A 72089-nucleotide genomic window follows, 5' to 3' on the forward strand; every position below is an offset into this window, starting at 1 on the left:
AAATGACATTCCCACCATAAAATTTCTAAATATACATACATTTAAGTAATTGTTGGTCTAAGCTTATTATATAAATAAATGTGAGTGTTGACCTTCTAGAGGAACAACATACGCGGCCGGTGATATATATTGATTATGTTTCGTAAGTCAAATTTGAACTTCTCGATCATGAAAAAAGAATAATTATATAATAAAACCTTTTAATTTAAGCAACGTATCAAATAAATAATAAAAAAGAAAGTCTACCTCTAGAGCAGATATGTACTCCATGCGGAATAATGACCTTTTTTTTCCATTATTATTATTAAAAGGTTCTATTGAAATTAAATAGCAGATAATCATATATATATATAATATACTACAAATGTCGTACAATAGGTAATTATTTGGTACCTTATGTTTTTACAAAATTTTATTTTAGTATTCTAAACTCAAATTTAATTAATAAAATTTTAGCAATTTAATCAAACTGCTGTCAATTATGTAAGTTCCAAATTTAAATTTAATTATTTAATTACATATAACTGATGACAGTTTGATCATATTGACAAAATTGTATCTATCAAATCTGAGTCTAGGGTATCAAATATGTATAATTTTAAAATACAGGGTACCGTATGAGCATTATTGAAAACAGAGAGTACCAAAATGATACTTTGCAAAAACATAGGGTACCAAATGAGTAAATTCCGACTATTATATAATATACTACAAACAACATAAAATACATGTTTATTTAATTTTATTTATAAAATTTATTAATCATGTTTATTAAATTTATATCATTGTCATATAAATTTCAATTAAATAAATAATTTTATATATAAAAGAATGACATAAACATATTAAATAAAAAATTAAACCAAAATATTATTTATGATTGCTTTTAATATATATAATATAATAATATTTTTAACCATAAATGATAATTTTTTAATAAAATTAAGATTATGTATTATATATTATTATAATAATATTTTATAATATTTAAATTGATATTAACATAAGTATTTAATATTTAATTTTTTATTAAATATTATTATAGTAATGATATTTTATAATATTTGAATTTATATTAATATTATTAATAAATATCTATTTTTAGTTAGTTTTAAATGTATATTCCGTAAAGTATTTAGAATATTTAGTTAAAGTTAACAAAACAAACCGTTAAAACTAAAAATTTTCGTTATCTACACATTTTTTATACAAAAGAGATATTCTCTTTCTTAATATATGGTACACTATTAAATACTATTATTATCAATAATCATTGAAATATACATTACATAATCAATAAGGAACTATATGTATTATAAAATAATAATATTATTCTAAGGTTAATTGAATATGTTGTTATGAATTATTCTAAGTTTTGGGATCATTTTTTCAAAGGAATAATATACTTCTACGATAGTGTGATTTAATTACATTATACAAATATAGTTGTATAATACAAATTGTATTTAATATGTGTATATAGGTTACGTAGTTTTTTTGTTTATACAAAATCAAGCCTAGCTAAGCATAATATATATATATATAAAATTAGTGAAAATTATAAATTTTTTTTAAGTGATTTTATACTTTGATCTATTTTTGATAATTTTTTGTAAAATGATATATGTCTAAAATTCGACCAGTAATCTAAATATATTTGACCAGCTGTCTAAAATTTTCGACCAATTATTTGAATTTTTCAACTACCTATTTAAATTTTCGACTAACTGTCTAAATTATGAGATATCATTTTGTAAAGAATTATTAAAACTAAACTAGAGTACAAAATGACTTTTAAAAATAGGCTATTTTGCCAAAAAAAAAAAAAAAAAAACCCTATATATAATATGTAAATGAGATAGATCATATAATTTGGTATCCACTAAAATATTATCCTATATTAAGACTTATTCCTTAGGATAAAATTCTTCTTCTTCTGGATATCTTCATGTTCAAATTCCATGCTTCGGTTTCTAGTCTTGGTTGACTATGTACTTTCTTTGAATTAATAAAAAAAAACCTTTAATATATGAAGCTTCTTGTGTTCAAAAATATTTTTGTCATTAAAAATATATATTAAAATCGTAAATAAGTATGATAAAAGTAACAAATACTTTAATAAAGGTAATAATCTCTTACCAAGAATTAGTCACAGAAAAAAGAAGTCAAAAGCCGAATTATTTAGATAAATTAGTGAAAATGGTTTTTTTTTTTTTTTTAAGTGATTTTGTATTTTATTCTACTTTTGATAACTTTTTAAAAAATAGGTTATGTCTAAAATTCGATCAGTTATCTAAATTTTTCGACTAGGTATCTAAAATTTTCGACCGACTGTTTGAATTTTTCGACTACCTATTTGAATTTTTGAGTAGCTGTCTAAATTATAAGATGTTATTTTGCAAAAAATTGTTAAAATTAAGCTAGAGTAAAATAATTTTAAAAAATAAGTTATTTTGACAAATGACCTAATTAATTAATGTCATAAAATATTACAAACCATTTTGAATGAGTGACCAAATAATCATTAATTTTTTTTCAGTTTTTATTGATATGATGAATCATTTAAATTTGTAGTGGTTTTGCTTAAAATTATATTGATCTTTTTCTTTTTATTTTTTCATTTTTTTGTATTTTGTCTTAATTTTTTAAAAAAACTTTATTATAGAGCCCCCTTGACTTGTGAGGTAGGCTCTGTTCCTATCATGGTAACGGCACTGTTCAAAGTCAGAAATATTTAAGTCAAATATAATTAACACGTGTCAATTATGAATTGGCCCTCATATATAGAGAGGAGAAAAGTGAAAAGAATAAGCCAATCACAATCTTAGTCCGAATAATAAAGATGACTTTTCACTATTGAAAGAAAACACGAGTGTTTATAGTAGTATCTAATATATTTTATTAAAATGTAATACTAATTTGTAGGGATGCGTACGGGTCAGATTTTTGGGTTTTGGGTTTGTCGGGTTCGGATTTTGCGGGTTTTGGGTAAATAAAAATAGTACCAAAACTGATCTGAATTTTTTCGAGTTTTTTCGGGTTGGGTTCGGGTTAAGCTGGGCCTACTGGGTTTTGGGCCGTAAAATCCAATTTTGCAAAAATACCATTTTTCATATTTTTTTTTAAATTTCGGTCGAGTTCAGGTGTAACCCGAACCCGAAATTACTGTATTTTAAATTCGAACCCGACCCGACATATTTCGGGTTCGGATCAGATTAAACCCGAAATGAACGGGTTTTCCGAAAATTCAGATTCTCGGGATTCGGGTCGGGCGGATTTTCGGATTTTGCAGGTCAAATGTTCACTTAAATTAAAAAAACAATAAAGTTGATTAAAAGAGAAGAATTACAGTAATTTAATTAATTGTACAAGTGTTACACTAGTATATCATTTATTTATAAGATGTATAGATAATCAAAATTACAATTTTAAAATTTGGTGACGTTTTTCACAAAGAAAAATAGTTGCAAGCGACATTGTCGTTTGATGTGTGGCAAAATATCGCCTAGCAAATAGCAATATCTCGCTTGTCGCAAAATTATTATTTTTTCTGTGAATTTTTTTATTATATTAATTTTTATGTTGTGATTGATTTTTTACTCCCAAAAACAGTTCTTAATGCTCAATAAATAACACTCCAAAACGTCCATAAAACTGATATTGAAGGACACAAGAATAATTAACAAAACAATTATAATTTGAAAAATAATAATAATAATAAAATTTTCCAAGTCACATATTCTTTAACCCTTTATTCTCTTTTCAAAAAGAAGCATAGATTTATTATATTCGAATTCGAATAAATAAAACAAGTGTTTTATTCCACCCGCACGGGGGGATGAATATCCCAAAAAATATCAATGAGCTCTAATTAAATTAATTCATATATTACTTTTCCATGCTCAAGTAAATGAATTTTAACACGTGTTGATAAATTTAATAATATAACTTATATATATATATATATATCAAGGAATAAGTATTTAAAAAAAAAAAAGGCTTAAAGTTACTTTTTTTTTCAATAAAGCTTAAAGTATTTTTGAAGTGATATATATATATATATATATATATTTATGAAAGTATTGAAGAGATGTCGCATTTTTAACCGTGGTCGCGGCCTGGATCATGTCTGGTTGCGGCCTCTAAGTTAGAGAGCAGAGGCCGCGGCTAGAAATGTTTATGGTTGCGGTCTGTGACCATATCTGAACATGCGGTTTTGAATGTCTTGATATTTCTGAGTTTTATATCAGAAAATTAGTTTGACGGGATTTGCTGATGTGGAATGTTCTTTTATTAGAATTATATTTACCCATTTTGTTCCGAATGTTTCAGATTGAATCAGATAGTGCATTTTGTAATAGAAAGAGATTAGTTCCCAATAACTAATCTCTAGGGTTTGTAACTTTCTTCTAATTATTATTGATACACAATTCGAGTTTGAAAGTAGTTCTTTAGATCTTTGTAAATTACATTGGTGGTTGTAATCTCTTCTATTTTCATAGTTGATTTCATCCGGGGATTTGCCCTACCTCGGATGTAGGTAGCAAAAGTATCTTGCTTTTGTCTACTGAACCAAGTAACATTGGTGTTGTGTATTTATGCTTTTGTTCCGGTTTATTGTGTTCATCTTTTATCTATTGTCTTTAGGTTTAATATCTGAAAGGATATACATTAATATTATTGAACTTTATGTTGTTTGTTGTAGTGCTCATATGATTTGATTAAACAAACAAGCATGGCCCAAAGAAATCTCAAATATTGTTATTCCCACTTGCTAGTTAAGTTACTAATTAACTAACTTTCTAGTCATCTTCAACCCTACTTAAATATATATTTATATATAGTAATTGGAATGTTTGATCATGACCAAGATTAATAAGTGCATTGGTATACTAGTTTGGACCATGACCCTAGCTAATACACTATCATTCATTTTATTTTGAGTAATTCTTTAAAAGATCTTTATTAGATATTACTTTTATATTAATTAATGAAGTTACTTTTATATATTTTTTTTGGCTTAGCTCAATAGATTTTTGAGGTTGAAGATGACCACTTGATCTGAATTTATTTTGGTCACAATTAATTTTATCAGTGATGGAGCCAACTCTTTTTTTTTTTTCTTTTAGTAGTGGTAACAAAAATAAAGAAAAAAACCTAGCAAAGAAAAATTTAAGTGAGGGAACCACCTCTACTTATCCTATTGCCTTGGCCTTTGGAATTTGAATTTCATTTAAGAAAAATTTATAAAAGAAAATAAAAATAAAGAAAAGATAGAGAAAAATATTTTTTAAAATTTACAATAGTTTTTTTTAAAATAAATTTATAAAAGTTTAAATTTGCTAAAATGACATTAAATTGAGAACCCCCTTTTTAAAATTTATATTATTTTAGTTTTAATTTTAATTTTAATTTTTTAAAAAAAAAAAAAAGAGAAATAGAGAAGATTATATATTTTAGAATTTTTTTCCAACCTAAAATTCAAGTTTCAAACATAAAGTAAATGTATGTAAGAGCATATGTAATTAATATTTTCACCCTTTGGTCATTTAGGTTGTGACTTTAGTTATTAACATTTCAATTTTAACATTACATTTGATTATTTATATTGTGACGGTTTGGTCATTGATTTTTTAATTTTAATACTTTAAACTTGCTATTTTCTGACCCAAATTGATCAAATTAATAATGAGTGTGATATTTGAACCCATAATATCATCACATATCAAAACGTGACAGTAAAACAAATACTAAAATTGAGATTTGTAATTAAAATCTTAATTTAATCAATAAATTTAACGTGATTCATACATAATCTCAAAGCAAGAAAAACATTTCAATTAAAAAAATCAGCACAAATAATTCATCAAATAAATCAAGATTTCAACTCAAATACATTGATATATTCAAGCAAGAAAATCTAGATATCAACCTATTTATAAATTTGAGAAACATATAAAAGGAAAAATAAAAGTCAAGAAACCAACTAATAGTGAAAATATTTGATCACTTTGTATTAAAAGTAAAAAATTCTCTCATGGAAAATATATGAAAAACCCCAATCCATTGCTAGTCAAATGACCAAAAAATGGGGAAAATTTTAAAAATAATAATAATAATTGTTCTGATAAAATTATTAAAAGAGATTCTTCTATCACCCCAAAAAAGTAAATATTTTATATATAAGAATTGTATGTTTCCTCTATGATCTACGTAGTAAGAACAATAATAATAATAATTTTCAAATTAATACTATTATTTTTTTATCTAATTATAATTATATGTGTACATGGTTCCAAAAATTAATGTGTATCTAAGATTTGAATTTTAATAAAACTAGATCAACTTCCCTTTTGTTTTTTTTCCTCTTAAGATAAATATAATCAACTAAGAGTTTCTAGATAATCTCAAGAACAAATCAAGATCTTCAATGGAACTCTTGTAAAATAGACCATCATTATCCATAGGAAAATAAATAAATAAATAAACAAAACTCATTTATATTTTTCTTTTGGTTGTATTCTATATTTCTAGATAATCTCGATCACAAAGCTGCTGATCAACGCAACAATTCTTCTCTAAACGAATCGAAAAGGATTGATTGAGCAAAAGAAAGATATTTTACAAGTTAATCACATGCAAACATTGTTGAAAATTATCATATTTCTAAAAATATTTGGAAAATTCGAAATGGGTTTTTTTTTAATATTTTTTTTTTTTTGGTAAATTGCGACAAAATTATAAATTATAGTTTATAAAGAAAAGGACCCCACAATTGGCAAGATAGAATAATCACTAAGAAATTAATAGTATGACTACGTGATATTTTGGCTTAGCCAACTATATATTTTCTAGAAGGCGTTGAAATTACTTATAGTTTACTCTTTAGGCTTTAGGACAAGAAAAATGTGTGTATGTTCTTCAAAGTCATCTTAGTAATCATGGGCCCTACTCCATATTTTATAATAGTGAATAATAAATTAAAATATCTCAAGTCTTCACTTATTTTTTTTTTAATTTGTATTGTATTAAAGAATATGATAATGATGTCTAATTCTATTTATAATTTCTAATCGGACATAACCCACTAAGAATATCTATGGGAGGAAAGAGTACCGAACCTCATCATGAGAGGGAGCAGAAACTACAGCAACACCACCATTTTTTAAATTTGTATTGTATTACATAATATGATAATAATCTCTAATTCTATTTATAATTTCTAACCCGACATAACCCACCAAGAACATTTATGGGATGAAAGAGTATCCAACCTCATCATGAGAGGGAGCAGAAAACCACCACCACTTTTTAAATTTGTATTGTATTACATAATATGATAATGATCTCTAATTTTATTTATAATTTCTAACCGGACATAACCCACCAGGAACATCTATGGGAGGAAAGAGTACCGAACCTCATCATGAGAGGGAGCAGAAACTACAGCAACACTATCACTTTTTAAATTTGTATTGTATTACATAATATGATAATAATGTATAATTCTATTTATAACTTCCAACTCGACATAACCGACCAGGAATATTTATGAGAGGAAAGAGTATCGAACCTCATCATGAGAAGGAGCAGAAACTACAGCAACACCACCACTTTAGGGACCAAGCTACCACCTTAGAAAGCTAATACGGGCATATATACATATTTACAAATTTTTAGCCTAGGTCTAGACTGAACCTCCAACATCTTGGAACAAAGCGAGAGGCCCCAACCGCTAGGTCAATTCTTCATATATGAATCTTAGCTTAAAAGTCATGCTAATAGTAGTAGAACATTATTTACTATGCTAGTGATCTAATCAATATCTAATGATATTAAAAATATACCCTTACCTAACATTAAAAATATTATTTTGGCAACTAATAATTACTCTTTCTATCAAAATCAATTGGGTATACTTTTTTTATATTAAAATTTATTGTCTAACTATAAAACAACATACAGATTAGCTGAGTGTATCTGTAATTTTTTTTAATTCAATTATTATTCTGATGCAATAACTATTAAAAAGTTAACACTTGTGGAATTGAAATTATTTCTTTATCAACCAAAGTTTTCATGTACAAAAAAATTATATAAATACACATAATTAAATTGAGAGAATTTCTTCTTTTTTGTAAAAATGGACATTTCAATAGTTTTTGATGGATCATGTATGTCATGAGGCTTTATGGATTACTTTACCAATAATTTAGGACCCAAAATATAAAGTAAAGAATAATAAAAATAAAATAAAAAATAAAAAAGAAAACCTTCTTCTTTACCAAATGTCCCCAGAATACAAAAATAAATAAATATGAAAAAGAAAAAGAAAAAGATTGCATAACCCTTTACTTTTTGGGTGCAATTATAACGATAAGATCACATCAAAACTCCATTAGGAGTACTACTATTTCAATTCTCTATTTTTATTTATATATATTATTTAAAAAATAAATTCCTACAATTTTCTCTAAATTCTAAATAATATAATAAATAAACACTACCTAATTTATTCTTAACATTTTTTCTAATTTTTTTTACTTTCTTTAATCTTTTCTTAGTGTTAATTTCATTTTTTTTTATTTTGCCTTCGTAATTTTATAAAAATTAATAGTATAATATATATTTTTTAAATTACTTTAACAAGTTTTCGTATATATTTATATATTTGTTTTAATTTTTATGTCTAATATTTGAAATAAATTTTACTTATACGAATCTTTTTAGAATATGGAAAAGAAGAGAAAAAAAATAAAGAGTTTATATTTTTTTGGATCTTATGTTTTGTCTAATTACCTGTTTGGATCTTGTATTTTGACAAATAACTTTTTAGACCATGTATTTTGTAAAATAATTCAAATAGAACCCTAAACTCGATTTTAATCAAAGTTTTCTGAGCTAAAAGTATAAATAATTTACCAAATTAACAATTTAAAACAAAAATAAAATCATTTTGCCTAACAAATGTGTTATTATATTAAATTTTTTCTTTATCAAAATTAAGTTTAGGGGTTTATTTGAATAATTTACAAAACGCATAGTCCAAACAGGTAACAAGACAAAACATGGTCAAAAAAAAAAGTATAAACCCAAAAATAAATAAAGGTGAGTATACATTAAAAAAAAAAATTTATATTAATTTTCTTAATAAAATTTTGAGGTGGTAGTCTAATGTCCTAAATAAATTTTAAAAAAAAAATCCAAGCTGTCAACCAAGTTATAAATAATGAAAGTCACATATAAATCAAGGCTCTCATCGAGGAAATTTCATGAATTTGTACTTTTTTGGATAAAATAAAATAAAAAATTAAAACTTAAAACTTATTAGTTAATCATTTTTTTTTTTGTCCTCCAAAAGAAACTTCCAAGTTCTATTGGTCAGAGAAATACAGCATTTGAAATTTGCACCGATCCTCACTTCTGTTCTGCACACGCTTATAAGTCAAAATGTTAACAGTAACAAATTTATCTCAATCTCAGCCGTTGGATCTGATTACAATCACCCTAGTGTCAAATCCACGGCTAAAAATACCCAGTTGTACAGCGCAAAGAAGAAGCGCGAAGCAGGTGATTATTACTCATTCTCAAACGTGATAATACAAAATTAGGCCGCGGTGGAGGGCTATGCTATGCAGTCTGATTTTGACCAGAGACTCTTAAAATATATATATTTTTTAATTTTTAATTTACAAAAAAAAGTAATGACAAAAATAACTAAAATATTTGAAAAACAGTTGGTTCAGACTTCAGACAAAGCCGTATTTTTCCAAGCTTCTCCACTCAAAAAGCTCTCTCTCTATATAAAGCTTTTCATTCATTGCATTTCACAGAAAAAAGAAAGAAAATATCTCTCTTCACTCCCCACATTTTCATCGAAAGGACAAGCAAGTGGGGAGGAGTTTTTCCAAGCTGTAAGGAAAGAAAGCACCATTCCTTGAAGTGGGCAGTTTGGTTTTGATCCAATTTGGACTAGCTTTGAGCTTTTTGAGAGGTTGAGGTGATTTTGAGAGGTGGGTTTTGGTTTTTCTGAGGTTTAAACATGGCGGCTGCTTTGGCCGGAGATGACTTAGCCCGGCAGACGAGTAGCCGGAGGAGTTGGCGGTCTAGTAGTGTGAGAGAAATGTGGAACGCGCCGGACGTGTTCCAGCGGAGCGCGCGGCAATCGACGCATGAGAACGATGAGGAGGAGCTGCGGTGGGCCGCCATAGAGCGGTTGCCGACTTATGATAGGATGAGGAGAGGGATGTTGACTCAGGTGACGAGTAATGGAAAGATGATAAGTGAAGAGGTTGATGTTACTAAGCTTGGTAGTCAAGACAAGAAGCAGTTGATGGAGAGTATATTGAAAGTTGTTGAGGAAGATAATGAAAAGTTGTTGAAGAGACTCAGAGCCAGAAATGACAGGTTCTTTCTTTTTAAAGTCCTTATTAATTGTCTTTTGATCTTTGATGGACTTGACTGTTTGGTTACTGGGAAAATGAATAAAAACATTGAAAGAATGAAATTGAGTTGAAGTTTAAAATGGCCATTTATGAGTTTTGAGCTTACCCATGAACATATAGTGTTTGTCTTTTAGTCAGAAACTTTTAAGATTAGTTAAACTTTAAACATAAATCTATGGATTTAGAACTTTGGATATTTGATTATTGACTGTAGACTTATTTGGTTTTTTGTTTCTGGAAAACAGAGTAGGCATTGATATTCCTAAGGTTGAAGTTCGATTCCAGAATTTATCAATTGAGGGAGACGCATATGTAGGCACCAGAGCTCTTCCAACTCTGTTGAATTCCAGTCTGAACATGATTGAGGTACTTGGAAATCTTCAACTCATACCATTTTTTTTTTATCAATTTATGATTTTACTTTGTGAGTTGTCTAACCACAAATCTATTCCAATAGGGAGCTATTGGACTTCTTGGACTCACTCCATCAAAGCAAAGAGTTGTTAAGATACTCCAAAATGTGAGCGGTATTATAAAACCCTCAAGGTATGTTCATGTTCACTAGTTTTGCACATACATGTTGTAATAACTTTGCTTGAAACTCTCTTCATAAGCTAATTTTCCTTGTTCATTTTCAGGTTGACACTGCTTCTTGGGCCTCCTGGTTCAGGAAAAACGACACTGCTACGCGCTCTTGCTGCAAAACTCGACGATGATTTAAGGGTGTGTTTTCATTTTTGTCTGTTTTATTTTGTATCAGTTCAAGTCTGGTGTGTTAATAGGTTTACAAGTTTAGTCTTTTCCTTCATTTGAACTAATATATTGGGATTTTGAAAAACAGGTAACTGGACAAGTAACTTACTGTGGCCATGATCTTAAGGAATTTGTACCTCAGAGAACCTCTTCTTATATTAGTCAACATGATCTTCACTATGGTGAGATGACAGTCCGTGAAACACTGGATTTCTCGGGGCGATGCCTCGGTGTTGGAACCAGATATGACTTGTTGGTAGAGTTGTCTAAAAGGGAGAAATCAGCTGGAATTAAACCAGATCCTGAGATTGATGCCTTCATGAAAGCCACGGCTATGGAAGGCCAAGAAAGCAATTTGATCACTGATTATGTTCTAAAGGTTTGTTCCTTCCATTTTGCAGTTGTTCAAGTTCTCTTTATTTTTTGTGCAAATCTAACATGTTTTATTTTTTAAAATTTTCAGATTCTTGGATTAGATATCTGTGCTGATATTATGGTTGGTGATGACATGAGAAGGGGTATCTCTGGTGGACAAAAGAAGCGTGTAACAACTGGTAATAATTGACTTTTTATAAACTTAAAAGTTGAAATTGTTCATGCTTGTGCTTGAGCTGTTAAATGTATTCACAAACAACTCTAATTGAAATTACCATTGATTGATATAATGCAGGAGAAATGTTGGTTGGACCAGCAAAAGCATTTTTCATGGATGAAATATCAACAGGGTTGGACAGTTCCACCACCTTTCAGATTGTCAAGTTCATGAGGCAAATGGTTCATGTTATGGATGTGACAATGGTCATTTCTCTGCTGCAGCCTGCACCTGAGACATATGATCTTTTCGATGACATCATCCTTCTTTCTGAAGGTAAAATTGTATACCAAGGGCCTCGTGAGAATGTACTCGAATTCTTTGAGTTTATGGGATTCAAATGCCCAGATAGGAAAGGTGTTGCTGACTTTCTGCAAGAAGTTACTTCCAAAAAGGACCAAGAGCAGTATTGGTTTCAAAGGAACCAACCTTACAGATACATCTCAGTTAGTGACTTTGCTAGTGCCTTCGGCACCTTTCATGTCGGTCAAAGGCTCTCTGAAGATCTGAGAATTCCATATGATAGAAACTCAACTCATCCTGCTGCACTTGTGAAAGAAAAGTATGGTATCTCCAATAAGGAACTCTTTAAAGCAGGGTTTGCAAGGGAATGGATGTTGATGAAGCGAAACTCTTTTATCTACATTTTCAAGACTACTCAGATCACAATCATGGCTATAATTGCTCTGACTGTGTTCTTAAGAACAGAAATGAAAACTGGCCGTGTAGAAGATGGAGCAAAGTTTTGGGGAGCACTCTTTTTCAGTCTTATTAATGTCATGTTCAATGGGATGGCTGAGCTTGCCATGACAGTTTTTAGGCTTCCTGTGTTCTATAAACAAAGGGACTCATTGTTTTACCCTGCTTGGGCATTTGCATTGCCTATTTGGGCACTGAGGATTCCCATCTCATTTTTGGAATCAGGCATTTGGATCATTCTTACATACTACACCATTGGTTTTGCACCTTCTGCGGCAAGGTAAGGGCGAAAATCTTAACATAATTCTCATTGAGCTCACATTTTGTTGCACATGGAACATAATTGAAAATTCTCATCAATTGATCATTTTTATTCAATATTTACAGGTTCTTTAAACAGTTCTTGGCCTTCTTCGGTGTCCATCAGATGGCACTTTCCTTGTTTCGTTTCATTGCAGCCCTTGGAAGAACTGAGGTTGTTGCAAACACAATTGGATCTTTTACTTTGCTATTGGTGTTTGTCCTTGGTGGTTACATTGTTGCCAAAGGTAAGAATTTTTCTTTCCTTTGTGAAAACTTCATCATTGAATTCATTGATTCTTACTTAGCTATTAAAGACATATTCTTAAGGAAACCATTTTTTTTTTCTTGGTATGCAGATGACATTAAGCCATGGATGATTTGGGGTTACTATGTTTCTCCTATGATGTATGGACAGAATGCAATTGCCATTAATGAATTTCTTGACAAAAGATGGAGTGCAGTAAGTTCAAAAATCTCTCCTCAGATTTCTTACAGTGATTTTTGCAGAACTCTTAATAGTTTTCTCTCCATGTATTCAAAGTTTGGAATTTTTGACTGTTTAAACTACTTTTCCAATTATGATAACTGTGTTTTTTCTTCTCTTTCACAGCCTAGTGGAAACTCCACAGTTGGGAAGGTCCTTCTAGATCAAAGAGGCCTGTTTAAGGAAGAATATTGGTATTGGATTTGTATTGGAGCACTCATTGGATTTTCTCTTCTTTTCAATGGACTCTTTGTTGCAGCATTGACCTATTTAAGTCGTAAGTAGATAATCAGTTTTTCTTGTTTCCAAATGTTTATTTCAAATTATTCAACTTTTGACATGTTTTCTTTTGATTCAATTTTAGCTTTTGGTGATACTAAAACTCTTATTGTGGATGATGAGTCTGAAAAGAAGACAAGGCAACAATCAGCATCCAATTCAGAAGGTTAGCTAACTAAATTTTAAATTCTAAATTCTTTTGTACATAACTTCAAACCTTCACAATCTATGTACTTCTCTATAAAGTTATTTTTCATATCTGACTCTCAATAAAATCTTATAGGTATTGGTATGCAAGAGAGGAACAATCATGGTATCGAAAATGCTGCGAACAATCGAGCCAATAAAGGAATGGTTTTGCCCTTCCGACCACTATCACTCGCTTTCAACCATGTGAACTACTATGTTGACATGCCTGCAGTAAGCCAATTTTCCTTAAAAAGTACTTTTCAATAAAGGTAAACACTTGATGAATCTTACTTAATGCAAAATCCTTTTGTCATTATCAGGAAATGAAGACTCAAGGAATTGAAGATAGCCGCCTGCAATTGCTACGAGAAGTTAGTGGTGCTTTCAGACCTGGTGTTTTGACAGCTTTAGTTGGAGTCAGTGGTGCTGGTAAGACCACCTTGATGGATGTCTTAGCTGGAAGAAAGACCGGTGGATACATCGAAGGAAGCATAAGCATTTCTGGTTATCCAAAGAACCAAGCCACATTTGCTCGAGTCAGCGGTTACTGTGAACAAAATGACATTCACTCACCATATGTCACTGTCTACGAGTCTCTCTTATACTCTGCCTGGCTTCGTCTGTCTCATGAGATCAGTACAGAGAAACGAAAGGCATGTCACTTCAACCATTGATAACATAAAAAATAAAAAACAGTTTGAAAATCATGCATGCTGTATAAAAAAACTATGAAGCTAACTATAGTTTTTTGTTTCTTACAGATGTTTGTTGAAGAAGTTATGGATTTGGTTGAACTCAATCCATTGAGGAATGCTATAGTAGGACTTCCAGGAGTAGATGGACTCTCAACTGAGCAGAGAAAGAGGCTCACTATTGCTGTAGAGTTGGTTGCCAATCCCTCCATCATCTTCATGGACGAGCCCACTTCAGGTCTTGATGCTAGAGCAGCTGCCATTGTTATGCGTACTGTGAGAAACACCGTGGACACAGGACGAACTGTTGTCTGCACAATTCACCAACCGAGCATAGACATCTTCGAAGCTTTCGATGAGGTATAATGCAAATTCTAATTGCTTCATTCTGTATTGTATTTCATTTTGCTTGTGCTAAGACAAATCTTACATTGTTTTACCTTGCAGCTTTTCTTGATGAAAAGAGGAGGACAAGTAATTTATGCTGGAGAACTTGGTCGCCAATCGCATAAACTTGTTGAATATTTTGAGGTTTGTTACCATTCTACCACTTAATAGATTCTATTTCAATAAATGCCTAAACAGTTAGCTTGACTCTAAATCCAACAATGGAAATCTTGCAGGCTATTCCTGGCGTTCCTCAGATCAAAGAGGGTTACAATCCTGCTACCTGGATGTTGGATGTCACCTCCACAACAGCTGAGACTCAGCTTAACGTTGACTTTGCAGAACTTTATGCCAACTCTAACCTCTATAGGTAAGAATCATGCAACTTTTATCACTTTTATATCCACTTTTTTCACCCTTTTTGATGCGTGTATTCATAATATCATCATTCCTTTGTGAATTTCAGGAGAAACCAGGAACTTATCAAGGAGCTAAGCACCCCACAACCGGAAGTCAAGGACCTCTATTTCCCCACCAAGTACTCCACCAACTTTTTCACTCAATGCAAGGCTTGTTTCTGGAAACAACATTGGTCGTACTGGAGGAACTCTAAATTCAATGCCATAAGATTCTTCATGACAGTTATGATTGGTGTCTTATTTGGAGTCATCTTCTGGGACAAAGGAACCAAGTTGTAAGTTCAAGAACCCTACTAGCTGCTACAACCAAATTTATGGTTCTATTTTCAATAATTGCCATATGCTAAACCTTAGCAAACTATGTTGCTTGTTAACAGAGGTACTCAAAAGGACTTGATCAATCTTTTGGGAGCTACTTATTCTGCAATTCTTTTCCTTGGAGCTAGCAATGCCTCTGCTATACAACCTGTTGTTTCAGTTGAAAGAACAGTCTTTTACCGTGAAAGAGCAGCTGGGATGTACTCAGAGTTGCCATATGCATTTGCTCAGGTGAGACATTGAAATTTATAGACATAGATTATACGTATTTCTCTACAAAATCTTAATTCACTTCCTTCTATATCTGATGCTGATTCATATTTTCTGTGGTGCAGGTTGCTATTGAAACAGTATATGTTCTAATCCAGACCTTCATATACAGCATGATTCTGTACTCCATGATTGGGTATGATTGGACACCTGAGAAGTTTTTCTACTTCTACTACTTCATCTTCATGTGCTTTACCTACTTCTCCATGTACGGGATGATGGTTGTCGCCTTGACTCCCGGCCATCAAATTGCTGCAATTGTTATGTCTTTCTTCCTCAGCTTCTGGAACTTGTTCTCTGGTTTCATGATTCCCAGGCCGGTATGTGATCCAAAACCAAGTTTCTCTTCATCTTATCAGCACTTATTCTTAAATGACACGAAAATCATTCAACTAACATAGTTTTCTGAGACTACATTCACATATTCAATTTCTTTACTATACTAAGAGCATTCCCATCCGGTGCTCTACTTCATCCTTTAAAATACCTTATCAAAACACACATTTTTCTATTTTACCTCTAAGTTTTACATTTTACCATACATCAGATTCTCTATTTTTTTTCTCTATATCATTTAAATATTATATTTTCACACATTTTTTATTCATTTCAAATATATTTTTTAATTATCAATAATATCCTTATATATTTTAATGTTATAAAAATTAATAAAATATTCTTTTGCTACATGAATAGTTCTCTCTAAATATGGCTTAACACTGTAGATATATGTAAAATATTATAAAGTACAGTAGCTATACAGCATCCAATGGATGTTGTTTTAAGGATTTTTATCTATATTTTATAGATATTAGCTATTTTAGCTCTTCTAATGTGAGTGCTCCAACCAAGTTTTAGTGGCTGCATTTACTAACAATTCATTTGCACTCTTTTCAGCTCATCCCTGTGTGGTGGAGGTGGTACTACTGGGGCTCTCCAGTTGCCTGGACAATCTATGGCATTTTCGCATCTCAAGTCGGTGATGTCACCACCAATGTTGAACTTTCTGGTGGTAGAGTAATGAGGGTGAATGATTTTCTCAAGGATAACTTGGGCTATGACCATGACTTCCTTATCCCTGTGGTGGTTGCTCATGTTGGTTGGGTTCTTCTCTTCTTCTTTGTCTTCGCCTATGGTATCAAGTGCCTTAACTTCCAAAGGAGGTGATCTGATTTCATTGTTATACTTAAGCACATAGATAGAATAGTTGTGAGCAAAACACTATACAGATGTAGTCCAAAAGGGCAACAGAAAATTGTTGTCAAATTTGTTAGTTTTTTCTTTACATATATTGGTTGTCAATTGTTTATTTGTAAGTTTGGTTTTGCTTGGTCTATTTTTATACTTACTTCCATATCTTTGTATAGTTGAGGTTTTGTCTTGAATTTTCCATAAAAGCTTATGTATTGTTCTAAATTTAATTATATGAAAGAAAAGTATACTTCCATTTCAACTTAACCACCATGTTTTGACCTCTCTTCCTCTTTGATAACATTACTACTTAAGTCAATGTTTTCACGAAAAGTCATTATTCATAAGTAAAAAATTATGCTTTTTATTTTAATTTTTATTTTTGAAAGGAGTTAAACACCTAATTAAATATTACTTGGATGGCATGCTGCAATAAATATATATATATCTTCTATATAAAAAGTGTGTAGATAACAGAAATTTTTTGTTTTAACGGTTTTTTTGTTAACATTAACGGAATATTATAAATATTTAACAGAATATTCTAAATATTTAAGGAAATATACCTTTACAACTAATAAAAAATAAATATTTATTAATAATATTAATTTAAATTCAAATATTATAAAATATCATTGTTATAATAATATTTAATATAAAATTACATATTTAATAATTATATTAATATAAATCCAAATTATAAAAAAAATATTATTATAATAATATATAATACAAGGCAAGATATTTAATAATTATATTAATATAAATTCAAAAATTATAAAATATTATTTTGATAATAATATATAATATATAATCCTAACTTTTAACAAATTATATCAATGTGAATTCAAATATTATAAAATATTATTATATTAATATTTAATACAAGATTAGATATTTAATACTTATTTTAATATAAATTTAAAAATTATAAAATATCATTATAACAATAATATATAATACATTACCTTAATTTTTATAAAAATATATCATTTATATTTTAAAAAATCATCATATTATATATATATATATATTTAAAATCATAAATAATATTTTGGTTTAATTTTTTTGTTTAACTTTTGTGTGATCGGTCATAAGTATAGAGACCTACGTGGTAGTACGTCATTGGTTGGGTTGCACAACATGCCCAACCTTTGAACACTCCTAATATTAAACAGAAAATTCCCACCTTGTCCCCAAGATCAATTAAAATGTTGAAACACCTTACCCCTCCTACCTACTGAAATTAACATCTATGGACTCTAATTAATAATTAAAAACCATTAAAAAAAATAGAATTGCTATGGGGATATGGATATACCATCATTGTATTCAATTTAATATCGGATTGTCCATATTTCAATTTTAATTAAGAGAACGTTTTAAAAACATAATTTTTTAAAAACTAATGTATAAAATTAGTGCTTTGCCATATTACTTTCTTAAATTAAAATTTAAAAAAAGTCAAATAACATATGACATTTTAAGTTTCAAATTTGGTAACTTAATTATACAAAAACTATGGCTTATTTGTTAATTTATACATTTATATGGAAATCTATGAGTCATATATTTGAAAACTAAAAAACAAAACCATAAACATATTAACAAATTAAAATTCCTATAAAAATAATTAAATGGCTAAAAAAGCCATATGAAGTGTAATTTCCACTTAAATTAAACTATGTTGGCAATGCTCTTAAAAACTGAAAAAAAGGGAAAAGAAGAAAAAACCTCTTTTCCAACCAATACCATATTAATTTAAACCAAAAAAACATCCCAGAACCAGAATTTTAGCAACTTGTAAATTCTGAAAAAAAAAATCCAAAGTCAGAAAAGAATAATTATGAACCATTTTCTACAACATTGGGGTAGAAGATGATAAAAAAAAGGAGCTAGTAGTACACAAACAACATAAGAGAACAAGCAGAAAGGAAGAGAGTTGAGTGCTGGCAGTAGAAACCATTGCTGCTCTAACCAATGAACCAGGAATAGGGCATCATCATCATCATCGCCGTCGTCATCGTCGTCATCATCATCATCATCAGGCACCTCCATTACTGTCAGCAGTAGTCTCACTCACCATTCATGAAAGTTGGCCTCCATTCAAATATTTAAGTTAGAATGTATATTACGATCTCTCTTTTCTTTTTCCTGCTATACTTCCATTTTCACATGTTCGAGATGGATCCAGAATGTCGTGTGAAGTGTTGTTACTGGCAATGCTCGTCGTCGACGTGCATGATCTCAGTAGTTTATCATCGCAGCAGAGATTGTCGCCCTTCTGAGAGGTCTCTTTATTCTGCAGAACTTCACTTGGCCGAGCAATGCACAACCATTTCTTTTCAGACTCTTCAGTGCAGTCACCAGCTATAGGAACATGCCATGTTCCTTTCTCTGATTCCTGAAACAGAGTTGGTAAAACTCCATGTCAAGAATAAAACTAAGAGTTTCTCTCTGGTTATCACAATTAGCATCGAACTAGTGAAAAATAAGTAAATAAAACTAATTGGCCAGCAATCTAATATGTAGTCCATCCAACATGGGATGAAGATTTTGAACCTATATGTGTATATTTCATCCCTTGTGCAGCTCGAACCATATTCCATTCTAAGGAATGGACATTATGCAGGGAAGGACAGGCCATCCCCACTGAAATTTGTTATTTTTTACTCCTATAATTAGAAAGTAGGTTTTTCTGTCTTTCTTTCTCCCATGAAATCTTCACCGTTCAATCCTTTATGTTTTAACAAGATGAAATAAAATTTTGAAACGATCAAAGTTTATGCCACCAAGCTAAATCTCTTGAGATAAGATTGAAGCTTTTAACTTTATTAATCAGCATAACCTCAGGCCTCAAAGAAGACCTAAATAAAAGAAACAGCATCCCAGGAGCCCAACCAAAATAAAACTTAAGAAACATGCTACAGAACTATACTTTAAACAAATAACTTCTGATCAAGATTTTGAAAGGCGAAATCGTGAGGCGAGGTGTTTCCTTAGGCGTAACAAGGTGTACGCCTCAACAATAAGAACAAATCTACATAAAATATTATAAAACTCATAACAAACAGCACATAATTCCATAATAAAGCCCATAAAATTCATGAAATTACTTGTTAAGTCTTAAAATCATAAACTAAATTCATTAATGGTTCAAACTAAACCTAAATAAACATATTCCAACTCAAATGTCCAAAAAAATCATCATTTTCATAATCATCATCACCTCCACTCATTCTAACTTGAATTCAGCTCTAAAAAACTAAAATAAACAATATTTCAGAAACTTAAAAACACAATATGTAACAAAAAAAAACTAAACAGAGAAGCAGCAAAAAATAAGACTTCTATTGCTGGATAAGATCAAATAAAAGATCTATAAGGTGCTGCTGTTGCTATTTGCTGTGACTGTGAGTAAGGACTTTTGAGAAGAGTGGAAGGCCCAGAAAAATGATTAAAAAAGCCCTAAATAACCTAATAAAACAGCCCTTGGCTGTGTGATTGATGAGGCGGAAGCCTCAGCCACCTCAGAGGCGCCTCAAAAGATTAAACGTCAGAGACGTACGCCTCAGGGGTATGAGGCGTAAGCACCAGTGAACACATGCGAGGTGTAGCCTCGGAGGCATTTTTGAACCGCCTCACCTCGAGGCGTACGCCTCAACCGATTTTGAAAACCATGCTTAGGACCTTAATTATTGCACTTCTTAAATGTCGTATTCTCCATGCGGTGACTTCCAAATTATTACTGTGACCTAAACTACAAACAAATCAGGAAGTTCTTAAAGCGTCTAGCAGTATCACAGGCTAAACAATGTGTTTAAATTATGAAATCCAACACTTCTAGGGCGGACTGGTTTCCCTATTGAACCTTGAAACTACTTCCCATCATAATTCACTGCTGCTGTTTTAAGTATTCGACAGAGCTTATTTCCACATGGTTTTGTGAAAGTAGACTGTCCCTGAAAATACATGTCATGTAAATACATTCATAATTTTATTTCCTTTTTTTATAAAAAGGAAAGTTCAAGACGTGTTCTCAAACAACTTGCATCGTAATTTTTAACTAATAAGAGTGCCAAGGAATGCCTTAATGTATACATACATAATAAGGTAGCTTAGACAAAAATAGAAGCTTCAAAATTAAAATAACATGAAACTAAAAATAAACCACAACAAAAGAATATAATAACTGGTACCTGAATGACAGAAGAATATAACGGTGGCATCTGAAGTTGCAAAGTACCTTTAGCAAACGTATATTTAACCTACAACAAAAGAAAAGAAGCATATTGAGGCAAACATATATTTAGAGTCTGGATGTGATCCCTTTACTACACAGATATATTAGTAGCAATAAGAAAATGTCAAATAGATGAGAATTACAGTAATATTATGTCACATGAATGTTCTAAGTGCACGTACTTGATGTCTTTCCTTCCACTTGAGAAAGAAATTACTGCCTAGCAGCTCAAAAATGTGATCTCGCATCTCATCATTAGTCACAAGCAAGCACTTGAGTTTCACAGTAGCGTAGAGCCAATACCTAAATAAAAAATAATAATGCAGAATCACTAAGCATAAGAACATGAAAAATAGAAGCCTGTGAACAATGGAGTTGATGCTATAGCATAAATCAACATTCCCTCAACAAGGCAAAGGATAAGTATTATATCATGAAAAATAAGATTCCTCAACCATAGAAAAATAAACTGTAAAAAGTTTCACTGAACACTCCCAAGGCAGGTTCTTACCAATCATCATTGGAACCATTTGGCGTTGTATATAGAACACCCTTGTCCACCCACTCATCAACAAGCTTTCTGTGAGAAGGATTTTCCAAAAGCGCACGAGAACGTTTATTGTGCAAGATAACAAGTGGCCATTTCTTTCCACTTCTATTATACAATTCTTTTACAACAGCATCAAGCTGTTCTTTAGTAAAATATAAAGCAAAATGAGTAATTCGATGTAACTGTCAGCAGAATGAAAAAAAAATCAAATAATGGTGCTGATGAACAACCCAAAAGACAGTTGTATAACCTGAGAAATACTGAAACTACCATCCGCAAAATTTTGCTGGTAGAGGCCAACATTCGCTCCATCCACAATAGCTTCGTAATCACCATGTTTCTCTAGCCAATCCTTCAATAAGTGATGAAACGTAAATAACAAAACAGAAATAAAAGTTCAATAAACAATAAAAAAGAGATAAACAAGAACATACCGGCGAAACAATTAAAACCAAAAACAAATCACATATATTCCATTTAGTCACTATTAAATTTTCTTCAACACCTGTTCCTGTTGTAATAACTAATTCAAATAAACATTATAAAGGGAGAAGAACTCTGCACTTTCTGTTCCTCAATTAAATGAAAAAAAATTCGCACATAAACAACACCATTACTAAGATAGAAGCATCAGACTAACAATTTTAGTCATTTCAACTAGATTTTGGGACTCCGCTCTTAAAATTCCAGTAATATGCAATTCAATAAAGATTTGACCCTGGTATTATCTGTCCCTGGACATAATATGAAAACTGAAAACTCTAAACAGCATAATAACAAATCCAAAACTTTGCTCACCTGAAATTCCCTGAAATTTGACACAACCTCCCTTTCCATGGCCAATGAAGCCATAGACTGCGCAAATCTCTCCGTCTCTTTATCATCAATGTCAACACAAAACAACTTCTCCCCACAAGAACAACACTGCCCACTTAAATCAATTTTTGTTCTATTCACAACCCAATCTCCTTTTCCAATCCAACCCTGCCCGTGCCACCCTCCCCCGTTCCTCAAAACCGCCTCTTTGATCTTCCCCACCTCCCCATTCACCTCAACAACCTCAGAAGCCTTCTTCCCACAAAACCAATCCTCAAAAATCTTGGCCGTCGGCTCCCCAATCGCCCTCACCGAGCTTCTCAGCTTATGCAAATATTGATAAACCCTCTCTTCCCTTCCTGTCTCCGCGCTCACCTTCAACAATGCAGCAAGCTCCGGTTCCTCTAGGGTCACCCCAACAGAACACATGTGCTCCTCCACCTCGTAAGCCTTCTCGGCCTCTAATTTCTCACAGAAGCAATACAATGCCGGGTCGTAAGTCCGCAGCCTCGGCACGGCGTTGTACTCACCCATGCGCTTAACCAACCCGAACGCGTAATCTCCATTGCCTTTGGCAGCGGCCAGCCGGGCGACTGCCGTGACCGTGGCCTCATTGGGGACAATGCCGATCGACGACATCTGATCGAAGACGAGGAATCCATTCTCCAAAGCCAAATCTTTCAGAGATGGATCGATGACGGAGTTGGAGCAAAGGTAGAGGAGGGCATTGAAGTGTTGATGATTGAGCCGCGTGTTGTTGGAAATTGCGGATTTGTAAAGAGAAATTGCGCCATGCAAATCCTTGTTCTTGGAGCAGAGATTGAGATCGCAGTGGAATTGGCTTTCAGGGGTTTGGTTCTTCTTCTTCTTCTTCGGGGTGCCCATAAATTAGGGTTTTGAGAATATGCCTAAAACCCTATTTAATGGCGGTACGAAAAGCCAATGGGTTTAGTGGAGTGGCTCTGACTCTGATATATATATACACTTGGGGATCTCACGTGCATCAGTTAAAAATAATGTAAATGGCGGCTATAATCAATGTTTGACATTTACATTTGAGCAAGGATACGCACCCACGTAATACACTCAAACATTACACGCTTTAATGTGACAGTTTAGCTCAGCCAATCACATTTATTAAAATTTGATCCTATTTTTTTAAAAAGTAATGACAGGTCACTGTGTATAATATTTAGGGCATATTTTGGGTGCACATATCATTACTTTTTACGAGTAACGATACGTACACCCACAATATACACACAATTAATTAATGTGGCAGTTTAGCTTAGCCAATTACATTTATTAAAATTGGGAGCTACTGTTTTAAAAAGTAGTAACACGTCACTGTGTGTAATGTTTGAGTGCATATTTTGAGTGTACATATCATTACTCTTTACATTTATAAACTTTTTTTTAAAATATATTTAGTGTGTTCAAAATATTATATTTTTATATTTATTTTTTTCGGTAAATATACTGAATGTTTTATTTTTTTAGGAAAATTATCTCATATACGAATTTTTACATTATTTTTTCATATTTATGTTATTAATTAAGTTATTATATTTTTATTTATGCATTATTTCATTTATACGGTAATATAAATTTTATATATTTAGTTTTACGATTTGTATGTAGTAAATGACTAAATATGAGCTCCGACTTCAGAATATGTGGGCAGCTGTGAGTAACAATTAGGATTTTAATAATCTTCATTCTCTTTAATCAGATGCTGATTTCTCAAATTTAAATATTTTAAAAATCATTTACCCTTTACAAATTTAAAACTCTATTGATACCCAAATTATCGTCACTTCTCTACAATATTGTTATTATTTGATGATAGCATTGTTTTCACAAAACATAATTTATATATAATTGCATATAAATGTAGTTGAATTTTCTTATTCAATAATTAAGATAATATGAATATTGATGTATATAACCAAGTAGCTAAGAAAGAATAATAGTAGTCATTTAAGAAAGTTCAATTTTGGTAAAAAGTTTGATTGTTTGGAATACTTGAACTTAATACAAAAGAACTCTCTACTTAGTATACTCATATTTTTTTTTAGATATATGAATAAATGAAAAAATTAAGGATACCCTCTTAAGACACTTAAGATAAATGTTTTTTCTAAAATAATTAATAAATTTTCTACACCATATACAAAATTGAAAAATATTTTTGACTTTTTTTTTACTATTGCCTTTGTCTTATTTGCAGGAGCCATGCGAGGGGCAACAAAATGATATGGATATTCAAGACTCACTTTCGTATCATAAACTTCATTTTTCCTTTGCATGTGAAAAAAACAAATAGGCAAGTCTAGATCTATGAGCATATGACTACAATCCCATGCAACTCATGACAACATAAAAATTCATATTCTAATTTCATTCTTATACAACTCATTGTAATGCAACCCACTTATGGTCCAAATATTAATTTTTAAAAATAAAAGGTAAAAACGGATAATCGGTATCAAAATAGAGTATTCATATAATCGATCTATCTATTCCTACTTTTAACCTTTTGACAAAACACAAGGTCTAAAAGTTAATTTTTAAAAATAAAGAGTGATCGGCCAAATTGAGTATAATTTAACCATCATTTAACTGGAAGAAATACATTTGTCCATACTAGAAATATAAACTTAACGATTAAATTCTATTAAAACTGTTCCATGTGTTGATTCCAGGTGCTCATTTTATTTTATTTGAGTTATGCATATGAATTACGAATGCAACTACATGCAACCTAAAACAACATATGACAACATATGGCTAGTCCAAGTGCAACCCACTGCAACTCCTAATGTGAGTTGTCCATATGAATTACGAATGCAACCACATGCAACCTAAAGCAACACATGGCTAGTCCAAATGCAACCCACTGCATCTCCTAATGTGAGTTATCCATATGAATTACGAATGCAACCACATGCAACCTAAAGCAACATATGAATAATCCAAGTGCAACCCACTGCAACTCCTAATGTGAGTTATACATATGAATTGCGAATGCAACCTAAAGCAACACATGGCTAGTTCAAGTGCAACCCACTGCAACTCCTAATGTGAGTTATCCATATGAATTACGAATGCAACCAAATGCAACCTAAAGCAATACATGGCTAGTCCAAGTGCAACCCACTGCAACTCCTAATGTGAGTTATCCATATGAATTACGAATGCAACCAAATGCAACCTAAAGCAACGCATGGCTAGTCCAAGTGCAACCCACTACAACTCCTAATGTGAGTTATCCATATGAATTACGAATGCAACCATATGCAACATAAAGCAACACATGGCTAGTCCAAGTGCAACCCACTGCAACTCTTAATGTGAGTTATCGATAAGAATTACGAATGCAACCACATGCAACCTAAATCAACACATGGCTAGTCCAAGTGCAACCCACTGCAACTCCTAATGTGAGTTATCCATATGAATTATGAATAATATGAATGGCGGCATATGAAGAATGCAGACTCTAATTAACATCTTATAGATGTATTAAAGGGTGTTTTTCCAACCTATTTTTGACTCTTTAGTTTTCTGAGGATATATATCATTTTGAACTAATTTCATGATCAGCTTTGTATTATTACTCTTACCTCTCTGGAAACTACTTCAGTATAACATATATGACATTGTTTTCATTCTTTGCTATAGAATTACAGAGAACAGTAGCCATGGAAAAATCTCTTAAAGAAAAAGTTAGGATATGTTACAGGCTTCCAACCCAAATTTTCAAAATTAGTAAAATCTTTTTAAATCTTAATTTTATCAAATTTAATACCCATATTTGATTAAGAAACCAACTCAAGATAAATAATATCCAACTCAAATTCAATAAAATGAAACCAATATTCAATAGCATATTGGATAAATCTTGTTCAAATCCAGATTATACATGATAACTCTATAAAATAGAGTTATTTTATCATATTTTACATGCTAATTGTTGCTTAGTTCTTGAGTTTTTAATTAACTTATTAATTTTTTATGTAATTTTTAATTTATTAGCCTTATTGTAGTTTTCTAGATTTTTATATGTTTTTGTAGATATTTTATTATAATATGTTGTAGTTTAATTATTTGAAATTTGTATTGTTAGATTATAAGTTAAAAAAAATATGATTTTATTGAACTTAATTGCCAAAATAAATTAAATTTCAATTAGTATTTTCATGAACTTAATATGAGTTATTTTATAATTGAAAATATTTTATTCTAATTTAATATTTACTTATTTTGTAGGATGTACTTTGCAATTTTTATGCTTGAAAAAGAAAAGAAAAGGAAATAAAAGTGGCATTTGTGAAGAGGAAATAGCAAAATTTGGCACAAAGCCATCTCACTTCAGCACCCTACGGATTGGGCCTCTCAGGCCCGAAGCCTCACAACCAGCCAGCAGCCACCCAGTCGGCCCAGCCATTCGGCCCATTAGCACCCCTGAAGCCTTCAGCTCTCCACTAGCTTCTGGCCTGCCCTTTCAGCTCCGCCCATCACCCAAGCCAAATGACCCAGCGCCTCCTCATCTTCAGCCAATCACCATCTCCACGTATGCCAGCCTGGCACCCAGATCAAGCCCAAATCAGCCACCTGCCACCAGCAACTAAATAGCTGCATTTTCCCATTTTTGAGCCTAAAATTGCCTAAGTGTACCATTTGTCCCCTATGTTTAAAATGCCAACTTTTTACCCTTTTCTCTACACATTTTTACCACAATATCATCATTACACCCTACAAATTACCTCTACATACCACATTTATTTTTTTAATTAATCTAATCAATTTAATTAATTTAAATTGATTATTTTAATAATCTCATTTTGGCTATAAATATGGTATTTCAAGACCATTTGGTGTGCTGAATTTTTGGTTACCATATTCTTTTCTTCCATTTTCTCTCTACCATTCTCTCTTCCATTTTGGGTTTTTCAAGAGCATTTTGCTAGTATATATGTCATTTATTTTGTAATTTCTACTCTAGTTATGTGCTTCTAATCTTTTTCATAAGATTATTAAGATCATGATGAAGCAACTTGTAACTAGGTAATATTTATGTTGTATGTTGATTTCCCTTGTAATACAACAAGTTTATAGATTTTTCTTCTTCATATTTGTCTTTCATCTTTAATATCTCATATTTTGGATTGTTACATAATTAGCACTTTGTTCTTCATTTTGTAAAACATAATATTCTCTGTGTAAGATGTGTCATTAAATTGTACACATCCATGCTTAGAACAAAAATATTATGTTTTGCCTTATAAATAATGTTCATTGATTTATTTGTTATTTCATTAGATTGATTTACACTAAATGCTTTGAAATTATAATTTTGAAAAATGAAGAAAAATCATATCTTTTTAGAAGTAATTTGTGCTTAAAATTATAAATCTATTTTGAAAATGATAGTTTGATTTATTTTAACTATCACTAAAACTTGGGAATCAATATACTAATGAATATTATTAAACTTAAATTTTGTGGATTCTAGTATCTTAATAATCTTTTCTTTTAACACTTATTTTCAAATCATTATTAGTTTAATTTTATTCTCTTAAATAGCTTTATTTTTCAATCTTTTATTTTATGTTCATAACATTAAAACTCATCAATCTTTGGAGCTAGGTTAGAATTTATTACTTTTGATTTAAAATAGTTTTCTTTTTTATTTTAGACAACTCCTTTGGGTTCGATCTCGTGCTTACACGAACACTATTCTATAAATACGATTCGTGCGCTTGCGAGTATAAATTTTTAAAACATACCCGTTTTGGGTCCATCAATACAATACTTAGATTGTGAAAAATCAAATTCAAGTATTTAAATGTTCAAGAGTAATATGAATTTTTTTAGACCCAGATTTACGAGAACAAGAAACAAAGATTCATTAGCTTTTCTTCTTCTTCTTCTTCTTGAAACAAAGTTTGGGGACAGTGACAACAAGCTTCCACATCAACAATAATCTCAACTTCGAACCCACAAAGAAGTTGACCAAGAAAATTAGAGAATGGGTTTCGAATTAGAGAAAGAAGAATGAGAAAGAAAGTAGATATAAAAATAAGGAAATAGAATGAAAATGATTTTCAAAGAGAAGAAAAAAAATAAAAAATTTGAAATGATATTAATTGGAGATTACCCATTGAATGGTTGCAGAGAATCTCACACGTTTAGCATCAAAGGTTGGATCGTTTTCTGGTTGCTTCATGAAGATCAACTTCTCTGAGAATGGCTGTCGTTGCATTTGGAGAAGATGGTAACTCCGTAATTTTTCTTCAGACCAATTCTTAGAGCATAACGTATTTTTGTAAAAAGAAACTTAAAATTTTATGTAAACCATATATTTAAATATATCTTCTATTTACCGTAATTTTGAATAAAAAGTTTCCAATAACCGTATAAATAAAAAATCCCCTATTTTTTATTATTTTGATAAATAATAAAAAAGTGTTGTGGAAAAATATAGAATTTTAATTAATTTTTAAATTATTTTCTATTTTTTATTCTTTATCTAAATGGTCAAACAAAGAAATAGAATGAAAATCGACTCATTTTCATTTCATTCCATTATCCCAACCAAACACCAGGTGTCGTTTGGTTGGAATGAATGAAAATAAAGGAATGAGAATAGAAGTGAGAAAATGAATAGAAATGGAAATGAATAAAAATTAATATGAAAAAAAAATTGATAAAAAAAATTTAAGAATGGTTTTTCCTCCAATTTTCAAATAGAATAGTCATTCCACCAAAATGTTGGAAAAATCATTCTATTGGAATGACATTCTAATACTCTAAAATAAAACCAAACAAATTAATGAAATGAAAATTGATAATTTTCTATTTCATTCCTCTCCATTACCCCCAACCAAACATCACCTAAGTATTTAACATCTTAAATCTTGTTTACAAACCAGATTTTGATAACATAAAGAAATTCTGCCAATAAGTTTTGTAAGTATATAAAGTTAATTTTTATTTTGCTAAAAAGTGTTTAACATTGTAAATCTTGTTTCCAAACAACATTTTAATAGCATAAATAAATGGTCATTATATTATATTTGCACCCCAAATTTTGATTAATACATCCCATTTTTGTTAAAATTTAATATATAATATACATTTTTATCAACTTATGCCCACATTTTTCTAATTTTTTTCGTTTTCATATACTAAAAAATACGTATAAATAATATATATTTTAAATATTTCAATAAAATAAAAATTAAAACAAAAATAGAACAAAATTTTAAAGAAATAGTTTTTTATACAAAAAATTATACATTATTTAAAAAAATATATAAAATAAAATTCTTGAAATTAACAAAAAAAAGAATTTAAGGAATGTAAAAAATATTGAGAAAAAGTATTAAAAATAATTTTATAATTCATAAGGTGCCAATATATATTTTTGGGTACAAATATAATATACCTAAATAAATTTTGCTAATTAGTTTCATAAGTATATGAACTTACTTTTTTTTTAATAGTTATCACAAGCGTTATATTATAAGGCAGATGGAATCACATTAAATACTTCGCATCGTAAATCTTTTTTCTAAGCTAATTTTACCTTATGTTTGATAGAGAGGATTTGTGTAAGGATGGAGAGGTGTGGAATGAGAGGTAAAATTCATTGTTTGGTAGGAAGTATTGCGGGAGAGAGAGGAGTATATTCGTTCAAATTCAAAAATTTCAATCATTCATGTTATCCCTCAAAATTCAAGAGATGACGTGGCTAATGAAAAAGTGGCACATGGCATCACAAGTCATGGAAAAAACGAAAAAGTATTGGAAAAGATCGATGAACAAAGATGGATAGGTCCATGACCTATAGGGAAGTCGACCAGGCCTAAACCCTCTAGGGATGGATGACCTGGCCCTAGCCCCCTAGGGTTGGTCGGCCTAGCATGCCTAAGAACCACATGAGGTGGTCGACCTAAACTCCCAAATACACTTCGCTGGATAAAGATCATACTAGTTCAAGCTGAAATCAACAAGCGTAGCACCCAGAAGATCAACAGGCTTAGCACCCAAGCTCTAAAGGGTCATTGGGCCTAGCACCTAAGTCTCATAGACCAACCAAGACTCAACGTTTTCCCGAAGGTTTCAATCGTGCATTGTCAACCACGATCTAGAGAAACGACGAGAAGACCCACGATCTCATAATCCTGGGAAGGTGGACACGTATCTCTACTCCCAATGATCATGTACCAAACCACGATCCCCAGTCTTGTTGATCATGTAACAGCCCATGAGTACTATAAATAAAGGACATGGCTTCATTTGGAAGGAGTATTAGATGGAGAGACTTTTGGATTGATCATTTGGATTAACTTATGGGCAAATTTGTGACGAGTGAACTCTTCAGTTCATCTTTGTAATTGTCAATTGAGTGATTCAATACTAAATACTAAGTAGATTAGGTTATTTCTGTTCATCAGAACATAGTTGAATCACTATAAATTTATGTGTGTTTTGTTTAGATATTTGTATTTTTCGTATAGTTACATTTATATCGTTCAAAAGGTGTCGTATATCCACTACTACAAAAAAAAGTCATTTGCGTCAGTTACCAACTACCACAATTGATTTTTTGCATCCGTTTTAAAAGTGACGCAGAATCCCATGACGCAAACCTGCTTGACATTTGTGTCAGTGCCCAACTGTCACAAACGTGGCATTTGTGTCAGTTTTTCACTATTTGCGTCAATGTCTAACTACCACAAATGCCACGTTTATGACAATTGGGCACTGACACTAATAATGTATATATTTAAAAAAAAATGCTAGCAAGCTGATTTATTACCCAATTTATATATTTTTTTTGCAAATAAAAAATATCCAAATTGGTACAAAACTACATATTCAAATTTTTAACAAAGATGCATATCCATTTAATCACATTATTTACAAACTTTGATACAAAAAAAATTATTGTGTTCTCATACAAAAAATTAAAAACAAAAAAATATTTGCAAACTTATTCAACACCAAGTCATATCTCCATTGAGACACTAGAGCCACCAAGAACACCCCCTCCATTGCAACCTGCCACAAATAAGCATGAATTACCAAGCACCCATATATAATAACAGTATACATATTTATAAACAAAATAATATATTTATAAACCATATATCCAAAACTTCAATAATAAAACAAGATTGAGAGAACAAATCACCACACAATATCCCAATCATTATATATTAAAAAATTAAATAGCTCACAATCTCATAGTCAAAGAACTACCTCCAAACTAGAAAAGAGAGTGCAAAAAAACTTACCAATCCCAACCCTTCGTCCCCTCGTCCTCCTCAGAGAGAGCAAAAAAACTTACCAACCCCAACCCTTCGTCCCTGATCCCCTCCTCCTCAACCCGCCTCCCCTCGTCCCCAACCCCAATCCTTCGTCCCCGACCCCATCGTCCCTAGCCACTCGTCCTCGCGCCCTTTGTCCCCGACCCCAAAACTTCGTCCCTGAGCCCATCGTCCCCAGCCCCTCGTCCCCGCACCATTCGTCCCCATCCCTAAACCCTTGTCCCTGAGCCCATCATCCCCACCCCCAGGTCCCTGCGCCCTTTGTCCCCGGCTCCAAACCCTCGTCTCAAGCCCCTCTTCCTTGTCCCTGAGCCCTGGCCATTTTTCTCCAGCCCCGAATGCTCAAAGAGAAAGAGAGAGAGAGAGATGTGAGCGACTGAGAAGATGAAGAGGAGAAAGAGAGTATGATGGAAATAAGATAGGGTTTTTACTTTTTAGAGTTAATAGATCAAAGGGTTTCGGCCCATATTGAAAAGAATTGGGTTTTTTTTAAAATGTTATTAATTGACTTAAATAAATTTTATTAATTAATTATTTTAATAAAATTAAATAATTAAATTACTTTGTCTCAGTTTGTAACTGGTGCTAATTTAAAAATTTGCGTCAGTCACACACTAACCCAAATGAGAGGAATAAATAGCGTCAGTCTAATTTGTGACTCTATTAATCAATTTTTTGTGTCAGTTGCCAACTGATGCAAATGCCTAGATATGGTCAACGAAGTCAGTCAACTCCATTGACTAACATGTTTGAATGACGCGATTTTTGCAGTAGTGATCGTACATAAGACCGTTGACCAATTTCATAGGTCAACACTTCCAAAAATGACGCGATTTTTATAAAATATACGCTTATTAATAACATTTTCAGATTGATTTGGTTGTTTTTCTCAAGAGAAAGTTTCTATTTAATCTGTTTGGTGAACTTGTGCAGTTTGTCGTTATAATTCTGATTTGTTCGAGAATTTGGATAAATGTTGGTTTTAGTAGCCGAATATTGGCCAATATGTGGAAATGTTGTACAGGCGATATATCGCCTGTCTTGGGCGATATATCGGCATAAGAAGGAATTCCAAATTTTGTTTTTGCAGAAACGACATCAGAAACTCGCGTTTTTATCGAGAACATTCGCCAGGCGATATATCGCCTGTCTTGGGCGATATATCGGCACGAGGGCATTTTTGGAAATTTTCATGGAAATTCGTAGGTTTTTGGGATTTTTGTAAAAAGAATAAAAGGAAGATCGAAAGGGACAGAGAAGGAGGAGGCATTCTGACGGCAAAGAGAAAGAAACAGAGAAGAATCCGCGTTTATTTCGTTTGTGTTTATTTTTATGTTTTTGAATTTTAGATTGGATGATGAAGTTTAATATTATGAACTAAATTCGTATTTAGAGTATTTTAATGTAGTCACTGGATATTCTATTCGTCTTTAATGCAATTTCTATGAATCTTTGAATTTATGGTTATCTATTGTTCTTATGTTTAATGCTTGTAATTGATTGGCCATCTGTTGCATGATTATTGGTTTTAATTCAATATCTGAAAAGTGAGAATTGGAATAGCTTTAGACAATAGACATAGATTTCAATTTAGAACGAAAGTATCAAATTGGTTTGTGTAGCAATTAGGTTTTTGTTCTTAATGCGGTTTATGTGTAGAATTTATCACAGACATGTAGAAAATTCGCAAGTAAACTGAATATTTTATATCTTGAGAGAGAATAGAATTGTCATTAGTAAACTTGCTATAACCTTAGATCACAGAAACATATTAGTTGTATTATTGATTGAATAGAATTGAAGGTTGATGAAATTAGAATACTCTAATCTTTCGCTTATATTAAATTTCGTTAATTAAATTGTGCTTTCTTAGTTTATTGTTCATTGTTAATTGTCATAAAAATTTCATTAGTCAAATAGAAATAAAAGTTTGCTATTGGTAATTATTAGATCAATTCCCTGACGGAACGATAATATATTTCCACTACTATTACTTGTTTATTCGATTGCGTATACTTGCGCAGTAGTAAAAATTCGCAACAAGTTTTTGGCGCCGCTGCCGGGGAATTGATATTCTATTAATATCAAGATAGTTAATTTTTATTCTAATTTGGCTGTTTTTATTATTTGAACTAATCCAAGTTGTCGCATTCTGTTTTAATAGGTGAATCTTTTGTATGCGACGTGAAGGATCTGCGAATCTTGTGCCTGTTAATCCTGAAATCGAAAGATCCTGCAAACAAAACAGAAGGAAAAAGAGGTTGGAAGTATCAATGGCTGCCAACCAAAGAGACGGGGTTAACAACAATGATGGTCAGAATCATATCGCTCAGGACCAAAATGTGCGAGCATTAAGAGATTATGTGCTCCCCGCTGTCACAGGAGTACACTCGTGCATTAGGCCGCCTACTATTACTGCCAACAACTTTGAGATTAAGCCGGCGATGATACAAATGGTCCAGACTTCTGTCCAGTTTGGTGGTCTCCCCAATGAGGATCCTAACTTGCACATAGTGAATTTCCTTGAGCTATGTGCAACGTTTAAGTTTAATGGGGTGAGCGATGATGCGATAAGGTTGAGATTGTTCCCTTTTTCACTAAGGGACAGGGAAAAAAGTTGGCTTATTTCTCCACAGGCCAACTCAATCAACACATGGGAGGAACTAGCTCAGAAGTTTCTCTCAAAGTTCTTTCCTCCTGCAAAAGCTGCGAAGTTGAGGGGAGAAATCAATAACTTCTATCAGAATGAGGGAGAGTCATTGTACGATGCATGGGAAAGATTCAAAGACCTGCTCAGAAAATGCCCTCATCACGGTATAGAGAAGTGGATGTTAGTCCACAATTTTTATAATGGGCTTTGCGGTACTACTCACACTATAATAGATGCAGCAGCAGGTGGTGCTTTCATGAGTAAAGGGGCTGATGAGGCATATGAATTGTTAGAGGAGATGGTTATGAACAATTATCAGTGGCCTGCCGAACGAGATACTTCACAGAGAAAAGTAGCTGGGGTACATGAATTAGATGCTATAACTGCTTTAACTGCTCAGGTTGCTTCATTGACCAAGCAGTTGCAACAAAACAAGATCTCAGCTCAAGCCCAGGCTATACAGATGCAATCAGGGTGTGAAATATGTGGAAGGCCTCATTTATATGAACAGTGTACAGCGGCCAACATGTATGGTAATATGCCAGTTAATCAGGCTCAGGTACAGGCAGTTGGTAATTTTCAGAGGCCTTATCAGAATCCTTTCTCCAATACTTATAATCCTGGGTGGATAAATCACCCAAATTTCTCATGGAGAAATAATCAGGGCCAACAGTCACAGTTTCAAGGGCCATACCAGCAACACATGCCACAACAGCCTATGAATCAAGCCTCATCGTCACACCAGCCTAGACCGCAAGATCAACCAGAAAAGCCTAATGAGTTGCAAGCAGCCTTGTTGACCCTCACTAATACTCAGACTCAATTCATGACTGAGACCAGATCCTCTATTCGAAACCTTGAGACACAAGTGGGTCAGTTGGCCAACATGCTCAATAACAGACCGCAAGGGAATTTGCTAAGTAATACTGTGGTAAATCCTAAAGAGAACTGTCAAGCAATTTCGTTGAGGAATGGTAAGCAAGTGGAGCAGCCCAGTATACAAAAGTCAGTGGTTCGGAATGAAGAGTTGGGTGAGAAATCAGATACTAAAGCGAATGGGGTTACTGAAGACCACCAGGGTTCAAACAAGTGTCCTCCCGTTGTTGATAGTCAGCCAGTTCAAGTTCCATATCCTCAGAGGCTTAGAAAAACTACACTGGATAAACAGTTTTCTAAGTTTTTAGAGGTATTCAAAAAGCTGCACATCAATATTCCATTTGCTGAGGCATTAGAGCAGATGCCTAGTTATGTCAAATTTATGAAAGAGATTCTGTCAAAGAAAAGAAAGATGGAGGAGTATGAGACGGTGGCGCTCACTGAGGAGTGCAGTGCGATATTGCAGAGGAAGTTGCCCCAAAAGTTGAGAGATCCGGGGAGCTTTACTATACCGTGTACAATTGGGAAGTTTGAATGTAAGCATGCTTTGTGCGATTTGGGGGCGAGTATAAATCTGATGCCTTTGTCTGTATTCAGAAGACTTGGTTTGGGGGAGGCTAGTCCTACAACAGTCACTCTACAACTAGCAGATCGATCGGTAAAACATCCACGGGGAATTATTGAAGATGTTCTTGTGAAGGTGGATAAGTTTATTTTTCTTGCTGATTTTATCGTTCTGGATATGGAGGAGGATATGGATGTACCAATCATTCTGGGCAGGCCATTTTTAGCTACGGGGCAGGCTTTGATTGATGTTCAGAAAGGTGAGTTGACACTGCGAGTTCAGGGCGAAGAAGTGGTATTCAATGTGTTTAAGGCCTTAAAGTTTGCAAATGTCAATGACAACTGTTTCAGAGTTGACCTGGTAGAGAAAGCGGTGGCTGAAATTAATCTTACAGAGGATTCACTTCAGAAGAGCTTGACAATTGGAGATATAGATGCTGAGTCAGACAGTGAGGTCCAAGAGTGTGTACAGTGGTTGAATTCTAAAGGGCCAATTTATAATCGAAAATATGAAGATTTGGGCCAAGGACCTGAGAGACCATTACCATCAGTTCAGAGACCTCCAGAGCTGGAATTGAAATCATTGCCTGCACATCTTCGTTATGTTTTCCTGGGTGAGAAGGAGACTTTACCAGTTATTGTGTCTTCTTCTCTTTCTAATGAGGAGATGGAAAAATTGTTAAGGGTGTTGAGAACTCATAAGTTGGCAATTGGATGGACGTTGGCAGATATTCAGGGGATAAGTCCATCCACAGTTATGCACAAGATCTTGATGGAAGATGACAGTAAGCCCTCTATTGAAGCACAACGTCGATTGAATCCAGCAATGAAAGAGGTGGTAAGGAAGGAGATCTTGAAGTGGTTAGATGCCGGGGTGATCTATCCTATTTCAGACAGTAGTTGGGTGAGTCCAGTTCAGGTAGTCCCTAAGAAAGGAGGGATTACAGTGGTGAAAAACGACAATAACGAACTTATCCCGACGCGTACTATAACTGGTTGGAGGATTTGTATAGATTATCGTAAACTGAATAAAGCAACCAGAAAAGATCACTTTCCACTGCCGTTCCTTGATCAGATGTTAGATAGATTGGCTGGACATCAGTATTACTGTTTTCTGGATGGCTATTCAGGGTACCATCAAATAGCCATTGCTCCTGAGGATCAAGAAAAGACGACCTTCACCTGCCCATATGGTACTTTTGCATTCCGTCGTATGCCGTTTGGTCTGTGCAATGCCCCTGCCACTTTTCAACGGTGTATGATGGCTATCTTCTCTGATATGGTGGAGCGGAGCATTGAGATCTTTATGGATGATTTCTCTGTGATGGGGTCTTCTTTTGACAATTGTTTGACGAATTTGGAGGCTGTGCTGAGAAGATGTGAAGAGGCGAATCTAGTCTTGAATTGGGAAAAATGCCATTTCATGGTAAATGAAGGCATAGTACTTGGGCATAAGGTGTCTAAGAATGGTATTGAGGTCGATAGGGCTAAGATTGCTACTATTGAGAATTTGCCGCCTCCAGTTTCAGTTAAGGGAGTGAGAAGTTTCCTTGGTCATGCGGGGTTTTACAAAAGATTTATAAAGGACTTCTCCAGGATTTCTAAGCCACTCTCGGCTTTGTTGATGAATGGGGTGCCATTTGAGTTTGATGAGAAGTGTCTTGAAGCTTTCAGGATACTAAAGCAGAAGTTGGTGTCGGCACCTATAGTAATTTCACCGGATTGGGACCAGCCATTTGAGTTAATGTGCGACGCAAGTGATTTTGTAGTGGGTGCGGTTTTGGGGCAGCGTGTTGACAAAGTATTTCGGACTATTTATTATGCCAGCAGAACACTAAATGGCGCTCAGTTGAATTATGCCACCACTGAGAAGGAGCTTCTTGCCATTGTCTATGCATTCGACAAATTCAGGCCGTATTTGATGGGGAACAAAGTTATTGTGTATACTGATCATTCCGCAATCAGGCATCTTATTGCTAAGAAAGATGCTAAACCCAGACTTATTCGTTGGGTGCTTCTTTTACAAGAGTTTGATATGGAGGTTCGGGACAAGAAGGGTACAGAGAATTTGGTGGCGGATCACTTATCAAGACTTGAGTTGGGGGATAAGTCAGAACTTGCTCCAGGAGAGATTAATGAGAGTTTCCCAGATGAACAATTATTTGCAGTGGAGGATGATTTGGTGCCATGGTTTGCGGATTATGTGAATTATTTGGCAGCCAACGTAGTGCCACCGGAATTTGTTGGGCAGAGACTGAAAAAGTTTTATCATGATGTGAAGAACTACTACTGGGATGATCCTTTCTTATTTAAACAAGGTCCGGATTTGATTATCAGAAGATGTGTGCCGGAAAGAGAAATGAAGGACATCTTGTTTCATTGCCATGCATCGCCGACTGGTGGACATTTTGGGGGAGCAAGGACTGCTGCAAAGGTCCTTGAATGTGGATTCTATTGGCCTACTTTGTATAAAGACAGCTATGACTATGTGAAACGGTGTGATCGTTGTCAAAGGGTAGGTAATATCTCAAGACGTCATGAAATGCCTCTAACTAATATATTGGAGGTTGAATTATTCGATGTTTGGGGTATTGACTTTATGGGACCCTATCCACCGTCGTTCGGTAATTTGTATATTTTATTGGCGGTGGATTATGTAAGTAAGTGGGTTGAAGCAGCTACTACTTCAACTAATGATGCTCAGGTGGTAGTCAAGTTTCTGAAAAAGAATATTTTCTCTCGTTTTGGCACACCTCGAGCGATTATAAGTGATGAAGGGACTCATTTCGCCAATAAGATTTTTGATTCCTTAATGGAGAAATATGGAATTAAGCACAAGATGGCATTGGGATATCATCCGCAGTCAAATGGGCAAGCGGAAGTGTCAAATAGGGAGATTAAGCTGATTTTAGAGAAGATGGTGCAAGTTAATAGAAAGGATTGGTCGAATAAGCTTGATGATGCGTTATGGGCTTATCGGACGGCTTTTAAAACGCCAATTGGTACTTCTCCCTACCGTCTTGTATATGGTAAAGCTTGTCACTTGCCATTTGAATTGGAGCATAGGGCACAGTGGGCGTTAAAGAAGTTGAATTTCAATCCGGCCGCTTCGAAAGCATTAAGGCTAGCTCAACTGAATGAGTTAGATGAATTACGTCATGATTCCTACGAGAATGCAAGAATCTACAAAGAGAAGACAAAGAAATGGCATGACAATAATATTGTCAATCGGACTTTTCAAGTGGGCGATAAGGTGCTGCTATTCAATTCCCGTCTCAAGTTATTTCCGGGAAAATTAAAGTCTCGATGGTCGGGGCCATTCAATGTTACAAAAGTTTTTCCATATGGGGCTTTGGAGATTCAACAAGGTGATTCTTCGCCGTTTAAAGTTAATGGACAGCGGGTGAAGCATTACTATGGAGGAGAAATTGAGACGAAGGTCAATATTACTCTGGTGGATTCTTGAAGGAAAAGAAAGCAGCGTCCGGCTAAATGACGTTAACGACAGCGCTTTTGAGAGGCACCTCATTATTTTGTAATTTATTTTTGTTTTCGTTTTCGTTTGACATTATTATTTTTTTAATTTCTTTTAGTGTAGTAGAACCGTGAAAAACGTGAAAAAAAACAAAAAAAAAAAAATTGTTGAAAAAAAAAAAAGTTGATGAATTTGAACAGTGTTTGGGCGATATATCGCCTACACCAGGCGATATATCGCCTGAACAACCGATTTGGAGGGGATTTTGGGTTTAAAAGTTGGAATTTTTTTCGGTCCCAGGAGATATATCGCCTCATCTATGCGATATATCTGCTAGAGCAAAATGGGAGGCGACATATCGGCGGTGTAGGTGGCGAAATATCGCCATTCAAGTCAGAGACGCCGTTTTGGTATAGTGTAAGTGGCGATATATCGCCTCATTATCGCGATATATCGGCTAGAGGAAATGGGGATGCGCTATATCGGGGATGGAAGAGGCGAAGTATCGGCATGCAAGTCAGAGGCGTGATGCACATACAGCTTGTGGCGATATATCGCCACTTATAGGCGATATATCGCCTGGTTGAGTTTTTTGAAAATAAAAATAGTCACGTGGGGAGCACATGACCCGTTTATCTCAGTTTATATCAGCATAAACCCCAATTCGCCTCCTGTATTACAGAACCGAAACCCTCCAAATATTTCCTATCTTTCCCATTTTTTTTTCTCAAGCAAAACCTCTCTTTCAAGCATCATCTTCATCAAGCACTCAAGGGGCCGACAACTGCTGTGATTCACGACATTATTATCATCATTCTCCAAGATTTTAAAGGTACATTCTTGACATTTTTGTGTGTTTGATGGTCTATTGAGGAAATTTGAAGAAGTTGTTGTTATTTTGGGGCATTGGACGAATTGTTGGGAATTTTGTTAGATTGGTATGTGTTTACTGTTTTCATCATCTTGGGAGCATATTGTATACAGTTGGGGAAACTTGTGGGTTGTTTGAGTATTGTTGGCCAATCTTTCTTGATCGCACACTAGGTGTTCGACAAAATTACTCAGTGAACGGTTTTGGACTATTTTGGATATTCTAGTGTGTTTTTGAGTTGATTTTGGGTTCTCAGTGTGTTCAGAGACTATTCCCTGTGTTTTTGTGATTCAATTACTCTATGGCTCCCAAGAAAGCAAAAACCATGTCTACCGTCCAAAGAGCCAATGTCAATATTGCCCATACCTTTGTTAATCCCACTGCGCAAAATAAATTCGAGGAATGGATAGTAAAGAATAAAACAGTGATAGTAGAGTCTCACTTTAGGCCCAGTGAGTTGGATGGAATACTCCCACAAATGATTATCAATCGGAATTGGAAGCAATTATGTGAGCCAACGCTTTTGGCTAATATTAGTTTGGTAAGGGAGTTTTATGCCAACGCTTTTGTCGAGCGGGATGATCACACAGTGTTGGTTCGGGGTAAGAAGGTGTGCTATTCTCCGCAAGAAATCAATAGGTTCTACGGCCTAAATGATCCTTGGGATGATGATTATCGCGCAGGGGCCGCAGAAAAGGACTATGATTTGCTCCTAAGGGAAATGACGAAGCCTGGTTCCACTTACAAAATGGGGAGTGACATGATTACTCCAAGATCAATCCGAGCTACATGTTTGAGTCCATATGGGAGGTTGTGGAACAGGTTTGTCATCAGTACTCTCATGCCTTCCACTCAACAAATGGAGGTGACCACTGAACGTCTTTACTTGCTCTATTGTATCTGTTTGGGCAAGTCAATTAATGTTGGGCGGCTTATTGCTGAGAGTATCAGTTACATAGCGCGAGGGGCCACATCTGGTGGTCATGGGCATGCTTCATTAATTACCAGTCTCTGTAAGGATCAAGGCGTCCCAATGAACATTAATGAAGTATGTGAACAGTCTCCCATCATTAGTCATCAATCGGTGTTACATCAGGATGAGAATTATGGGGGTGTTCCTCGACCCACTGGTTTGGGATACGAGCCTGTTGATCCGAGTCTGCTGTCCTTGCCACCGACCGATGAGCAGCCTGAGACCACAAGGCCGAAGAGAAAGGGGCGGAAACCATCTACTTCTAGGGCTACTGAAGGCTCTAGTTCTCGACAGTATAGCACCATGCAGCAAGACATTGAGGAGTTGAAGAGACAACAACAGCTGTTGTTGCATGGTCAGGCGGATATTCGAGATCGTCAATTCCACATGACGAAATTCATGGCCAATTTTTGTGGGGCATTTGCGCGCTATACGGGCTTCAATGATTTTCCCCAATGCCCTCCAGAATTGCGCCAGCCATATCAGCCGCCTCCAGATTCAGATGATGAAGAGTAACTGTTCGGGTGTCAGGTTTTTTCTAGTTATTTTATTTTATTTTATTTTTTAATTTTTTTTTCTTTTAGTTCAGGTCTTTTGGATTTTGTGAAACAGTGAGGGCACTGTTTATTTCAAGTTTGGGGGACTATTTACTTTTCTTTTGATTTTTTTTTTATTTTTAATTTTAATGTTGGATGACTGTACAAAACTATTATTGATTGAGACAGGTGGGCTTCAATGATGATATATGCTAATTCCTTGATGTTGTTAGACTGATGCTTTGGATATGTAGACTGTGTGCTTAACCTGTTGATAAATGATCTGAGTATTGTTATTTGTGTAGTATATGTGTTTTATTTAATTTATGCTCTACATTATATAAGTTTATAAGTATTGTGGGAATTGGTATGTATGGTGGATGTTGAAATAAGCTAGAACTTGCTCAGTTGATTTGTTGAGACGAAATGCTAAATGAAGTATTGAGTAGAGATGATTTAGGCAATTTTCTTTGTAAACGTTTGAGCCTTTCTAGCTAACCCATAAAAATTTATCCTTAGTTACCCTTTTTGAGCCTAAAGCTTTGGTTTTTGTTCTTGATTATACTATTGAGCCTAAATTTTCCTAACCTCATTATTTTACCTCTTCCTTTGTTATCATAAGCATATAAATTGTGGGAAAGTAGAATGGAAAATAGTGAGGTATTGATATGATTTGAATGTAGTATGGTTGTACAAAAAAAGAAGAGAGAGAGAGAAGTTTTTGAGATTATGAAAAAAATAAACAAATCACTTTGTCACACTCCTTGATTGTATATATATAGAAAATATTAAGTTTGGGGGAGTGTGACTTGAAAAAAAAAAAAAAAAAGTGATAAGCATAGAAAAAATGATACAAAAAGAAAATAAGAAAATGATGAAAGTGTTGTAATCTCTATCTCTCTAATTGTATAAAAGGGTGATTTTTGGTGTGCTGAAGAGAAAGTTGGCTAGTTTTGAGGTTTATATGCTTATGGTAATTTCGAGCCTAAATGACTATTTATCTACCTTTACCTAAGCCTAATGTTATGAGCCTATAAAAGTCCTTTTGATCTACTTGATACAGATTTTATATTAGTGGAGACAAGTTAATTGAGCAAGCTTATGGTGAATTTTGATGGGTTTGTGGTATGAATGAATGTTGATACTTGTAAAATTATGTTTTGTATGGTATTCGTTAAATGAAATATGTATGTGCATGAATGACAGTATTTGGAAAAATTATTGATATGTTGAAATTCTAGTCACATGATCTGAAGCATTGGTTGAGCGATTGAAGAGGAATTGAAATTTTTGAGAAAAATTATGCCACTTGTCTAAGTTTAAATTTTTCTGTGAAGTTAAGTCATCCAATAGTTTTTTTTAGTTGGATTGTTTCTTTATTCTTTCTTTTGTTTGCTTGAGGACAAGCAATCAGTCAAGTTTGGGGGTGTGATAAGCGTATAAAATATACGTTTATTAATAACATTTTCAGATTGATTTGGTTGTTTTTCTCAAGAGAAAGTTTCTATTTAATCTGTTTGGTGAACTTGTGCAGTTTGTCGTTATAATTCTGATTTGTTCGAGAATTTGGATAAATGTTGGTTTTAGTAGCCGAATATTGGCCAATATGTGGAAATGTTGTACAGGCGATATATCGCCTGTCTTGGGCGATATATCGGCATAAGAAGGAATTCCAAATTTTGTTTTTGCAGAAACGACATCAGAAACTCGCGTTTTTATCGAGAACATTCGCCAGGCGATATATCGCCTGTCTTGGGCGATATATCGGCACGAGGGCATTTTTGGAAATTTTCATGGAAATTCGTAGGTTTTTGGGATTTTTGTAAAAAGAATAAAAGGAAGATCGAAAGGGACAGAGAAGGAGGAGGCATTCTGACGGCAAAGAGAAAGAAACAGAGAAGAATCCGCGTTTATTTCGTTTGTGTTTATTTTTATGTTTTTGAATTTTAGATTGGATGATGAAGTTTAATATTATGAACTAAATTCGTATTTAGAGTATTTTAATGTAGTCACTGGATATTCTATTCGTCTTTAATGCAATTTCTATGAATCTTTGAATTTATGGTTATCTATTGTTCTTATGTTTAATGCTTGTAATTGATTGACCATCTGTTGCATGATTATTGGTTTTAATTCAATATCTGAAAAGTGAGAATTGGAATAGCTTTAGACAATAGACATAGATTTCAATTTAGAACGAAAGTATCAAATTGGTTTGTGTAGCAATTAGGTTTTTGTTCTTAATGCGGTTTATGTGTAGAATTTATCACAGACATGTAGAAAATTCGCAGGTAAACTGAATATTTTATATCTTGAGAGAGAATAGAATTGTCATTAGTAAACTTGCTATAACCTTAGATCACAGAAACATATTAGTTGTATTATTGATTGAATAGAATTGAAGGTTGATGAAATTAGAATACTCTAATCTTTCGCTTATATTAAATTTCGTTAATTAAATTGTGCTTTCTTAGTTTATTGTTCATTGTTAATTGTCATAAAAATTTCATTAGTCAAATAGAAATAAAAGTTTGCTATTGGTAATTATTAGATCAATTCCCTGACGGAACGATAATATATTTCCACTACTATTACTTGTTTATTCGATTGCGTATACTTGCGCAGTAGTAAAAATTCGCAACAACTAACATGTTTGAATGACGCGATTTTTGTAGTAGTGATCGTACATAAGACCGTTGACCAATTTCATAGGTCAACACTTCCAAAAATGAAAAGATTGAAGAAAGAGAGAAAAATTATTTCAGTAAATTTATCCTTGTTAAAATATTAAGAAATATTTTATTGTCTAAATTTAAAAAAAAACATTTTTTACGTTTTAAGATTTTTTTTTTCCTTCTTATCACCTTAATATACATATAGTTATTAAAAAAATTAAATACAACTTGTTCCAAACAAGGATACAGATTTTGAAATTAGATTTATCTTTTAAATACATAAAAGTAAATGATATTTTAAAAAATTTACATATAAAAAATATTACTAGTCAATATCATTTTATAATAACTATATATTAAAAATAAATAATAAAATTGTATATATTTGTGCAATAACACAATAAATTAAAAAATAAATATAAAAATCATAATAATGGGTAATTTAGTAATTTCATAATGTAAACTCTCTCCATCCCTTCTATTATATATATATATATATATATACATATATATTTGAAAGGATCCCTTCTATTATATTTTTAATACCAAATGAAGGAATGAAAAATTACATTCTCCATCCTTTCTAACTTACCAAACAACGTGAAGGATTATCACTCTTCCGTTTTTGGTGGGACTAATAATTTTTGTGATTTGTTTTGATTTTGAATTAAATATAGGGAAATACTTATATATATTTCAACTCATTAAATATTAATAAATAAAATTATTATTTAACACACCTTTAACAATATAATTTATTGATGTACTAAACACCTTCAAACATGCTTAACTTTCTTTTTTTTTTCTTTTTCTTTTTTGCTATTTTACTTTTAATAATGGCATATATTGTTTTTGAAATAAAAAATAGTAAATTTATTTTTATTATTTTTAAATAAGAACAAAATAAGCATATAAATTATTTTTGTTGATGCATGTACTGTCTTGCCTCATAGCAAATAGGAATTTTATTTTTAATATGAAAAAATATAAATAAACAATAATATATATTTTTTAAAAAATAATCTGTATACATGATTATACAAAATTAGGTATCTTTTACTGCCATCAAAATATTTAATCACATCGTATATGTTGTTTCCAAACCACATTTTGATAATACAAATATTTAAATGTGAGAATATTCACAAGGTACCCAAAATCAAAATCTATATTAACACATTTTTAATTTTGATAATTTAGAGAAATTCTGCAAAACTTAATTTTCTTAAATTTTTGCCACTAGCGTGGACATAATCGCATTAAATAAAATATTTAGGAATAACTAATTTTGTAATAATTATAATAATAAACGAATCATACATAAATTGATATTTATCTTTAAGATTTATTGTTTTGATATTTCAAATTTAAAACCAAAATATCTTAATAATTAAAAATATCAACATGTATACACGTGATATTAATTTGATTAAGAACATTATTAATTAAATTAATAAAAATATTTACTTAAAAAATGAATAATTGTAGAAAATGTCATGATTTATAAATTTTCTACCTTGAAAAAATAAAAATCTTAAAAATAACATATAATAAACAAAAAACAACGCAAAATGTATAAAATAATATTATTATTAAATAAAAACACACGTACAACAAGTAGTTTGAATTCTATTTTTGATACTGTATTTTTTCAGAATTTCTTGAAAAAAATTTACAGTCAAGACATCTTTACGTATCCATATAAGGATTATGTTGTACCGGTATGGTGAAAATGAATCTTTTACATACAATCTCTCAAAGAATATTAAAAAATATATATTTTTTAACATTACAAAAAACTTCGTGAAGCGCGACTATGTTTTCTAGTTTTTAAATAAGAACAAAATAAACATATAAATTATTTTTGTTGATGCATGTACTTTCTTGCCTCATAGCAAATATGATTTTTATTTTTAATACGAAAAAAAATATATAAATAAACAATAATATATTTTTAAAAAAATAATCTATATACATGATCATACAAAATTAGGTATATTTGTTACTATCATCAAAATATTTACACCGATGAAAGACTATCTCCACGTGTTATTACTTAGTCTTATTTGATTTGGTCAATTTGGTTATCATTCAAAGTTATATATCCTAAACTTTAGGATTTAGTTTTAGCTTTTACGCTTTATCAGTAATGTATACGAGTTATTTGTTATTCTCAACATTGTATATAAATATGATCATTATTAATAAAATACAGAGTGGTTCTGCATATATCTATTATGGTATCACAGTCTTAAATCGATCCAAATATTTTTTTTCTCTCATGGCCACCACCACTAATACCAGTCCAACCATTCTCAATACAAATGAACCCAACAAAACACTAATCAGCATCAACATTGCTGCCCAAACTCCACTCAAACTAAACTCTACAAATTATCTCTCTTGGAAACTACAGTTCCAAAGTAGAGTTCCAAAGTCTTTTCATTGGATGTGATCTTTGTAACGCCCAACTCCTGGGACCGTTACGGTGTGCCTTGTAAACAGTGCTAAACTCGCTAATCGAGTCATTTGGCCAAAATCGTGAACTAAGTATGATTAGAGATTTAGGGATTAAAAACCTTGGCTAGGATGTAACGTTTCACTAGAACGTTTAACATATACATTGGGATCCCGAAAATATAATTTCAGAGTTTATTACAGAAAATATTTACAACAAGCCGTTCTAGGCGGCAAAACAGGGTTCAACCCTAGTTCCACTTTAAACCTCGCCCGCGGTGGACGAGCAGCTGCATATGTACACATCATCTCCTAAGCTCTTCAACTCAAGGGTGGTCCAGCTTCCTCTTGCCTTTACCTACACCACGTAGCACCCGTGAGCCAAAGCCCAGCAAGAAAACACAATAAAGCATGATATAATATCAACAATGATCATAATAACCATTCATGACTATCAGTCCAAGCAAATAGGTGACAATATCCAAAAGTCACAATAATGAGCATAGCTCCCTCTAGTCACGTGACGATAGGGTCACCAGGGCTTAACTGATAAGTGATTCTTTCATAAGTTTGATCAGGACAGGTGCATGGTGAATGGTCACCAACATAACCCTCCTCCCGACTCTAGAGTTGTGCTATGGACAGCGTCCCCTAGCCATGTGACAAACAGTCACCGGGGTCAAATACCTTGGCTATAAACATCTGGTCATAGACCAGGCAAGCGCTTATAAGTTCTTCGACCTTAGGGTCGGTCCCGCATTAATGCCATGGAGATATTCAATGCGTGATCATCGACCTTAGGGTCAGTCTAGCATTAATGCCATAGAGCCATTCAATGCGTGATCATCGAACTTAGGGTCGGTCTAGCATTAATGCCATAGAGCCATTCAATGCGTGATTCTCGACTTTAGAGCCAGTCCCTGACTAGTCAGTGTCATACACAAGTAAGTCATGCCACCAATCATATATCACATGTTTCATATCCATAAACAAGGTATTCAGCATGCTTACTGAATAGGTATTAGTACAAATAGGACCATGCATAAACACAGAGGCTCAAGCTCTGAACGATATCATACTCAGTATACAAGCATGTCCTAATCACATGTTTCTCATGCATCATACGCAATATATCCAGCAATCCAACATGCATTAAGAATAGCCATGCATGTCATACTCAATAATCAACCAACATGCATCATAATAGCCATGCATGTCATACTCAATAATCAACCAACATGCATCATAATAGCCATGCATGTTACATATACACAGGGTGCAATTTTCTTACTTCAAAGTCGAGCTAGAACGATTAAAAGAACGACCCTTGAGAACGATCAACTTTTAGTCCTTTAGCGGTTACCTAGTCATAACCAAATATAAGATACCATCAATAAAAATGGTCAAAATAAGTTCCCAAATCAATATCTAGCCTCCGTAACACCAATCCCCACTTAACCGGGTACTAGGTTCAACCCCGAGGCCTATGGCTTGAATCCCCAAGCTAAAAAACATGTTTTTGGTCAAAATGGCCTTAAGGGCTGCGGCCCTCCCCTGCTGCGCCGCGGCGCGCCCCCCAGACAGAGGCAACCCCCTCTGCCAGACGCCTTGAGCCGCGGCGCACCACAGCCATGCCGCGGCTCAATACCCAATTTTGCCCAGAAAACTCAGCACGCACACCCGAATTTCCCCTGCGTTTTCCCTTAGAACTAGCCCCTCAAACTTGTCTCAAATCACAACTTAACACCCAATTCAACCACCAAACATCACCTACAACTTACCCCCATCATAACCCAACCAAACACACACAACAACTCCCCTTGATTCCCACTTTCTACATCAAAAACCACAAGCTAAAAACCAAAAGGAAAACAAAGCACAACCTGAATTCCATGGCTAGAACTTACCTCAAACACGATTTGAGTCCTTCCCAATGGCTGAGCTAGGTCTAGAATTCCCAAGCTTAGACTCCCTAGCTTGCTTCCTCAACATGGGCTCTCAAAACTCAAAGAAAAGGGTGAAGGAGAACTTGTATGGGAAGAAGGGAGAAAGATGAAGATAAACTCTGTTTTATTTTCATTCCACAGCCTTCTAAAATTCCCTTAGGCTGATATAAATCCTTAAGGTCAAAAGACCATAATGCCCTTAAGCCAAATAAATCCCTCTAAAAGCTTCCGAGGGTAAAACCGTCATTTCCCGCCTATCTCGTTAATTATAATTAACGCTCTCCAATTCCCGCTATTCTCAATATTCCCAAATACCAATAAATCATATCCCATTACCCTTTAATTCCCGGTAATGCTCTAATCATTAAATTCACCCCGAGACTCACCCCGAGCCCTGAACTTAAACCCGTTATGACTAGACCGAACACTAACATCTCATGATCGTCTCATGTCGAATAGCTTGAACCAACCCACCTTATAATGTGGCTATATTAATTAATCATAACCATGCACCCAAAATATACAATTACGCCCACAGTGGCCAAATTACCAAAATACCCTTATAATAATAAATACTCCCATATGCATGCATCCACCGTCATATAATAATATAATTCACGTAAACATGCATATAATCATTAAATACTATAATAAATCAATTATGGCCCTCCCGGCCTCCTAATCAAGGTCCTAAACCTCATTAGGAAATTTGGGGCATTACAATCTTCTAGGATATATTGATGGTTCCAAGCCTTGCCCACCAAAAACTATCACACGATCAGATATTCCCACTCCAAATCCTGACTATTCATTTTTGATTCGTCAAGATCAATTAATTCTTAATGCCATTATAGGTTCCATCTCACCAACAATCATTCCTTTCATCGCTCAAACCAACACCTCTAGACAAGCTTGGACAATACTAGCCAACACATATGCCAAACCCACTCGTGGTGTTTGCATATATCTATTATACACTTCATTGTCTTGAATGGTTGCTAGGTAAAAAGGCTACAAACTCACATTAAGTGATTCACATTGTAGATATTATTTCCAAACCACATTTTGATAAGATACCCAAAATCAAAATCTATATTAACATTTTTTTTAAATAATTTCTATTAAATGCTCAGTAAATCATGTGTTTTCAAGCTAATTTTAATGTAGAGTTTGATCTTATTTTATGGAAGGATCAAGAGGGAGTTTTCTTGTGTTTTCTATGTGGGAATAATTTTTTTTGTAACTTGTTTTGATTTTAAATTAAATAGGGAAACTATTAATTTATATATCTTTTTTCAATTCATTATTTTTAATTATTTTTCAATTCATAAATATCATTAAATATTAATAAATACCATTAAATATTAATAAATACAAATATTATTTAACACTTTCAAAAATATATATTTATTGATGTACTTACAACTTTCAAATATACATATATTATTTAACACACTTCAATTTTTTTTCCATCTTTCATGTTCTACTTTTAACAATTGGAGATTTCTTTTTTCGAAATAATAATAACTTTTTTTGCATTATTTTTAAATAAGAATGTTACACTCAAATTTTGAGATTAAATAAATAATCTCGAAATGTAGGCTAAAAAATGTTAAGTTCGGGATTAACAAGTGTTAGCAGTATACTTGTACAAATTGTTGAATGATTCTAGATCTGTTATTAGCGCTCGAGCATGAGTTGCAGCGTTCGAGCATGAGTTGCAGGCTTGAAGATACCAAACTTCTCCGAGGAACAAATTCGATTGAATTAGTGGAGGAGGAGGAGACAACAACTAGAATGATGAGCTTGAAGGTTAGCTAGTCTCGAAAGCGCGTCAATACAACGATCGAGCTCAATAAAGCGCTTACCACACGGAATAGCTGTTAGGAAATCCCTATTTCGTAGGGATTCGTTAAAGCTGTGTGTTAAATCCCTATTATCATGAAGTATTATGTAATTAATGTTAGAGAATATATTTTTATACTCAATGGAAATATGGAAAAACCAAAATACAACTCTCACACAACCAAAGTGTAGAATAATGTGGATCACCAACTTGAATAAGGTTTAAAACCTTTGTCCAAAAGCTTATTTCCCCCTATTCTCTAAGCACTAAGGGATCTCTCTAGGAAATATCTCTCTGGAATTATCAAGCCTCTATGGTGTATTTTCCAGCCAAGTGCTTTATGGATGGAAAATGGTGTGTCTTACAAGTGAGCATTAGGCTCATATTTATAGAGTTTGAGATACCCTTCTGTTGACCTTCGATTTGGTCAACGACACGGAGTCAAGTAAAATGATAGAAATGAGATGAAATCAAGACAAAAAGATAAACGACGTAAAAAGATTTATAATGGTTCGGCCCCAGAAAATAGCAATAATCTACGTCCACTTAGTGTTCTTATTGATGTAGAATCCTAAGAACTGTGATTAATGAACTAAGGGTTCACGAGTTTCACCAGCCTCAGGATGAATACAAGTATTGTAACGCCCTGGATAACCAAGACCGTTACACTGTGTGTTTAAAATAGTGCAAGACTTGCTAATCAAGTCATTCAGACAAAGTGTAAACTCTATACCATTATCAGAGTAAGAATAAAAAGATTTTGGTCACAAACAGGTTATTTCCATTCAAAATGACAGTTTAATACATGGAGACTCAAAACAGGGTTTAGGTGTCTTAGTTACAACGAATTCTAGAAGTTACAAATAGTTCAAGCCACTCTAATGGCAAAATATACATTTTAGGTTTCCGTTCCTGTACAATTTCTCGATCGTGGCGGCCGAGCAGCTGACGATGTACACCTCGCCCCCAGAGCTCTCCAACTCATGGTTGATTCAGCCTACCCTTGCCTTTACCTGCACCACGTAGCCCCCGTGAGCCAAGGCCCAGCAAGAAAGCATAATAACATAGCAAGATCAGCAACACTTATCTAATATTTTACAATGCTCAACTAAGAATTCGATATTTCATAACATTTATCCAATCAGTAATAACAGTTTGTCATCCAAACAGTCAACCAACTATATTCATAACACAATATTCACATTCATAGCCAATAGATTGTCACAACCATCAAATAACATTCAGGGTTGGAGCCCTTAGTCGCACCCTCTATTTAACACACTGTCTTCGGCTCATTAGGGCCGCCCCCAGTGTAATACTCACTGACTCCGGCCAGCTTAACCGAGCTCAGTGATAAATAAGCTGCCTCAGCTACCAGTGGCCGAGCCGCGCCCCAGTGCGCAAATATTGATTCCGACACCCTTAGGCCGGTAATCGCATGTCCCATGGCATAATAACACCATCACACGACATGATATAAAAATGGAGGGAGTTCTTAGTCCCATCGTGTTCACATGGTTAATCACATTCACATACCAATGCATACAAGCATAGGGAACACTTAGTCCCAACCTAACCACATAATCAGGTGCAGCTTTCTTACCTTTCAATTCACTAGCTTTGATCCCTCGACTCCTTCAGCACGATCCCACTCGAGCCCTAGCGCTTACCTAATCACAATCATGGCCAAAGTCATAATAGATCCTCAAGTTTAAAACCTAGCCCCGGGGCCAATCCCGAGCCTCCGGGAAGTCCTAGTTCCACCAGACAAGGTGGTGGAACCAAACCCCAAGCCCTAGGTCAAAAACCCTTGCAAACAACCCAAAAATCCCCTTCAGAAGGCAGGGTAGCGCTACAGCGCTCTTGGGAGGGCGCTACAGCGCTACAGACAGAAGCCAAAGTCCCCTCAGCATTATGGCCTAGCGCTACAGCGCCCAAAGGCTAGCGCTGTAGCGCTAGTCACAGACAGCCCAGCACCATTTTTCTCTTCTGCGATTTTTCTCAAACCAACTCGAACCAAAACTCTTCCAACTCTTTCCCAAACTCAAAAACAACCTCATGACCATACTCCACTCATCCCAAGCACCCCAAACATCTAGAACTTAAGCACATGCATCCACAACCTCAGAATTCACCATGGCCACTCCTAAGCTCTAAAACTCAGTCAAAACCAGCTGAACTACAAAGTTAGAGTTTAGGCTTTATACCTTTGATAGAATTTCGACCACAAGCTGTCTCTAAACCTTCTTGGCTTGCCTCTCCTCAGTCTTAAGCCTGAATTCCTAAAGTTCCATCCAATTCAACTTAAGCACCATAGCTTAAAAACCAGAAACAAAACCAAACCAGCAACTGAAGAGATTACAGAACCTTACCTCAAGTGATGGCCTAATCCTGCTAAACCCTTGCCAAATCCTCAAACTTTGCTCAGTAACCTTGTGGCTTAATTGGACTAACTTCCCTCTGAGTTTTACTCCAGAAATCCTCAAGAAATTGGTGAAGAAAACATAAACCGACTAAGAGAACCCTCTTTGTTTTCCCTTCTTTGTTTTCCCTTCTTTTTCTTTCTTTTCAGACTTCTCCAATATTCTACAAATCCCACTAACATAAAGCCCTGGTATTACTTAACTTCTGTAAGCTAAATGACTAGTATGCCCTCCCCCAATAAGTCTAAACCCTTTAATCCACTTAAGGGCATTTTAGTCATTTTACCCAATTCCCGCTAATTCCTCGAGTGTCTCTAATATTTCCCGCTTAATTCCCGATACCTAATTAGTTATCAATATTATTCCTCAATGTCATAATAGACTCCAGTATATTCGCTAAATTCCCATTTATACCCCTAAGCTCACCCCGAGCCAGGTATAAATCCCCGCCATGACTTTTCGCCACTTTGCTCACTAGGATCATCTCGAGTCACAGATCACAATATATATCCACATAATAATGTGGTCTCAACATTAGCCTACCAATATACACACAAATACACAATTACGCTCTCAATGAGCCAAATTACCATAATACCCTCACAACAGAGTATATAGTCCCATGCATGCCTTTATCATCATATAATAATATGACCCACACAATCATGCATATAATCATATAATAATACAATAAATCAATTATGGCCCTCTCGGCCTCCTAATCAAGGTCCTAAACCTTATTAGGAAATTTGGGTCGTTACAAGTATGGTGGATAAAAACACTATCTTTCTCTCTCAGAATTCTGAAGTTCCAAAAGTCTCCAAGAAAAAAGTCCCATCTCTTGAGCTATTTGATTCTTATTTATAGGCTCAAGGAGTTTTATATGGGTCGATGAGCCTTGATTACATTTAGTACATGCGTATCTAAATAATAATGGAAATTGCAATTATTACATAAATACAAAATTACAAATCTGAAGGAAATAAATGAAATGTTGTGACCAGACTGGTTGCCCATAAAATATGATTTATGCTGAGTGAATTCACTTCTGGTTGATGGTCAAACAAATCACACTCACTTAAACAGTCACGTGTATCCCACGTGTATGTCAATTCTGCCACATCATCAAATTGTCATTTTTTGGGTAAACACCTTTGAATTTCAAATTCCACCAACCCCCATGGCCGTTACCAATGTTTATGGAATTAAAATGGAGATTTGGGAGTTATTTGAGATGTTAGAACCGTTTAATTTGGAAAAAAATGAAAAACCAAGTTGGCTGTCAGCCTCACTGGCCGCGGCCAGGATTATCAATGGCCGCAGCCACTGGCCTCTGTCCCCCAAGTCGCGGCCAGGGAATGATAGTGGCCGCGGCCACAGCCTGTTTTCAGCACAAAAAAGGTTATTTTCCAAAATGTCCCAAATCATTTCTCACATGATTTTGTAACCTCCAAACACCTATTGGGAGTTAAAAACATGTCTCCAACAGCCATATTTCATTATGACTTTGTGAAATTCAATCTCAAATGTGTAGCATATAATATACACATTATTGGGTAATATTTGGGAGTTACAAATTTGTAACTAATTTTGTAACTCCAAAATATGTCATATTTGGGCACACATATGTGTCTAATTTTGTGGCTATCAATAATATATTACAAGATGTGACAAATCACATTTTTTCACATTATTTAATCTAACATTATATTATACGAAATAATATAACATTCCCCACTAGATTAAATAATCACTTTTGTAACACTTATTTAATCAATCAAACATTATAATAAAATATAATATTCCCCCACTTGATTAAATAATCACTCTCTATAGAAACCATTGCATTGATGCATAAAGTAAAATATCTTTTGACTTGAATTTTACCTTAGTGTAATTATCACAAAGTTTGTTGAAATTTTGGTTGCCGAAGCATTGAATCACTATCCCTTGATAACAAACCGATGATAACACACACACCTTTGCTATGTTCACTTGAGACCTCAATGTCTCACTTTTGCACCGTTAATGGCTATGTGCACATTTCATTCATAGACTTTTCTTGAGAATGAGTCCCAATTTTCATGAGGGGCAGCACCACCCCTAGGTCTATATAGGTAGAACTCTTACAGTATTTTGTTACCCTAAAATACTTGTCTTTTCAAGACTGAGTTCTATTAAAAAACCTTTCGGTTTTAACCCTCATTTTGGTAACACACTAGTACTCATATCTCAGATGGGACAAAGTTTGAGAACTACTACTATTCACTTGATTGACTTGTTATTACCTATTGAACCTAATACTAGTTTGATTACTAGTATTAAGATAGGTTACCATCAACCGTGAATCTCTTTAGAGAGTCTAAGTCCCATCCCTTGAGATGTTGAAATGATTCCATTTGAATCATTTCTTTTCTCATGTATGCATACTTAGACACTCTTATTATTTTATTCAAACTTTGTTGCTAGCTATAGTTTGATTAAAATAGTTATCCCTTTAAAATAGTGATTTTCACCATAGTCAACACCCCACTATTTTATAGTTTAATATCCAAGATAAACATTTGAATATTAATTCTAGAAACCTATTTGTTTCTAGAATTCTCCTTTATATTTTAAATTGATTCCTTCTTGAATCAAAATATTACAAAAATAATAACTTTAACACCAAACATGTATAAAATTGTTCATTCTATAGACATATAGCCAATGTGATTTAGAATGTAGAATTCCAAATCACCTATTTAATAGGATGACCAAATTAATCAATTATTATCAACAAAATAAATTGATTAACTTTGGAGTATCACCTCCACATTTCTCACATAGTGATAATCACTTTAAAATAGAAATCTCTTCATTTCTATTAAGTCATTTATCCTCCAAGATAAATCTAGACTTATAATTCTCAAAGTTTATCATGAGTCCTCTAAGCCACATGATAAACTCTCAATAGATCAAGATAAAAAACCTCAATATTTTTCTTGATTTATTTACTTGCCAAAGCAAGACACACTTCTTTGAAATCAACTTTCACTTAGTCTCTTTCTTTTATATATTTCACAAAATAAATATGTGAACACAAATGTCATGTGAAAATTTCTCAAACAAATAATCACTAAATTTCACTTTTAGTTGTCTAAATAATCTTAAAATCACTTAAACAACTTTTGTGTATTTCCTAAGAGTCTTTTAGATTCTTTTGAAAACACCAATTTTACATCCATTGATTTTCTCCTCAAAATCAATTTGAAGTTGTCAATTTTTAAACACTTTAAATCAAAGAAAATAAACCCTCATTGATTTATTTAACACTACAACAAAAAATGTCATTTGCGTCAGTTTATAACTGCCACAATTGAGTTTTTGCGTCAGTTTAATATGTGACGCAATTGCCCATAACGCAAACCAAAGTGGCATTTGCGTCAGTGGGGCACTGTCACAAATCTGGAATTTGTGACAGTGCCCCACTGACGCAAATGCCACTTTGGTTTGCGTCAGTACGACACTGCCACAAATGTTAAAAAGAGTTTTTTTGCGTCAGTTGGGAACTGTCACATAAAGTATTAACTAGAGAAATTGCAAATGTTTATGCTAATTTTCCTGGCCTAATTTGATAAAAAAAACAGCAGCAAAAACAGAAAAACAATAGTAAATTTGAAATTAAATTAAATTAAAAAAAAGTTAATAAAAAAAAGAAATTATAATAAAAAAAATTCTAAAAAAATAAAATGTTAAAATGGAAAGTTTAAACCTAAAACAATTACATAATCATTAATATAAAACTATCCAAAAATTAAAAAATTCGAAATATAGTCAATTTATAAAAAAAAAATCACAAAAATTAAATTTAAATCATAAAAATTAATAAAATTGCACTTACTTGTGGTAATTGAACAATGTGGGTCTTGAAGTAGAAAACCCAAAAAAACCAAGAAAGTTTATGGGTTTTCAAACAATAATCTTCAAAAATACAAAATCTATACAAAAAAAAAAAAAAAAACTATATATAAGTTTCATAAACATATATACATCATTGTTTTTACATTAAAATTGATAAAAATGTACCAAAATGAGAAAAAATCGAAAGGGGCGCCAATAGATTCTTCAGTTTATGTTTTTGAAATTTAGGTATAATGGGGTGTCTGTTTGGGGACGAAGGGGGTTTATTTAGCAAAATGGTCGTTTGTGTCAGTGCCCCACTGATGGTAACTGCACGTTTCCGTCAGTGGGGCACTGACGCTGTTAATGGTACGTTTGCGTCAGTGGGCCACTGACGCAAACGACCCCATTAAACACCGTCAGTGTACGTTATGACGCAATTGCTCCCTCATTTGTGGTAGTGCCCAACTGACACAAATGCTAATTTTTGGTCAACAGCGTCAGTCAACTGCGTTGACTGACGCGTTTGACTGACACAATTGTCGTTTTTTGTAGTAGTGTAAACACTTTAATTTCTTATGTTTTAGTTTAAAATTATCTCCTCATTGAGATTAATTTAAACATATCACCATCTTTAACAAAAATGAATAAAGTTCTCTTTAATCACTAGTGGTGTAAATATTCAAAATTGCTTCTCCAATTTTAAAATGTCTCCTCATTGAATATTTAAGAATTATTATTACTAAATAGTTCTCAAATTTTCATTTGACCACACTCTAGACTATAAGTCTATTTAGTCAATATGTCGTCCCACAATTTTTTAATCCACTTTGATCCATTTTTCTTGCAATGGCAAGACACAACCATTAAAAGATGTAACCCCCTTAGGTTCATCTTTTCTTATCTCATAAAATGAGATGCTCATCTTTTAAGTGAGAAAATTTTAAATTCTCAAATAATTCTTTTATTCACAAGTCACATACTAACAATAATATAGGATAAAACCTAATCAAATCTCACAAATGTTTAAATGATTATATTTCAATATAATTTCACATAGTTGTCAACATATATATGACTTATATTATACTAACATGACTCTTTATTAATATGTAAACATAAATTACAAATATCATACACATATGATTTCACATTTTTATTGATTCACAAAATCAATATATTTATGCATGTCATATAAAACTCATAAAATTGTCATTCTAATAATTTTATCATTATCACGTAATAAGACAGTTCTATAACATGCTAGCACATTACCCAATAATCTACTAGATTATTTACACATTAATCACAAATAACAAAAACTCAAGATATTAAATTATCTTTTAATCTAACTACTATATTTGAGAAAAACAAAGGAGATTAGAAAACAATGAACCCCATTTAAAAAAAAAAAATTCTTCTTCTCATTTCTATCACTATATGAAAACCATTAGATCTTCTAAGAAAACAAAAGAAGAATATTACCTTATATTACCATCTTTTCAAAGTTGGATCCTCACAAGATCTCTATGGTTTCTCCTTCCATTGAAAAGGAAAAAAAAAAGCTTTTGATTATTAGAGAATATATTTTTATACTCAATGGAAATATGGAAAAACCAAAATAGAACTCTATGCAAAAATACAATAGACAAGATAATATTGATTACAGAAATATTACAACTCAATTGCTCAAAATACAAGTAAATAGAAAGATGTAGAAGAAGAATATTACAAACTTAAAACAATAATAATACAAGTAAATAAGATCAACAAGATCAAAAGAATGAAAATAAAACCAATAAAAAGAACAAAATCTCACACAACCAAAGTGTAGAGTAGTGGGGATCACCAACTTGAACAAGGTTCAAAACCTTTGTCCAAAAGCTTATTTCCCCCTATTCTCTAAGCACTAAGGGATCTCTCTAGGAAATAGCTCTCTTGAATTATCAAGCATCTATGGTGTATTTTCCAGCCAAGTGCTTTATGGATGGAAAATTGTGTGTCTTACAAGTGAGCATTAGGCTCCTATTTATAGAGTTTGAGACACCCTTTGAATTTCAAATTCCACCAACTCTCATGGCTGTTACCAATGTTTAATTGGATGTTTATGGAATTAAAATGGAGATTTGAGAGTTATTTAGGATGTTAGAATCGTTCAATTTGGAAAAAAAACTGAAAAACCAAGTTGGTTGTCAGCCTCAGTGGCTGCGGCCAGGATTATCAGTGGCTGTGGCCACTGGCCTTTTTCCCCCAGGCCGCGGCCAGGGAATGACAGTGGCTGCGGCCACAACTTGTTTTCAGCACAAAAAAAATTCATTTTCCAAAACATTCCAAAACGTCCCAAATCCTTTCCCACATGATTTTGTAACCTCCAAACACATATTGGGAGTTAAAAACATGTCTCCAACAGCCATATTTCATTACAGCTTTGTGAAATTCAATCTCAAATGTGTAACATATAATATACACATTATTGGATAATATTTGGGAGTTACAAATTTGTAACTGATTTTGTAACTCCAAAATATGTCACATTTGGGCACACACATGTGTCTAATTTTGTGACTCTCAATAATATGTTACAAGTGTGACAAATCACGATTTGTCACATTATTTAATCTAACATTATATTATATGAAATAATATAACAATTAACGCATTTAATTAGTATTATTAATGTAGATATTTATTTTGAATTTAAACACTTGATTGTAACTTCCATGAATTGGGGGAAGATATTCCTACAATCAGGTTTATAAATAGCTTGGACTAGGCCATTTGTAGACACGCACAAATTTGTACTGAAAATAAACTCTGCCAAATTGCTTTCATGCGAAACTTTGAGAGAGTGTTCATAATAACAACGACTCGTGGACATAGGCATATTTTAACTGCTGAACCACGTTAAAATCTCTGATTTCTTCTATTTTATTTAATTCATTGCTTACTGCTCTACATAATTAAGTTGACGAAAAACAACCTCAACAAAAAACAAATAAACATTTATATTATTAAAAAAAAATACGACTCACAAGAAGTAAAATAAATAATACTTTTGTGGATATAATTTTTATTTTTAAAGATTTATACTTTCTTGGGCTTATGTTTTGTCTCATACTTATTTAGACCATACATACCTTAAAGATGTGAGAGTTACATTTGCCATCCCATCAATTACTTTCTCTAAAATAAGTAATTATAGTTAATATTTAATTACATACAAATATGTTCCCAACACTAAAATAAAAAGAATTACAAAGTCCTTTTTGAAGTTAAAATTTCTCTAATTTTCATCTATATAATCACCAAATTCAGTTTTAACTTATAAAAAATACTTCTTTAAAACTTTTATAGGTTTTAACAAGTGTAGTTTTAATTTTTTAGCATAATTTTTTGGGCCCCTTTAACCATTTCCTAGGTCTGCCACTGGTCAGAACCAGCCTGGTGGCTCAATCCCACTTCAAGTGGTAATTGGTAATTTAAGTGTATTGGCAAGTCGTTCTAGTATCATAAATATTATTTACAAACCACATTTTTATACATTTTAATAACGTAAATCATGTGTTTTCAAGCTAATTTTAATGTAGAGTTTAATCTCATTTTTTATGGAAGGATTTAGAGGGAGTTTTCTTGTGTTTTCTATGTGGGAATAAATTTCTAGATATATGCGTGTAAGAACCTTGACAAGGTAACCAAAATCATAAGTGCTATGGAAAGGTAACCCAGGTTATACCATTGTTGAAGACAAGTCTGTACTGCATCTGCATCATGAGTTGGGAAAAGCGAGCAGAGTCGATTCCTTCCCAGCGGTTTTGTTCGAAATCGATGCCTTGCCTCCTTAACAGTTCGATGGAGTCTTGTGTGTGCGTACATGTCGCACCATATATCGAAATCTCTCAAGTTAAATTCCCAAACAAAGTGATTTTGACTGCCTAAGTATGGCAAGTTTCCATGGGAATCGGTGAGTGTGGACCGAGTTGAATGAGGTTGAGAATGTCTACGTTTTGTTTCATAATTGCGTAGTGGTGGATTGGGTTGTTTATTTGGTCAATAACACAACCAATAAACTCAAATTGTGTTGCCATACTTGTCGAATGGTTTTCTTGTTTGATGTTGGATTTGGGTATTCATTTTTGGAAAAATTATAAGGAAAAGCTATTGCTTCTGTCAGCTATATATATATATATATATACTAGGTAGAAGCAACGTGCATGTTTGCTTAGTTTTAAAGTTATAAACATTGTTATAAATTTTAATAAAACATGATTCACTATTTAAATTAATATATTTATATATATATATATAATAGATTGAATTAGCTCAATAGCATATATAAATATTTATGTGAATAATATCTACATATATATGATATCTAAACACAATGTTGACATAAATATATATATTTATATGACATATATATAAAATAAAATAATATTTAAAAAGAAATTAATAATATAAATAAAATAAGAATAGAAAAAGTTATAGTGTAGATAATAGTATACGTGCATTAACTATTTTTAGTTTTTAATGTATCTCACAATGTTCTTTGGTAAATTCGATGAAGAAAAATAACTTAAATTACTTGATAAAAAATAATCTATCACACAAATTTATAAGATAAAAAATGTATATGAATGCCTTTATTATTTTTAAATAAATATGATTTAATTATTTAATTTATTATAAAATATCTTTAAAATATCATATTTTAATTAATTAATTAATTTTTTTGTTTAAGTTTATGTTTGTTCTAGTTTTTTAATTTGGTAGTGACAACAAAATGTTATATATTATATGTTTAATATAATATTAAGTTTAAGTTTAATTAAATTTTATTTAAGTTATAAAAATATGATTTTATTATTTTTAAATAATTATCATTGTAAAATATCTCAAAAATATCATATTTTAATTTGTTTAATTAATCATTTATTATATTTTATTTAAGTTTAACTCATGTTTATAATCTATAGTTAAGTATAAAAATATTCTATTAAATACAATAATATTCCGTTATAGTTAACGGAAAAAAAATAAAAAATCGTTAAAACCAAGAATTTCCGTTATCTACACACTTTTTATATAAAAGAGATATATGTATATCTGATGAGATTACATATAACTCTAGATCTTATAGGAATATGATTTATGTTTTTATTAGTCTTTATTTATAATATTATAAATTAATTGAACAAATTAAGCTAAATAAATGCTAAAAAAATATTAGAAGTATCTAATCCAATCAAATACATAAGTAATGAGACACATCTGATGGTTAAAACCGATCTAATCCAATGGATAATCGGATTGGATCGGTTGAGATAAATTAATTGGATCAGATCAGATGTAAAAATTCAACATCTAATAAATAATTAGATCAGATTAGATAAGTCTAAAAATATTAAATGTAATCTACTGAAAATCCCTAGCTTAAACTGTTAACGTATTGTTATCAAATAAAAACGCGAGTCACATGTGATCTTTAATGAGTGGAAATAAATTATAACACTTTCACTTTTAACTTTGGATTTCCAAAATCTCTTTTTGAAGAATCTACTCTTTTAGCTACAATGCCCAATTTTTTTTGTAAATTCAACCAAGGCCTATAATTTTTAGGGCAATCTTTTATTTATATTTTCCTAAAATTTGCCATTTCTTCTCTTCCATTCCATCCCTCCCAAACGACAGTGCATTGCATTGTATTTGGTAATTGTTGATGTTATATATTTAGAATATTTAAAAACTTTTGTTCCTCACACCAACTATCGATTTTCGTAGTATATATTATAATAAATTCATTCTTCTTACAATATCTAGAGAGGTATTTTCATCTTTGTCTTTTTATTCTTATACATTTATTAAAGTAATTTGATATTTCTTGTTTGTATCTGTCCAACTCCAACATGGGTCTAAAGAAATGATGATGATATAAATATTAACAGCTGCAAGTATCTATTGTGTATGAGGATTTATTTGCAAAAATATTGATATTGGGGACTAAAGTGTCAAAGCCAGAACATATTGAGGTTTTTTGCTGCAAATAAGCCTAAAATAAAGTAGGTAAACTTCGTGTTCCAAATGTTGTAGATACTAATTGATCAGTATCAGTAATTGTTTCTTTTCTTTGATGTAACAATTAATTTTTTTATTTAAGGTCTGATAATTGTAATGCTAATGTTTTTCTAAACCTCATTTACTTATATGATTGGTTGAAAATGTTATGAAAAAACCTCATAGAGAATTGCTTTGAATAGATTTATGTAACTGATATCACTTGCTGATAGACATTGCACACAATCTATTCTATACAAGATACTGTTTGTTATTGAGTGATTGAGTAGTGACATTTGCTTATAGAGCTTTCTAAGTTACCAGATTATCATATCAGCATGAATAACAATTACTTTCATCTACATGAACCATACTTTTTCCTGCTGTTTTTCACAAGATTTTTTTGGGTTCCAAATTCTGAAGTGGTTGTTGTCAACTTTTGAGGTCACCCCAGCATAAATCTAACCCTGTGCTTATGGAGGGAGGATATAGTGTGAGTGTGACTCATGACACTGAACGGGGCGAAGTGTGTCATTTTGTAACGCCCTACTTCCTTAGAGCCATTACTAAGGAGTTTTAAAAGTGCTTTTAACTCGCTAATCGAGGTGTTAAGGCAAACGTGTAATCAAACCATAAACAGAGTCTTAAACCTTGAAAATAATTCCATTAACTGAAAATCATAAAACGTTTAACATTTGAGATCCCAAAATACTGTTTATAGATATTTACAAGTTGTAACGACTCTAAGGAAGTAGGGCATTACACATTTGGCCAGACAAGCAGTGGCAGTTCTGTTGGAAAGAAAATTGAGTGAATGAGAAATTGATGCCTAAAATGGTAATGATTTAGCAAATCACTTTGATTAAATATGAGATTATCTGAATATTGTGTGATTTATTCTGAATGATTTTGGCAAATCACTTTGGTCAAAATTTAGATATCAGAATATTGTGTGATTAATTTTGATTGATTGTTAAAAAATCACTTTGATTAACGACTGATATTACCAGAATAAGTGTGATTAATTCTGATTGATTTTCAGAAAATCACTTTGTGTAACTGTTGATATTACTAGAATAAATTTGGTTAATTTTGTTTGATTTTCAGAAATTAAGATTCCAGATTTGTTGGATATTTGTATATTAATGCACTGGATTCTCACATATTTTCAACTCTCCATGAAGCTTATAAAAAGAAGCTTCTCTTAATCTAGGACACATAGATACAAAGTATCACACACAATAATCTTAGTCTCTTTCGTCTCTGCAGTATTTTTTGTTGATAGAGAGAAGGTTTGTTTCGAGTTCGTCTAAGCAGACGCAGTGGTGCTTTCGTCTTGCTTGATAGCTGTTGTATCCTAGGAATTGGTTGCTCACGAATCCTCTAACACCGTTCAAGTAGAGGGCACAAATCTGACTATATTTTTTGTATTTCCATTCTTCAATTAAATATATTAATATATATGTATCGTTCTTCACCGGTATATTACTTCTAACAAGTTCTTCAATAAGAAGGCGGTCTTTAAATCTATCAGGCATTCTACCCTCACATATAGATGATATTGGATAACTAAATAACAAGTTTATAGTGTATTGAATTCAGATTAGGCTTGACATCATGCCAGAAACATACAGTTTCTTGTGTGTATTTTTACTCTCATTTGATTTTAAATGCAGAATGACAATATAGAGTTATCAAAGCTGTTGGAGTACAGTTCATGCCTTGCTCATTTAGCTGTTTTTGGGATTTTGGGGGTAAGATACATAAGCATCTCTTTCAATATCAGACACTGTATTTTGCATTGTTTTTGTACTAGTCTGTTTTATATGCTGGTTTTTTTTCTTCTTTATCTCAGTTGGTGTTTCTTTAGCAGATTTGTTTGGGATATTATTTCTACTTGCAACCTAATAACCCACAACAGATTTGTTTACTTCAGAGTGGAACTACTCATAAAATTTGTGTAGTTTTGCTCAGCTAAAAATAATAAGAGGGAAAGCTTGAAATTACCATTATCTTTCATACATGTACAAAAATTTAAGTTAATAGGGTGACCAAAGTATAGGTAGTTGTTGATGGAACTTGAGAACTACTATCTGTGGTAAAAAATACTATTTATGTATCTTATAAAAAAGTTGAATTTGGATAGAATCTGGAAGAAAACATAACAGAAAAACAGAACTCTAATAGCTTCAGCTAAGATAAATTATTTACATTAACAAGAAGTTCAAATAATTTAAAAATCAAACTTGAATGATTTAAGACTTCCATTCAAGCTGGAGAAAATGTATTTATCATGCTCAATTTGTGCAACAATTTCTTGAAACTCATTCTTTACAGTCCTTAGGTAAGAACTCAATGCAAATCATTCCATCTTCAACCATCTTATAAAATGAAATGTCAGTCTAATTCTACATGTTAACTACACACTTGAGGCACCAGGTTATCAGATATGTTTATAGCTGCTTAATTGTCATGACACTTGTTATGCAAAGCTAGTGATCACACACAAACCAGAAAATGGTATCTCAAGCACCCAAAAACACACACACACACACTCGAACCAGAAAAGAACACACTATGTTCGTGGTTCAGAAGGATTGCTCCAACTTACATCCACGGGAAAACCAACTCTCTAGATTCTTTATTGCTCTGATGATGATTACATCTACGAGCACGAGCCTATTTATAGACATAGGACTCGAATATTACAACATAACTAACTTAACTGTTTTACAAGGCTGTTAGTTACACTTAGCCAAAAATCAGCTATATGAAGCTTTATATACTAGCCATACAGAATGTACATTAACAATCAACATATCACAATCCTCTAGTTAAGGATTGAGTTTTGCTTCTCCAATTTACCTTTACTTCTCCAAGTTATCATTCTTGTCAAAACAAAAGAGCATTGTCCTGAAGTAATTCTTTTGTCATTGGCTAACTAAAATTATTGGGTCTCATCTGGTAATATACATATCATCTATCTGTATGTTAACTGCTATGGTAGCTTTTATGACTATGGTGTATTCCCTAATAGGAGTGGAAGATCACAGAAATCCAACATTTTATGTAGTGCCCTACTAGCTAGATCAGTTTGCAGCAAGGTTTTACTCAATACATTGAGCTCAAAATGATAATTTGTCTTAACAATGTGAAACCATGCAACTAATCTTGTTATGTTGTATGGTCTGTTTGATATTTGTTATAAATTGTATTTCTTAAATTTTGACCAGAAGATAGATTATTCTTTTCTATAATTTTATATGGTAATTTTTGTATACAACTTGATTAAGTAACTAAAGTTATAATTAGGTTATGCTCTCATCAACATATCTTTCCTGTTACAATATGCACAGGTGTTATGGTTTCTCTCTCCCTCTCACTCTATAAATATATGGGACAATTCTTCTATAGGGGTTTCACTTTAAGCCCTACCAGTAGGGCTCTCAATGTTTCTCGACCCGTGAATAGTTTTCGACGCGACTTTTTTTATGAATGTGTATATTGTAGCTATTTAGAGCATCCTGCAAATTTTTAGAAAATTCCAAATACTTTATAATACCGAAAACTATGTTCAAACATGTTGTTTTCCACGAGCATAAAAATAATTAGTCAAGCGTGTAACAACATGTTTGAACTTAGTTTTCGGTACTGTAAACTATTCGGAATTTTCTGAAAATTTGCAGGATACTATAAATAGCTACAATATATACGGTCATATAAAAAAATTGCGCCGAAAACTGTCCACGGGTCGAGAACACTGAGAGTTCCACCGGTAGGGCTTAAAGTAAAGCCCTATAGGAGAATTCCCCTAAATATATATATGTATGTATAATGTATATTTAATATGATCCTTCTATATACTTTTCTATTGATCCATCTCCACACGTGTCAATCAATCATAATTACTCACACAATGTGAAGTTTGTATCTTGATTCACCTCAGCCCATCTTTTAGTTATATTTAGTTAATAACAAGACTGTTATTACAGTTAGTTTTGTTATTCCTTTTGAACCACTTCTCTCACCTTTGTAATTAGTGAGCCTATATATAAAGGCTTTTGCTCTTTCATTGAAAAACTGAGAGGCTGAGAGTATTGTGAGACTAGAATGAGATAAAAAGTTCTGTAGCTCAAAGAAAAGTGTTCTTTGAATAGGTTGTAATCTTCAAACTCATTCGTAGGGGAAAAGACTAGGGAGAAACCTCTCTGCCTTGGATGTAGGATCACACTTTGTGATCAGAACCAAGTAAAAACTTGGTGTTCTTCTTCTCTATTCAAATTTATTTTTTACTTTGTTTAAGTTTTTGCAATTACTTCTGTGTTTTGTCATTTTATGTTTTGTATGTGTGCTAGTTATTTTGGGTTTTGGGTCATGTGTGTGCATGTGCTTTGGTGTTAAAGAGTTGAGTATAAAGATCCTCACACACACCTAGTGATGCACACCGGGCGGGAATTGGCGGGGAGTTCTCCCCCGTCCCCGTCCCTATTTATATTTCTAATCCTCATCCCCGCCCCATCCCCGCTTATTTTCTGTCGGGGACGAGGTGGGGAATCCCCTATTGGGGCGAGGAATCCCCATGGGGAACCCATTTATTTAAAAAATAAATTTTAAATTAAAATTTTAAAATAAAAATCGTATATTATATGTAAATTAAAATATTGCACAATATTTATTAGTTAAAATATTAAACATTATCTTAAATAAAATTTAAAATAGTAAAAAAGTTACTAATATACCACAAAAACACATAAAGAAATATATAAAATACCTATAAAATATTATAAAAATATATAAAAATTTAAACAGGCCCCCGTCGGGATGGGGAATGCTATTCCCATCCCCACCCCATTTAACATTCGGGGTTTGAAAGTTATCCCCGTTCCCCATTTAGAGTGGAATTCCCCGCCCCATTAGGTGCGGGTCCCACGGGGCCATCAATCTTTCAAATAGAGTGTGTTTTTCAGTTTTAATTATTAGGAGGAAATTGTACTGCACATGATTTCATGATTGTTGATGTTGTATTCAATTCCCAAGAGCCTTTTATTTATGTGCTTCCAGCCTTGCAAATAACTTTTGTTATATTTGATCATGTAGCTGCTGAAAAATACAAGACACTTTTCTAGCCACAATTTTCTGTATTATTTCGGGTTGGCTCTTTGTTAATGGGATGGTTTGGTGTTGTCTTTAAAGGAGACATATCCCGAGTCTCCGAGTTTCTATCCATTGGTTTATCAAGTGGTTACTGGAGAAGCCTTACAACTTTCAATGGTGGGAACCAGAAAATGCTTGAACTTAGTGGTTGAAAGTCATTGGGTTTCAGCTGTGCTTGGTTTTCCAATAGGTAATAAGATGCCAATATTGTACGTAGGCGCCATATCCAATGATGGCCTTGACAAGTGTAAATATCTTTGTTTGAGCTATATATGGCTGAATTACTTTGATCAATGCAGCTGATCCATTTTATATTTATTTGCAACCTTGTTTCTTGCTGCCTACTCCATCATTTTTGGGATTGAGACAGCTAAGGGTTTTAGGCACATTCTTGAAAAAAGATTAAAAAAATCAAGAAAGTGGTATGCACAATTCTGGTAGCATATGGAGAGTGGACATTTTTGAGCATCACATGGCAATAATGGTGGTGTTCATAGTGATGCTAGGCCTGTTGTTGAGTGTGAGTGGCGTATTGTTGAGAGAGGAGTTTAGCAGCAATGGTGATGAAGCTCAACTATGGTTAGGTTGCTTAGTTGGACCACCAGGTGTATGGATTAGGTGGTTCTTAGCTCGACTTAATGGACGCGGATTAGGAAGGACATGTCTGTTGAGATGGATTCCTTTCGGCACTCTAATTGCCAATGTCTCTGCATCATGCGTGGTGGCAGTGACAAGAATCATGGGACTCCATCTAAAAACCAATTGGTGGTTATTGGAGTTACTCATGTTCTTATTAATGACTCAATATTCTTACATTTATTCTATGCACCATACTCCAATATCCCCTCAAGACGGTGGCAATTTTTCGCTCACCAATCTTGAATCACCTGATCACAAGTGGCTCTTTTTCAGCTCGCTTATCTTTTTGAATCTCCCTGATCATAAGTATCTCTTTTTCAGCTCGCTTATTTTTTTGGAACTCAAGTTTCTTTTTGCACTATGCGAATCTCGTGCAGCTTAACTCACTATTTGGATCTCAAGTGTCTGTTTGCACTATGCGAATCTCGTGTGGCTTGGCTCACTCTTTGGATTGGTGTGGATCGAATGCCCGCAAAGGGATTGACTCATGATACCATGACAAGAATCATGAGGCTCCATCTAAAAACCAATTGGTGATTACTGAAGTTACTTATGTTCTTATTAATGACTCAATATTCTTACACTTATTCTACGCACCATACTCCAATAAGCAGCACTATCTCTTGTTAGAAAAGAGGTATAATTATCTAATGGATGGAAAGATTTTGGTTACAGTGAGGCAAAGATCATCACAACTTATTTTGATTCATCTCATATACTCTTTATAACCTCATATTTCTGAAGAATCCAACTAATAATTGATCTCTAATTGGCACAGGTGATTATTAACACTTGCAATATCATTAAGTCAGGCACACAACTTGGATATTTGGGTTGTTTGAGTACTGTATCTACCTTCATTGCTAAGTTTAATGCAATGAGAGAAAGCAGTAATCCTTGGAGAGCATATGCATATGCCATAATCACTATATGCATCTTCTTTGGCTTGGGAACCTCATCTATTCTGTACCTATGTGGACAAAAGGATCTAAGTAGCACTAGCATGGCTGAATTCTCTCTCATCTGTACATGTTTTCTATACAACTCAACCTATAACTAAGACAGTGTTAGGTGCATTATAGATGGTTTAGAAAGGAATGTTGCTATTTGGCACCTTCAGGTGCCCAACACCATATGATGTGACATCTTATAGTTGATTAGCGATATCTCATAAGTATTAAATTAAAATGTATGACACCCGATATTGAATTGCACCAATAACTGTGTGTCACTTCTTTGTGGTATTGGGCCCTTAGCAATTATCTTTGGAAGAGAAAAAAACTTGGGCTAACAAGCAAATTAGCCTCCAAATAAGACATTATTTAGATAAATGTCTCTCTTTAAAAAATAATCAATAAATGGCCCATTCCAACAAATTACTACATTAAAATTTCATATGTGTCATTCCCTCTTTACCAGAAAAAATTGAGGGAAATAGATTGAGATTCAATTGCCGACGACCACAGAAGGAAACAATTGACTTCCCCCTCTTTTTCTCGTTGTTTTTTTTTTTTTGCTGAGAAATTTTTTGGTAATATCACTCTCATTCACGTTGTTTTGCTGAGAACTACAATAGAAATGATACAGTATGAGTAATCTAGTAAATTAATGATCTAAAAAGCCATTTTTCTACCATTTTTAAAATGAGGACATTGGACTTCAAATGCACTTAATTTGGGCCATTTGTTATAAATTCTCAAAAAACTTTTTACTAAGTTTGTATTTGTCACCGTTGTTTTTATTTTGGCTACCACAATTTTTATAAAATTTTATATCTATTATGATTATTATATATTTTTTACTTTCTATACTGACCCTACTAAAATCTTTTGTTGGCTCCACAAAAGAAACAGTATATATATTGAGAGAGGGAAAAGAAACAGTATGTTTGAGTCCCAACAAAATTTGGTAATTCTTTTTTAAAAAATATATTCTATTTTTTTATGATAGCAAAAAAAAAAAATGATGAATTAAATTTATATTATAAATAATAATAATTTATTATAAATCTCAAATAAATGATTTTACTTAAATAAAAAAATTAATTGGATTTGGCTATGACATTTTGGGTAAGACAGCGAATATTTGAGAATGCTTTATAGTTTGTCAAATTGTTTTCCTTATTTAATTAAACATTTAAGTTTCTTTTTTTTAATTTTTTTAATTTTAGTCAAAGGAAGCAATGCTTGTGCCTATCTGAAAACACTAATTTGTCAAACAAAAAAAAAAGGAAAATTAATTACGTTTGTTTGATATAAAATCAATATTCTTTATTATTATTTTTATATCTGGCAGTTTTATTCAATGATTTTTTATTTAAACATTGAATTTTATTTCAAGTAATGTTATTTTGATATTAATGAAAAATTACATTATATTATATTATAGGAAGTGTTTTTCCATACTTCATGTACTTTCTTTCCTAAATCATTATATATTGAAGAGCTGATTTAGTTTATTACCATAAATAGTATAATTCTTCCAATTCATTTTTATATATTTAAATATGTAACACAACGTGTAAGGTAATTTGACATTTGAATCAATTTTTTTTTTAAAGTTAAGGAAATTTTCATTAATAGGTAAATTGGATATAGTCCATTACATTAAGATATAGAACTTGATCAATAATAATAGGCTTACCAAACTGTTTATAATAAAAAGGAAGAAAACCCTAACACCTACCAAACTAAAGGTCCAATAAGCCGCTGGCTATCGAGCATAAAAAAAGTGTGAGGTAAACTAGGTATTCAGACCAAATGAGCATATGACATATTTATCTCACTAATGACAATAAGCCAAAAGACTTCCAATAAAAATTGGGAAAAAATAAACTCATTATTCAAACAAGAAATAAGAGCAAAATTGCAACGACCAACTATGCTCATGAAACTGGACTCAAGAGATTGGTAATTCAAGAAGCACACGGTCAATAAAGATAGAGATCGAGGACTCCCCCAAATCTGAAGGCAAAGGAAAGCATGATCGAGATCCCTGCATAAACAAACTGAGCAAATCGATGAAACACCAACCTCTTAAAATGACGAACAACTATTCTCCCAAACACTGAAAATAAACATGTACCAAACTAAATAAGCTT

General features: G+C 32.9%; 2 protein-coding genes, 1 non-coding gene and 1 pseudogene across 3 annotated transcripts; 2 read left to right on the top strand and 2 right to left on the bottom strand.

The window, feature by feature from the left end:
* Window positions 1-9832: 9832 nt before the first annotated feature.
* Window positions 9833-17288, top strand: LOC133789183 (pleiotropic drug resistance protein 2-like). Its single transcript, XM_062226942.1, has 20 exons — window positions 9833-10407; window positions 10691-10811; window positions 10903-10991; window positions 11084-11168; window positions 11287-11577; window positions 11662-11752; window positions 11869-12769; window positions 12877-13037; window positions 13149-13252; window positions 13403-13553; window positions 13641-13721; window positions 13839-13975; window positions 14065-14397; window positions 14506-14796; window positions 14884-14967; window positions 15060-15193; window positions 15290-15517; window positions 15620-15791; window positions 15896-16150; window positions 16728-17288. Exons 1-20 carry the CDS (start codon window positions 10043-10045, stop codon window positions 16995-16997), a joined length of 4344 nt encoding a protein of 1447 aa, XP_062082926.1. The 5' UTR covers window positions 9833-10042; the 3' UTR covers window positions 16998-17288.
* A 1440-nt stretch (window positions 17289-18728) lies between these two features.
* Window positions 18729-23582, bottom strand: LOC133789192 (proteinaceous RNase P 2-like). The gene is made up of 6 exons (XM_062226953.1): window positions 22613-23582; window positions 22065-22166; window positions 21776-21951; window positions 21447-21567; window positions 21221-21289; window positions 18729-19425 (listed from the first exon to the last, which is right to left on the bottom strand). The coding sequence occupies exons 1-6, from the start codon at window positions 23513-23515 to the stop codon at window positions 19153-19155; spliced, it is 1644 nt and encodes a 547-aa protein (XP_062082937.1). The 5' UTR covers window positions 23516-23582; the 3' UTR covers window positions 18729-19152.
* An 11100-nt stretch (window positions 23583-34682) lies between these two features.
* On the bottom strand, window positions 34683-34789 carry LOC133793360 (small nucleolar RNA R71). The gene has a single exon (XR_009874805.1). It is a non-coding gene; the product is annotated as a small nucleolar RNA R71 (small nucleolar RNA).
* Window positions 34790-57399: 22610 nt separating this feature from the next.
* Window positions 57400-69985, top strand: LOC133792631 (uncharacterized; annotated as a pseudogene).
* The last annotated feature ends 2104 nt before the right edge of the window (window positions 69986-72089 follow it).

The sequence above is a fragment of the Humulus lupulus genome, chromosome 7 (assembly GCF_963169125.1).
Source record: "Humulus lupulus chromosome 7, drHumLupu1.1, whole genome shotgun sequence".
NCBI classification, from domain to species: Eukaryota; Viridiplantae; Streptophyta; class Magnoliopsida; order Rosales; family Cannabaceae; genus Humulus; species Humulus lupulus.

Bases quoted from the DNA above. Each gene is read 5' to 3' on its own strand.
- LOC133789192 (XM_062226953.1), bottom strand. From the start codon at position 23,515: ATGGGCACCCCGAAGAAGAAGAAGAAGAACCAAACCCCTGAAAGCCAA. The intron at 22,167-22,612 runs GTGAGCAAAGTT...CACTTATTGAAG, and splicing joins CAAATTTCAGGGAATTTCAG to GATTGGCTAGAGAAACATGG. The intron at 21,952-22,064 runs GTTATACAACTG...ACTAAAGAACAG, and splicing joins GTAGTTTCAGTATTTCTCAG to CTTGATGCTGTTGTAAAAGA.
- LOC133789183 (XM_062226942.1), top strand. From the start codon at position 10,043: ATGGCGGCTGCTTTGGCCGGAGATGACTTAGCCCGGCAGACGAGTAGC. The intron at 10,812-10,902 runs GTACTTGGAAAT...CTATTCCAATAG, and splicing joins CCAGTCTGAACATGATTGAG to GGAGCTATTGGACTTCTTGG. The intron at 13,253-13,402 runs GTAAGTTCAAAA...TCTCTTTCACAG, and splicing joins TTGACAAAAGATGGAGTGCA to CCTAGTGGAAACTCCACAGT.